The 72,089-nt window shown below is 38.1% G+C and overlaps 2 non-coding genes across 2 annotated transcripts; one reads left to right on the top strand and one right to left on the bottom strand.

The window, feature by feature from the left end:
- The first annotated feature begins 29,651 nt into the window (after window positions 1-29,651).
- Window positions 29,652-29,758, top strand: LOC118489962. The gene has a single exon (XR_004887973.1). It is a non-coding gene; the product is annotated as a small nucleolar RNA R71 (small nucleolar RNA).
- Window positions 29,759-63,986: 34,228 nt separating this feature from the next.
- Window positions 63,987-64,093, bottom strand: LOC118490042. Its single transcript, XR_004888050.1, has one exon. It is a non-coding gene; the product is annotated as a small nucleolar RNA R71 (small nucleolar RNA).
- Between the last annotated feature and the right edge of the window lie 7,996 nt (window positions 64,094-72,089).

Genomic DNA, 72,089 nt, shown 5'->3' with positions numbered 1-72,089 from the left:
TGAGCAGTACTTAAGATCCATCAACTGTAAGATTACCACTGATGTGTGAAAAATGCAACATATATATTACATCAAATGAGGCATAAAACTAACCCTTTTTAAGTACTAATGTTGGAAAAAGTGCGCTTTTGTCTTCCTTTTGTATTTTCAGGGTTAAAAGAGCTTAAATGAACAAAAGAAGCAAAAATACAGCCAAATCCAACATAAATACAAAGAAAAGGAAGAAACGTGGCATGCCCGACTCCTCGACAGCATCTCCCAAAGCAAAAACAAGAAGAAAGCTGAGCATGGGGCTGTGCCCAGCTGAGCATGGGGTTGTGCCCAGCTGAACACGGGGCTGTGCCCAGCTCAACACGGGACGTGTCCAGCTCAACACGGGGCCGTGCTCAGCGAGCACGGGGCCGTGTCCAGGATGGTCAGCCCTGGCAGAAAAGACAAAAGTGATAGAGGCTTCTGTTGCCTACCACGGGGCCGTGCCCAGCGGACACGGGGGCGTGGTCAGAGTACTGCAGGCGCATTTATTGTAATTGCGAATTAAAATTAATGAAGAGAGAGAGTGTCAGATGGACACGGGGCCGTGCCCAGGCTTCTGTTCAGCCTATAAATAGGAGTGCTTGGAGCCATTTCAACTCATCCCTTGGCACACCACCTCTCTCACACTTCATCCACCACCCACCACCACCATAACACCATTATCCATTGTCCACCATAACAATCAAGGCCATGTTTGCCTAAGTCTCTTACATCACTTGGTGAAGACAAGTGTTTAGTATAATACTTTTTATTTTTAATCTTTTGCACTTTTTATTTGGTTTTGTATTAATGACTTTAATAACTAGTTACTTATGTTGAAGGTGATCTTTCCTTATCGTTTGTCCGTAGTGTCTTGGAATTATTTTACTGTCTATATAAAATAAAGGATTTTCACCATTCATATCTCCACGGTCTATATGGAGGTATGTTGGCTACCTGGTCGGGGGTTAAGGGAACGGTTTGGTAAGGGTCTTGCCCTTGTTCAGCGTTTAGAGGTCCTGCAAGGGACCTGGGTCAAATTTAATAGGATCTCCTTCAATGCCCATAGGTATTGGATGGCGGGGATCCAAACTCTTTGACCCCCTCATAAGTTAACTACTATTAATACTATAACCCGGCTATTTAGGACTGTATCCCTGCTGACTCAGACTACTTAGTCGAGGGTAACGTCACCGCCAAAAGCGGGGCCTACCATAATTTGCATTAATAACTTAATTCATTATCTTCCAATAATCCAACCCTTTAGGATTGTATCCTTGCTGACTCAAACTACTGGGTTGAGGGTAACGTCGCCTTCAAAAGAGGGGCCTACTACAATAACTAAGATAATCTCTTAAACAAGTACAAAAGTGCGAAAATAATCAAAGGTTATACTAATACACGAGTCGGATCCAAGTGATTCATCTTGTCTATCTGTTTTTATTTTTATTTTATTTTTCAGCATTTAGTTAGTTTTTATTTTCTTAGTTTAAAAACCTTTTCTAACTTTTTGATTTGATTAGACGTTGAGGATAAACCGGTACTAAAAGCTCTTGTGTCCTTGGACGACCTCGGTATCTTACCAACACTATACTACGTCCACGATGGGTGCACTTGCCCATATGTGTGTTTAGTGTTAGTAAATATCGTGTTTTATAAATTTAAAACTTGGCTAAAAGTGTAAAAAGGACTTAAAATATACAACAAAAATATATTACACTACACGCACAGCAAGTTTTTGGCGCCGTTGCCGGGGACACAAGGATTTTAAGAAAGCTTAAAATCGACGGCCTAATCAGTTTTTCAAAACCTTTTTAAAACGCGCGCACATTTTTTCTGCATTTTAGTTTAGTTTGCATTTACAGTAGCCTGAACACGGGGCCGTGCTCACTGAACACGCCCCCGTGCTGCATATTTTTAGTTAGATACCCAGATACAAAGTCTGAACACGGGGCCGTGCTCATTGAACACGCCCCCGTGTCCAAGGTGACCAGTAACTTTAATTAAAACGCCCAGATACAGATCCTGAACACGGGGCCGTGCTCACCAGACAGGGGGCCGTGTCCAGCTTCTGTTTCCGTCTTTATTTTTGTTTTCTGGTCCCGAGACTCAGTTGTGGTCTGCTGAGTGATTCTTATGGATCAATACTCAGGAGGTTACAACTACACCTATGAGGAGGATGAGTATATGAGAGACTATTGCACTAATTGTGGAAACCCGCACTCGGTACAATATTGTAACTTGTTTCAACCATCCACTTCATACAACTATTATGAGAAGCCCAGGTACGAGCCATCAACTTCATACACATCCTATGAAGACCAAAGGTATGAACCTCCTCCCTCATACTCATATTTTGATGAACCAAGGTATGAGCCCTCATACTCATACTTTGAAGATTCAAGATATGAGCCACCACCTTCATACTCTCATTATAAGGAACCATGGCGTGAACAACCCACCTCATATGGGTACTATGAAGAACAAAGTTTTGACCCTTATCCATCATATACTTACAATGAAGAACAATGGTGTGAACCATCTACTTCATATGAGTACTATGAGGAGCCAAGGATCGAACAACCGGATTCAAGCTTCGAGGATCCCAATTCTTTTTCTCTCACCGAAGTGACCAATAGGATATTAGAACACATTAAAACTATCGAACGTTGCATAAAAGAATCTCGCGCAAGGGAAGAGGAGTCCCGCGCAAGAGAAGAATTAAATTGTAATAATAACGTAGAGATAGTTGAAAATGTAAAAATGGAAGAACAAGAAAGTGAAAAACCGACACATGAGTAAAACAACAAAAGAGGTGAGGTCGATAACGTTAAATTTCAAGAAGAGTCTAATTTTGAAGAAATTAATCTCTTGTCACCTTCTTTTGAAAATCATTGTTTAGTAACCCCTCATGCTAAGTTTTTAAAAGAGCTAAACACTAATACTAAAATTGAAGAAATGGTAAGTGTTAAGTTAACTAATGATCAAACTTCGCTAATAAAAAAAGATCCTTTTGAAATTAACATTACGCCGGTTCCATGTTTTTTTTCAAAATTCCTTTATTAGTAATATTACAATTGATAAAGATCTTTGTGTTAATTTAATGCCAAACTACATTTTCGAAAAATTAAGTATTAGTGATTTTTCTCCACTTCAAATACCCATTTTTCTATCTAATCGGAAAATAATAAAATCAATCGGTGTAGTTGAGGATATCTTGGTTCAAACAAATCAAATGGTAATCCCAACCGACTTTGTCATCCTTGTTGACGCTCCTCTAGTGTTGGGACGGCCTTTTGTAAAAACTCATGAAGCTTTGAAAAACCGGAAGTACAACAATCTACCTCTTCAATTAGGGGCATTCAAAAGGAGCATAGATCTTGAGCGCTCAATGAAATATCCTTTTGGCAATAATGACCCCCTAATTGAAGATGAGCCAGAACCACCCGATAAGGAGGGTCTAGCCAAGGACCCTTATAAACGTGGCGCACCACGGAGGCATTCCGCGGAACTATCCTTAGTTTTAGATTAGTTTAACTTTTATGCTTTCTAGTTTAGTTTTAATTTGCAGGAATAAAACACACTCGGGATAGTGAAGGATACTAAGGGAAGCTTGAACCAACACCCCATGCACAAAAATAGAGCCTCTCGACAATTTTTCTTCATTACTGCAAGTTCAGCACGGGGTCGTACTCACCCAACACGCCCCGTGCCCAAGGTTCTGCAGAAAATGCCCAGTTCAGGTAACTGGACACGGGGCCGTGCTCACTGAACACGCCCCCGTGCCCAGCCTTCTGTTTACTTTTGGTACTGGCAGTCTGGACATGGGGCCGTGCTCAGCCAACACCACCCCGTGTTCAGCTACCCAGTACCATAAAATCTTGTTTTTAACCCACTTTTACACATTTTAATCAGCCGAAAAAACTTATTTTTGGGACACATTGAGGACAATGTGTAATTTAAGTGTGGGGGGTGCTAAAACCTTGAATTTTGCAAGTCCTATTAACAAGCCTTACACAAAACTCTATTGGAACCGCTAATCACCCCAAATTTTTTTCAAAAACATTTCGTTTTTCTTTTACTTGTCTTGGTTTAATTTGGGAATAACAAGTTCTAAAAAGGGTATATTTTTACAAATTTACAACCGATAGCGTCATGATAAAAAGAACCAACATAAGAAAATTATGAAAAGGCATGACAAATCTAGTTAAAATTTAATTATATATACTTGATCACATTATAAACCCATTCCCACAACAAGTGAGTTTTGAGCCTTTATTGAGCATACAAATACACATCTTTAGATTAAATGCTCATTTTTCGTTTCTTGTGTGAATAGCCGCTTGGTTTCTTACAACTCTAGAACTTGCCACGACGATACATTCCCGGTCCTTACCAACTTAAACCCGAGTAAGTAAATGATGGAGGCATTAGGACTAACCCCTTTTTATTTCTACACCATTATTTTTCTTTTTCTTTTTACCACCTACCCAAAATCCCCCTAGTTAACCCCTTTGAGCCTAAACCTTTTCATTTCTTAACCCAAAACAAACACCCTTTTTCCCACCAAAACCCCTTTTTCATTTTAAACCCTTTATTTTAGTAACAAAGCGCGGTTTTTCTTATGACTTCCTTATCAAAAAAAAAGAGAGAGAAAAATGATGATAATAATGAAGCCAAAAGAAATAAACACACAAGGTTATCAAAAAGAACTTTGTTTGAAAAGTTGCTTCATTAAAATAAAACGTCAAAAAAAAATAAAAAACAAAGTCTTACGAAAACCGACGCTTTTTACGCTTTTCTCCCTTTTACTAACCACTAACCCAACCACCCACCTTTAGCCCAAGCCTAACCCTTCACCCAGAAAGTCCTCTTGATATTTACGAAGGTAAAAAGTTAAAAAGGAGGAGGATTGATTGCTTGGCAAGCCTATGGTAGGAATAAGTTCCATGCCGCTCTCGAGAGATTCACTAAAAATACACCTTCGGCCGAGTGTGAGTGATTTCCCCTGTGAGGTATGTGAACTTGTATATAAATGAAATTTTAAAAAGGCATGTTATGCCCTAATAAGTAATTTATCCTATGGAATGTTCTAAATAAATCATAACGAATATGATTGTAAATAGTATAAAAATAAAACCCAATAAAGATCTTGGATTCCCGACACTCAAGACAAGCCCAAAACCTTCTCTTCTACCCATTCCATTTGGGAGTGTAAGCAACATATTAAAGAGTTTTGCTTGAGGACAAGCAAAGATTCAAGTGTGAGGGTATTTGATGTGTGAAAATACAACATATAAATTACATCAAATGAGGCATAAAACTAACCCTTTTTAAGTACTAATGTTGGAAAAAGTGCGCTTTTGTCTTCCTTATGTATTTTCAGGGTTAAAAGAGCTTAAATGAACAAAAGAAGCAAAAATACAGCCAAAACCAACATAAATACAAAGAAAAGGAAGAAACGTGGCATGCCCGACTCCTCGACAGCATCTCCCAAAGCAAAAACAAGAAGAAAGCTGAGCATGGGGTTGTGCCCAGCTGAGCATGGGGTTGTGCCCAGCTGAACACGGGGTTGTGCCCAGCTCAACACGGGGCGTGTCCAGCTCAACACGGGGATGTGCTCAGCGAGCACGGGGCCGTGTCCAGGATGGTCAGCCCTGGCAGAAAAGACAAAAGTGATAGAAGCTTCTGTTGCCCACCACGGGGCCGTGCCCAGCGGACACGGGGGTGTGGTCAGAGTACTGCAGGCGCATTTATTGTAATTGCGAATTACAATTAATGAAGAGAGAGAGTGTCAGACGGACACGGGGCCATGCCCAGCGGGCACGGGGCCGTGCCCAGGCTTCTGTTCAGCCTATAAATAGGAGTGCTTGGAGCCATTTAAACTCATCCCTTGGCACACCACCTCTCTCACACTTCATCCACCACCCACCACCACCATAACACCATCATCCACCACCATAACACCATCATCCACCACCATCATCCATTGTCCATCATAGAGTGTGTGAGTCGTCTCGGGATCCAAGATTGATCGTAAGAGTTCTTGACAATCAAGGCCATGTTTGCCTAAGTCTCTTACATCACTTGGTGAAGACAAGTGTTCAGTATAATACTTTTTATTTTTAATCTTTTGCACTTTTTATTTGGTTTTGTATTAATGACTTTAATAACTAGTTACTTATGTTGAAGGTGATCTTTCCTTATCGTTTGTCCGTGGTGTCTTGGCATTATTTTACTGTCTATATAAAATAAAAGATTTTCACCATTCATATCTCCACGGTCTATATGGAGGTATGTTGGCTACCTGGTCGGGGGGTTAAGGGAACGGTTTGGTAAGGGTCTTGCCCTTGTTCAGCGTTTAGAGGTCCTGCAAGGGACCTGGGTCAAATTTAGTAGGATCTCCTTCAATGCCCATAGGTATTGGATGGCGGGGATCCAAACTCTTTGACCCCCTCATAAGTTAACTACTATTAATACTATAACCCGGCTATTTAGGACTGTATCCCTGCTGACTCAGACTACTTAGTCGAGGGTAACGTCACCGCCAAAAGCGGGGCCTACGATAATTTGCATTAATAACTTAATTCATTATCTTACAATAATCCAACCCTTTAGGATTGTATCCTTGCTGACTCAAACTACTGGGTTGAGGGTAACGTCGCCTTCAAAAGAGGGGCCTACTACAGTAACTAAGATAATCTCTTAAACAAGTGCAAAAGTGCGAAAATAATCAAAGGTTATACTAATACACGAGTCGGATCCAAGTGATTCATCTTGTCTATCTGTTTTTATTTTTATTTTATTTTTCAGCATTTAGTTAGTTTTTATTTTCTTAGTTTAAAAACCTTTTCTAACTTTTTGATTTGATTAGACGTTGAGGATAAACCGGTACTAAAAGCTCTTGTGTCCTTGGACGACCTCGGTATCTTACCAACACTATACTACGTCCACGATGGGTGCACTTGCCCATATGTGTGTTTAGTGTTAGTAAATATCGTATTTTATAAATTTAAAACTTGGCTAAAAGTGTAAAAAGGGCTTAAAATATACATCAAAAATATATTACACTACACGCACATCAACCACTGTCAAGGGGAAAGCAAAGTGTAGGCTGCTGCTTATTGTTAGTCCACTGATGTGATCCGGTTTTGGCTTTACATTATCTGTTCCTCTGGTAGGGTTCAATCCCAACATGTTTTATGTTTTAAATAAGATGAAGATGAATGAGTTATGCAGCGGAATTAAAATGGAACAAACTTTTCACAATCAAACAGGAGAAATGCTTTTAACAAACAAGTTTAACATTGAATCGAATGATTGAATTTATTTTCAACAACGATTACAATATGCAAGTATGCAACAAACTCCCCCTCAGCCTGAGCTCACAGAATTTGTTCGTGCAGGAAGATGATGGTGAAGAGCTAATAGAACAATACAGAGCACTGTTCTATTTATAGGCACGAACAAACCACTGAAGCATCTAAGCTGACGTCACCATGAAAGTGACATCTAACCTCCTAACAAACTCTAACCTCTGATCTATACAACCTCTGCTATGCTAACTACTGTTATTACAATTCATTACATAAAGTAAACAAAACTACTGCTGCATCCTTCCACTACTGTGAACCCAGCAGTACTTGTCATGATCAGCAGTGCTTGACTCAATGCAGTAGATTGGGCAGCAGGGCTTTAGTTCTTCATCAGTCTTTGACTTGATCAGTAGTTGTAGGTCAGCAGTTTGTATGATCAGTAGATAGGAGGTCAGCAGATGTTGAAACCACTTTCAAGGGGAGAGATTTGTATACATAACATCTGCTTATTCTGGATCCACTGACCTGATCCAGTTTTGGCTTTAATTATCTGTTCCTCTGGTATGGTTCAGTCCCAACATTATTGTTATGTTTAGTGTTCTTGTCAAAACAACCCAAAACATCATGCCTAAGTCCAAAACATAATGCTTACATGTCTATTTCTATGCCTTCTCACACTTCTCACGAAAAATGTTATTTTTACAGGAACCTCACCCTGTATATATATATATATATACAACTACATTTTTTAGTTTCCTTTTACCCAAATTATTACTTCTTTTTTACAGACACCTACCTTTTATTTGTAACTTACAAATTTACTCTTATTCTTTTCAATGATGTAGTTATCTCTAATAAACTTTAAACTTTTACCATAGTATATATAATGCTAGACATAGAATCAAAAAACATTTTGAATGATATCAATAACTTAAGACATAATATAATTATATGTATAATATGCACTTTTTAATGAAATAATACCAAACAAAATTACAAATATAAAATCATTGATTTTACTAACAATAACAAAGTCTTAATTTTTTTTAAAAATAATTCAAAAAATATATAACTAAAAACATATGACATTATAATATGGTTAACCGATTTATCATCATACAACCTCCCACCTATTCAATCATATGATTTTTCAATCTTATATTAACTAAATAAATAAATATTAATATTCATTCTTATCCTACTTTAAATATAAAAAAAAATCCGTTAGTTTTTTTAAATATATTATTTTATTATTTGGTATATAAAATCATATTTATTCAACCCATGTACTACACAGGGGTTTTTTAAAAATATAATTTTTTTTATTATTTGGTAAACAATATTACATTTATTCAACCCGTACAATACATATGGTTGTTATAGATATAACTTTTTTTATTTTTCTAATATATAAAATTATATTTCTTCGACCCGTGCAATAAAGGAGGCTTTTAAAATATAATCTTTTTATTATTTAGTATATAAAATTTATTTATTCAACCTGTGTAATTTTTTTTTTTTGAACGGCCAACAAACTCAATCCCGAGCACTCTCGGGGCACCCACTGGACAAACAGAGTACTCCGAGAGTAACCCAAGTCCACCACCAATTCCGGGGAAAACCCGGTAACCCACCCGTCCGTAGGCACGACAGTGAAATTACCGGTAAAACCCGTTTGGCTCAAGGATCCAACCCAGGTTTCCCTGGGTCTCCTATCATTGCCCACCAGTGCCTCATTCTACACCAAGTGGGAGTCGAAGCTGCATCTCTCAAGAGAAATGCAAGCCCTCCACCACTTGATCTAGAGATCATTGGCATTCAACCTGTGTAATACACGAGGTTATATCCTAGTAAACTTATATTTTAATGAATTTCATATTGAATATCTTGAAATTAATTCTGTTTAAAAGGAAACTTTGATAATCAAGTTTGAAAAACTCAACATTCGACAATCATTATCATGTTTATGAACATTTGAAAAATTTATCTATTTCAATATCATTATCAAATTTTCAATTTTGAAAATCATTATCATATTAAATGATATGATTTGCAAATACTAAGCATTGAATTGTGATAACGATATCTATTAAAAAAAGGATTGGTAAGGAGGTTTTGTAAAATTTGAATGTCAAAATTGTTTATCAAAGTTGAAAAGCTTGACGTCATTATATTTTTTTAGATGTAAATTTGTTCTTTTAAGAAAATGTGTAGTGAGGCGCTATGCACCCACATAAAGCCTCTATAAAGCCCCAAACACCACTACGAAGGGCTTTACAAGACAAAAAAAGGGGGAGGCGCCATATATATATCGCCGGGTATGGGGGAGGTTTCAAAGATTGGACCAATCACAAATAAGCAAGGTTTTATAATTAATTAATAAAATTGAAAATTAATAATTAGGTAATGATGGGTAGGGGATTTATGACTACGGGCTCTAGTGATATAACGCCTCATAAAGCCCCCGTGTGATGTAGCATGACACATGTCGCATAACGCCCCACAAGGGGTTTTATGACTACGGATGGCTTAATGAACCCTTTTACACAATGATTAGAAATTAAGAAAGTTTATCTTTTTTTTTAAATTTGCAAACACTGAGTGCTATTGGGTTAAATCGATCAACGTCCCGCCGCAACGACCAGCCGAACAAGTCAAGTCGCAAGAATTAAATCAGTTGGAGACGGCTTTAAACGGTGCGGTTTTTGGGTCGGGTGATGCCGTCCGGATCTGGACTGCGCATCCATCGCACAATTTTGGGTTAGAAGTCTCAGAGGTTTGGTGCAGCAACGAGTTTATTCGGGTATGGTCTTTGGGTTTTGCTGAAACAAATGGGTCTCGCTAAAAGTGAACTTCGTTGTATTGGCGAGTGGTTATGGATAGGATACCGTCGGCAGTGAATTTGGCGGAAGAAATATTCAGTTGGTTTGAATCATTGCTTTTTTTGTGGAGATACACAAGAATCAACAGAACACATTAGGGCTGTTCACGAGCCGAACCGAACCGATCGCATCTTTGATCGTGCTCGGTTCGTTTACAAACCGAACCGAACCGAACCGGGCGTCTTTTCAGCCGAGCCAAATTCGAACGAGCGCCTTTCAATCCGAGTATTTTTCGAACGAACGTTGAGCGAGTATCGAGCGTCACATAAAAAATAGAAAAGCGACGATGGGGTTGTTAGTTTTTAGAGTAAAGTACAGTTTTCATCTCTAACGTTTCATCTAATTAGAATACAAGTATAAATTTACGAAATAACAAGGAATAAAAAAACAGTCAAGTGGTTCTACCGAGATCATCTGAGCGGAAAGGTAAATCGTTGATCGATTAAAGCAGACCATTTATCCATGAGAAGTTTGAAATCGAATGAACCTATTGAAGCAAAACCTTAGGGAGTTGGCATCTTGGCGACGGAGAAATTGAATAATGATGGTTGATGTGGGGTTTTAATTAAGATTGTGTACTTCTAAATTGGATGGCGGGTTGACACTTGAGTATCAATTAACGCTTCACATTTCGGTATTTTGACATTTTAACTCAATTACTCTGGATTATTAGACAATGGACTATTGGTATCAGCCTTCAAGTTTATAATTAAATGGGCTCTAGTTGGATCTTGAACCAAACATTGTTAATATGCGTCTTTAGTTATTTTATCAATATATACATATATATATTAAAAAATAATTCGAGCCAACCGAGTCGAACCGAACTGAGCGGACCTTTGCTCATGCTCGGTTCGTTTCAAACCGAACCGTTCTGAACCGAGTGCCTTTTTCAATCGAGCAGAATCGAACGAGCAAATTCCTAACATTTTTCGATCGAGCATCAAACGAGTCTCGAGCGTCGAGCAATTTGAACAGCCCTAGAACACATATTTATATCTTGTAGAATGGTGTAGAACACATATTTATATCTTGTAGAATGGTATAGGCAAGTCCGAGACTTTGTGATGCAAGGTTAGGGGTGAGCAAACTTTAATACCCGACCCGACTTTTACCCAACCCTACCCGATACCCGATCCTTCATAAAAACAATACCCGATCAGCGGACCTACTTAAATAATAGGGTATCGGTTCTGCAGTGTATCGGTCCTCTCGGTTCCAAGTCCTTACCCGTACCCGATTTTCATTTCAAGTGAAATTGATAAATTGAAGATGTAATTTCAGTTATACACATATACGTATGAAGATTCATCCCACTTCAATATGCAATCACTATTTCAGATTTCAAAATTGGTGGATTATATCACAAATTTGAAGGTATGTTCTAGTCACTTATAATTCTGGTATTTTACTGTTAATTGTTCGATTGGTATGAAACCACTGTGTAGTGTTTGATAGCTATCATCAAATTGGTGGGTTGATGTTGATTATTATCCATTGAATAGGCTAGTATCTAAGGTTGCACTTTTTCGCACATAAGGTGTTCGATAGAATGTCGAAGTGAAATAAGTACCATAACTCATATGTTTGCTATAATAACTGAAAACTGATAGGAATTTGCAAGTATTTGATGCTTAAACATCCAAATTTTGATATCTTAAACATCCAAAAATTCAAAAAAAAAATATTAACGTTAAACATAACAACGAAAAACATGTAAAAATCCAAAACAAAATCCAACAAATCCAAAGCAAACGAACTGAAACCGACACTACTTTAAGAAGTTTAAGTCCTTTCTCGTTTTTCCGTATCCATCTCCAGCTATTCGTTAATCGACATCGATGTTCATGTGATCCGTTCAACTTTATCATAAATTTCTACATGAAAAAAATATAATGATAAATACAACTTAAACAACAAACAAGGATGTATTTCGGTGTATGTCAAAATTACCTTTTCCAATGTTATCGAACTCTACCGAATCTTCGATGTAGACTTTCTTTTTAATTGATGCACGAAGCCAATCCTCTGTACATATTAATTCCTCGACAATCGGAGTTGATAAAGAAGTTCGATAAGTATCGACAACTCTTCCACCTGTACTAAACGCCTCCTCAGAAGCAACACTGGATACCGGGATAGCCAATATGTCTATAGTGATAGGAAGAAAATCTAATTAACACTATCGTATTATTATAAGTAATAAAAATAAACTACTAATTAGTAAACATACCTTTCGCCATTTTCGCTAATACAGGGTATTTTGAAGATGCAGCCTTCCACCAACCCAGAATATCAAATCCCTTGTAATGGGCCTCCTCTCCGTCGTCTAGGCACCTCTCAAGTTCTGACTTAGTGTTATAAGATATAGAACCGCCATCCACTTTAAATTCTGTAAAAAAAATCACTCTCGCCTTGTGATGATAGTTCAAAGTTCTCCTGACTTGGTGAAACTTTATCTGAACCTTGTTTTTCACTGCTTGATGCATAATGCTCATACAAAAGCTTCAATTCATCCTTTATACTATTAACTACAATTTTAACTCGTTTCTTCAAGTCATTTTCTGTCTCATCGTCTTTTTTTCAGCCCCGAATATTCTCTCAAATCCAAACTGAATAACGCGAACCTTTAACCTCGGATCTAAAATTGCAGCAAAATACAGAATGTAATTAAATGATCTGCCAGTCGATAGATTTCTCCAGTACTTGTCGAACTTCAGGTGCATCTTAGCACCCCATAAGTTTACCTTTCAAGTCAGATCCATCTTTCATCTTCCTTAAATGCTTGTCTATATCCATAACCTCGTTAAAAATAAATTAACGGTAACTGTTTTTGTAGCAGAAGCGTTGGCAGTTTTACGCTGAAACAATTCTAACACACTTGCCAATTGTCTCGCGTAGTTCCAGTCACTAACTCTAGGAGTGTCATCACCCATATCATTTTTATAATTTGGATCATCCAGATCATATCTGTTAAACGCCTTCTCAAAATTTTCTGCCTTGTCTAACATCTCCCAAGTCGAGTTCCATCTTGTAGTCACATCTATACCTATGAATGCTTTGCTTTTGATCTTTTCTGCCTTAACACATTTTTTAAAAGTGTCTAATCACTGAGGAGACATTCTAATATAGCGAATTGCATCTCTGATACGATCTATGCATGTTGACCCATCACGTAAGCCGTCTTTCACAATCAGATTGATTATGTGTGCCATACATCGGATGTGCAAGTATCTCCCGTCGAACAAGAGGTCGTTTAACCTATTTTTTAGAAACTGTATGGCAACATCATTAGCTGACGCATTATCTAATGTAATGGTCAGCACATTTTCAATGTCCCATTCTTTTAAACATTGAATGAGGGACCTACCTATCTCGTCTCCCTTGTGGCTGAATATTTTCTTGAAGTTGATGATCCTTTTGTGTAACACCCAATTGTCATCTATAAAATGAGCTGTGACACACATATAGTTAACCCGCTGATTTGAAGTCCACGTGTCTGTGGTTAGACACACCCGTGTGCTATTCTTTGCAAAAAATGACTTCAACTTCCCCTTTTCCTCTAAAAATATCTCCCCAATATCCGTCGCAATCGTAAACCTGCTTGGCATCTTAAAAGTCGGATTAAAACTTTCTATAACCCTTCTAAATCCCTGATGCTCAACGGTTGAAAACGGGACCTCGTCTATTAACACCATCTCTGTAATGGCTCTTCTACTCGCTTTCACACAATGCTTCCATGCCTTTACCTCACCATTACCGCCCTCGCCATCATCGCCTTTTTTCAAGAAAATATTGCTTTGGTTTTTTAATCGGTCCGGATGCTTTTCACATCTCCTACTGTGTTTACTCAACACCGATGTGCCATTTTTATACGGGTCCGCAACCAAATCTTTCGAGCAATGCTTGCATCTTGCCTGTTGGTTTCCGTCCTCATCTTTATACTTCTCAAAATCAATCCAAACAGTAGATTTTCCTGATGTTTTAGAACCTGTCGTTTTCTTCGTTGTTGTGGTTTTAATTTTCTTTTTTGCGGTTTGTTTTTCGACATTTTGTGACTTCCTCTTTCCGGTTATGTCTCCGTGAGAGTCGTCGCTTAATACATTCTCGATGTCGACATTTGATGAATCCGTCTACACTTTATCAAATAGAAAACGGGTCAGTGTATCATAAAAGGTATTAGTGTCGTAAATAATAAACAGGTCAAAGAAGGCCTAGTAGTTATCCACACGACTAACTAACAAGTATAGACTTAATTATCCAAGTTAAAGAAGGCCTAGCTAGCATAAGTGATCAGATACAAGTCCCAGATAAGCTAGAGATGGACATTATCACCATTGTGTTCTTAACTAACGAGTATAGACTGAATTATCCAGGCCAAAGAAGGCCTAGTTAGCATAACTGATCAGATACAATTCCCAGTTAAGCTATAGACGGACACTATCGCCATTGTGTTCTTAACTAACAAGTATAGAACTGAATTATCCTGGTCAAAGAAGGCCTAGTTAGCATAACTGGTCAGATACAATTCCCAGTTAAGCTATAGACGGACACTATCGCCATTGTGTTCTTAACTAACAAGTATAGACTGAATTATCCAGGTCAAAGAAGGTCAAAAAGCATGCTGATTAGCCTTATAATATTTTTAGTTTTTCTAAAAGTGAGTAGGTTTTACTACGGTGTTCCAGCTTTTTACAGACAATAGCATGGCTGCAACATACGCGACCGTGTTACAGCTTTTTACAGTAGCATGGCTGCAGCATATATTTTTAGTTTCTTTATGTGAATAGGTTTTACGATGATCAACCATCATAACGTTATGTAGTTATGATGGTTGGTTTTCTCATGTAGACCATTAACCACTATAGGTCTAAAAAAAATAAGAAGACATGATACATACGACTGCAAACATGAAATCACCAGCGCTTTCTTGTATGGGTTCTGGCGTTCTGCAGTCTGCACGTTCTTGTATGGAATCTGCAGTCTTCAGCCGTCCCTTGTTGATATTAGGTATAAAAAAAATTGCATGTATAATATATATATGTATAGTATGGGTTCTGCAGTGCTGGACGTTTTTTTTACAAGTTTGTGGGCTCTGGCCCCTTATCACTTAATCGACATATGAACTAACTAATTCACCCTTAATCCTTATCGCTTAATTGACTTATGAACTAACTAATTCACACTTATCTCTTATCATAGACTAATCAACTCTTTATTTAACACATATCGCTTAATCGTTTATTCGCAATTCAGCAATTCGCCTTATCATAGAATGCCTTATCTTATAATCACCTATTGTTAATATAGTTATCGCTTAATCGCAATATCGCTTAATCGCTTATTCGACTTCTTATTATACATTATATGGTTTCTTATCGCGTATTTCGCTTAATCGCTTATTCGACTTCTTAATGTTACTTGTATTCGCTTTTAATATTATAACTTGTTTTCATTTACGTATGAGTGTATGCGCCCACATACGCTAAATAACAATAAAACAAAGTTATACGATATCATAGATTTAAAAAATAAGTCCAAAACCTTCAAACAAATTCAATTAAAAAAAAACAAAAGTACAATGATCAAAGAAAACATAAAGCCTTCATCTTCAAATTATTTTCTATATTCATCCACCGGACCACCACCGTTCGCTAATCATCATTACCGGAGTATTTCTCACATCTTTTAAGATGCCTTATCAATGCCACTTTTCCGATTTTTTCCATGTCCGCATTGACAACAATCGAGCAATGCTTGCATCTTGCCTTAGCCTTCCCGTCCTCATCTGAAAACTTCTCGAATTCGTCCCAAACATTGATGTTTACATTAATCCTGTTTCGAACCATCTAAGTACAAACAATAATAAGAAGACATGATAAAATCGTGAAAATTGCAAACTATATGATACGATCGATTTGTTTTATCTTATTGTTTGAACTATGTGTTATTAACAATTGTGGATTAATAGGTCTTGTGTATTCTCTATTGACAGGTTATCAAATCACGTACATCGTTAATGATTAGCCAACGATTGATGAATGAATGATCGTAGCAGCTAAGAAGTTTAATGTAGTCTTGCAGCCGTCCTGTTGTGTTATGAATGATAGAAAATTTGTTTTGTTAGGGATTATAATATCAAATGATACTGGGCTTTTAGCCCATACTTCAATTAAATATAACTCAAAATCGGTTCCAAGGTCAAACTCGGTTTTTATCTTCTACGTACCAGGAACCGACCCGAGACCGATTTAATATGGAAACTTGGAACCGAACTGTGTACCTACTAGCTTAGGTCCAGGTCGGTATCGGTTTTTTTAGGGTCGGTTCTTGGTTAAATTCGGTCCGACCCTATTTTTGCTCACCCCTATGCAAGGTTAGTGGGCTAAAGGATTTTGTTAGCATAATCAAAGGAGGGGGTCTGCGAAGTGGAAGTTGGCTATATATACGGTTCTCCAAACCTCAGTATGGTGCATATAGCGATGCAGAAACGACGAGGTATTCAACAATACACAACTGAGCATTACGAAGATCAAAGGTGAGATAAAAACTCTTAGCTTCTTGTGGCTAAAAAATAGATTATGGGCGGAAGAGTAAAATGGGAGAATTCGTGTGATTTTAGTTTAGTAAGTATTGGAATCTAATGTAATATTTCTTGATGGATGTAATGACGTCCGGCTAATTAGTTGTTAGCCGGATCATTCTTTCTAATAAAATTTCGTTGGTCTTTCAAAAAAAAAAGTTACCAATTAAGTTTCATTCAAATTTCGTTAAAAAAAGGAATGATATACAAAGTGATGTGGGTTAGCCCAACCCAACCCGTTTTGACCCATTATTCAGGCCATGTTTGGATGAGCTTATTTTACCTTCTTATGATACTTTTTTTGAAAAGGAGTTTTGTGAAATGGTATTTGGGTAATAAGGTGAAAATGAGCTTTTTAAGCATTGAAAAGGAGAAATGAAAAAGTCACTTGGTTGTGACTTTTTCAAAAAGGAGATAAGGAGGTTTTCTTATGGAGATGGTGTAATTTTGTTAGTTGACTCGTGCTTTTTTCCTGTGACATTAGTGTGGGATTTGTTGTTTCCCCCTTTGTTGTAATGGGTTCATCTAATCATCTTTTCAGAATTTCTTTGGTTTTAATATATTTACCTTGCCTTTTTCAAAAGAAAAAAAAAACCTTGGTCATGCAATGTTATTCTACCATTTACGAACATGTTTCTTCCACTTGAAGTGTGGCATACCATTTACGAACATGTTTTTTCCATTCAGCTAATATTTGATGGAAGATGCAAAATTAAAAAAATGGTAGCATGAAGCTCATTTAAGATGTTATATAAACATTTGTGATTAATAAAATTTAAATATCCAACCTGTAAGTATTCACGGGATGATAACCTAGTGCTATATACAATATACGAATTAAGGGAGGTATCTAAAGAGATGACACGCCAATCAAGACCCAAAATTCTGGGAAACCTTTACTTAACTTTGAGGCAAGAACCAATCACTCAATCAGTGTACTCAACACTAAACTAATGGTAAACTTAATCTCTAAGCCAAAAACATGCTTCACCCAAAAGTCATTGGAATATTATCATCATCGTATTCTGATAATCATACGCAAATCAATAAAAATAAGCTAAACACACACACCCGGAAGCTGATAATCATACGCAAATCAATACCAATTAGGCCATCTGTAATGGTTAATGTCTTCTAAGGGTCATTTTCCGTCCCATCAGCATCATAATGTCCTTTTAGAAAATGTGTAATGGTTAACGCCCTTTAATGCCCATTCAATTATTATTTTCCAATTTTTTTTCTTCTTATTGACATTATATATACTATAAATGTTCGTCTCTTTCATGCCCTTATAACGCCCACAAGGGTGGTGTTAGAGGTGTTATCAAGCCATTTCACGTCCCAAAAACATCCATTACTAATGATCTTAATATGATAATTCATTACATGAATCAGTCGGTGGATCCCACCGCAATTGATTGGACACGGTTCAACTATTTTCCTATAAAACCGGTTGATCTAAACTTGTTTGTCCTAAAATGGATTTTGAACAACCCAAACCGGTTGCGAAAAATATTAAAAGTTGTATTAAACTTACCTTGCTAATAATTTTTAGAAACTTTAACAAGATTATTTATTTATTTTGCATGTTTTATCATCATTTTATATATATAAAGTAATTAAATTGATTATAAATAAATGAGTAAATTGTCAAAATCGTCTCTGAGTTTTGAGCATATTTGTCATTTTCATCTAAAACAACTTTTTTTGTACATTATAGTCCTTCACTTTTAAGATTTTTTGTCATTTCATCCAAACGTCTGACTTTTTGCCAAAATCGTCCCTAAAATTTGAGATTTTTTTTTCATTTTCATCCAAATATTTGATAGAAAAAATAAAAAAATTAGATGTTTGGATGAAAATGTCAAAAAATCCCAAAAGTGAAGGACTATATTGTACACAAAAGTTATTTTGAATAAAAATGACAAATATGCCCAAACCTTAGTGACGATTTTGACAATTTACTCTAAATAAATATATTACGGTTTTAGTAAATTAATAAAAGCACCTTACATTTTTCTTACAAATCTTAATACTTTAACGAATGTATAGTTTGTTGATAATTCAAATTAATTTATTCATTCATTAATGTTGATTTAAGATATATGTTAGAAGCTCACATTTGAATCGTGACATCTGGAGGAGAGGTGCGGCCCGCTGCGCCCGCAGGCTCACGAGGAGTGGCAGACTCAAAGTTAAACCATTTACGGTCACCGGCCATGAGCCGCCAGCCGGGAACACCTTATGAGCCATGAATGTGTCAGTTATTTTGTCTTTAACCCGGTGGTGGCGTGGATACCTGTCAAGCAACCCGAACCATATTGTACCGTCGCTTTAACTTTAACATAAATTATTGAGTCGGTAAAATTATATAAAAAAGAGCTATTATATAAAAATGATAGTAAAATAATCTTAATAAAGGCATATAACGCAAGATTAATTTTTTAATAGATTGAAGAAACTGAAGACTTTATTAGAGAAAAAATTTGTATTGAGTGTTTTTTGTTTTTCAAGCAAAACAAGAGGTCTATTTATACACAAAGCAATAATCTATACACGGAAACATATTGAATGGTTGGTGCTGGAAACAGGCTGGTGAATAGCTAGCAAATCTTTGATTGGAAATGATGACAATCTGATCATATAATTTTGCCTTTGACAATCCTTTCCGTTTAACACTCCCCCTCAAGTTGAGTAGTGGAATCTCTAATACTTAACTTGTTTAGGCATTTGTTGAATATTCTCTCATTAACCGCCTTTGTTAGGATATCTGCTAATTGATCTTCAGACCGCACAAAAGGTAGTTCAAGTATCCCTGATTCTAGCTTTTCTTTAATGAAGTGTCTATCTACTTCTACATGCTTTGTACGATCATGCTGAACCGGATTTTCAGAGATTTGAATAGCTGCTTTGTTGTCACACATGATTCTAGTTGGTTCTGTCGGAGGAAAACCGACTTCAGTTAGAAGCTTCCGTATCCATAGTATTTCTGTCAAGCCTCGTGCTATTCCTCGAAATTCAGCTTCTGCACTGGATAGAGCAACCATCTTTTGCTTATTGCTTCTCCAAGTAACTAGATTTCCTCCGACTAGGGTGAAGTACCCTGATGTTGATCTTCGATCCCCTTTATCACCGGCCCAGTCTGCATCAGTGTACCCTTGAATTTTCAGATGTCTGTTTGATTTAAAGAGGACTCCATGGCCAATTGTTCCTTTGAGATATCTCATGATTCTACATACTGCTTCCATGTGTGCTATTTAAGGCTGGTGCATAAACTGGCTAACAACACTTACTGCATAAGCTATGTCAGGTCGTGTGTGTGAGACAGATATATCGGCTTTCCTACTAGCCGTTGATAGTTCAGGGGCTGTTTCTGCCATTTTCTTTGTGTGTTAACCAAGTTAACACCTCCCCAAGTAAAATAGCTGTCCCATAACACATGTAGGGCTGAGATTTCTTGCTTGGAAGTTACATAAACACTTGTGATGATCTTGTTCATCATGCACAAGTATAAATAGCCAAGCTCTTCCATTGTTTTTGTAGGATCGTTTACGGACCCGAACGAGTCATTCAGAAGAGTTTATGCTCAATACGAAAGGCGGAAACAGTCGTATTGAGTTCAATTCAGCAAGATATACTCATTATCTGTCGATTTTATTGATTTGATGACAATTTACAGCGAGACGACACTTCGGCAGCAGTTCGGCACTGAAACCGGAATTGTTACAACTGATTTCGCTTGAACGGTATTTATAGGCCCTTAATTCCGTTTGAAGATGTTCCACACGAAATTAGATTCCAAGCGGAATCTAATTCCGCGCGGAATTACAAGCATAGACTTTCAAGCGGAATTAACTCCTTTCAAGCGAAATTACCTTTAATCTCGAACTACGTGCCCTGATCTAACATTCTTAGTACAAGACTCGATACAAGACGAAATCGACAGACGTATGCACCAACAGACTCCCCCTCGAATGTTGACGAGTCTTAAGTGTCGATTCTTCAACATCTTCAGTCTTTATCAGTCTTCGGGATTCTCTTCAAAGTATCTTATAATGTAAAGCATCCTCAAATCTCTCTTCTCTTTATTAGCACCAACAGACTCCCCTCGAATTCTTTTACCAGGATCTGAACTTGGCTCTTGCTTCTCTTTAATTCTCTTGATCAGATCTCTTGATTCCTTAAGTTCATCAGCAACTAGCGTGAATACAGGCTTGCAGAATCATAACCTGGCTCTTAAGCATCTACAGACTCCCCCTTTTGATAAACTGGGATCGCAGTCTGGATCGTGACCTAGTTCACACTCTACTCAGGATCGAAACCTGGCTCTCTAAACACCGACTTCTCAGGAATCGAAACCTGGTGATCCTGCACATTCTCTACCTCACAATAAATTTCACAAATTTATAATTTGACAAATTTATGTTCTCTGTTTACCACTTGTAAGTTGACAAATAATCAAGAATGATTTTACAATATAGACTCTGATGAACCATTTGCACGAAAAACATTTTTTATCAATCCAACTTCCCCTCACAGGTTGTCCATTATGTTTAGCACTTCGGAATTTTGAAAATCAGCTTTTACAATCAGTTGTCAAAAATCTTTTTGACTTTTTCAGAATTTAAGCTAAAACACACTGAAAATCTTTTTGAATTTTTGATTTTAAAGAAATGCTGTAAAGAAATATTTACAGACAATATTTTTGTGAGCTTGTATAAGAGGATCATATCAGTTTTTGAGACAAATCACCAACACCGTTAGCTTTAAACATTTTAAGTTCTAAACAATTCACCTAGATTGTCAGTATACTGATCCACTTAAATTTTCACACAATGTTTAACTGCACCGAGATACGAAATTTAGTGTTTTAATAAACTTAAACCTATTCGCGTGTCCCACCATTTGAATATACTCCCGTATCCAGATCCCAATATTCAGTCTTACAGGTGAATATACCTAGAATGATATCTGTTAAAGGGTTAAATGCGAAACCGTGAGAGCTCAGGTCAGAACTTCCGTTCAGCAGAGAGATGACGGCTCGACTTTTGGTGTGTTCCCTTTAGAGAATCTTTTCTTCAACAGCACATGATTAGCATTTTTCAATGTTTCATCATTTTCTGTACTGAGGGCTAGCTTTAAAAACAAAGCAAATGCAAAGTATTATACGGAGACTAGGCCATTGCTTCCGCAAAATCAGAAGTCCCAGGATAATACCCCAGATATCACTGAGTATAAAGACCTAGTATCTCAGAAAAATGGACCTTTCAAACAAGATTTCGGAGGTTACCCATATATCCAAGAAATGTTTCGCCACGATATGAGTAAGTTTGAAATTTATGTTTATATCTCGAACACAATCTACTAATGGCACATCCACAGTGAGATTGTTTATCACATTTTTGACTTTTCAATTCTTTAGCATGTTGTGATAGTCCACTGATGTACTATCATTTCCTCTTTTTTAACAAAACTCATTTTTGATTTTTCAAATGTTTTTGACTTTTTCAAATTTTCTAATGTTTTTGGATTTTCTAAAAATTTTCTTACTCCCCTAAAATTCAAAAACTTTAAAGAAAACTTGAAAACAAACTGTACAAGAAAAAATGACAACTTGATGTGTATCGCTTCAATTTGCCATCCACTTGGCATAAACAATCAGAACTCCCCCTTACAACAAACTATTTTCCCATTATGATTTCAAAACATTTAAGCTTGTTTTAATCAAAATGGTTTTTCCGGAAAATAAGTTTTGTTGATTTTACAAACCACTTGTAGGTTCGGGGATCACTTCATCACTTTGTTTTCAACCACTTGTAGGTTCTCAAACCAATCAATCGTTTGTAGAAAATCAAGTACAACTTAATGTCCCTGATTTACCACTTGAAAATCAAACCAATTACCGCTAGTAGGTATGCAAAATCAAATCTGATACAAAGAAAGATGTCGATTCCTGCTCCACTCTTACCAACCTCGGAGCTCCGGCAAGTCAGGTTTTCTATTCAAAGAATATATCCACCCAAGCCTGACCAGCCTTGGGTGATTCCGAGCTACCAACACTCGGTTTCTTACCTACCATTTTCTTCTCATAGAACTCTTTAACCCCTTTGACTTTTCTGTCAATCATTTTCCCAAAGATGTGTTTCACTTTGGGGTTAAAGGCCTTTTCAACATCAAAAACCTTTTTATCAGAATAAAATTGATTTGAAATCTCAACTTTACCAATTTTCTTCTTAAAAATTTCAGCCCGAAGTGGTGGAAAATTCACATCATCCACATTCAGCACTGATTTTTCTCCTTTTTCCTCAACCTGTGGCTCCTCTGACTTTGTAGAATCAGATTCATCGCCAGAAGTTAGCTCATCTGATTTTGATGAATCAGAATCATTGCTAGACCCATCATCAGATTTCTTAACAACCCATTTTTGATTGTCAAGATTTGCCCTTCTCTTGTAAAATTTGTTTGAACATTCACCAATTTCAAATTTTCAATTTTTGAAAAGTTTTGTTCTCTCAATTGGTGATTCAAACACAACCTCTTTATTTTTCAGTTTACGAGATACTTCCTGTTTTGAATGAATTGCCTTAGAACAATCCTTGGCAATATGACCAACTGTGTTGCATTGGAAACAGGTTCTCATTTCTTTCTTCTGATCAGCAGTCTTCATCTCTTCTTGCTTCTTTGCAAGGAATTCTTTGTTCGTCTGCTTTCTGAACAGATTTTCTTTCTCTTCTTCAGAAAATGTACCTGAAACAAATATCATTTTTGATTTAAAATTTCTAACATATTTTTCATTTTTATAATTTTCTGGTGGAATAAAACCAAATCCTTTCTTTTTGAAATTACCGTTATAGTTTGGTTTCTTTCGATAACCAGAACCAGAACTGTAACCCTTTTTTTATTCTCTTTGTTGAACTCTGGAGGTGTATTTTTTAGGTTTATCAGTAAGATTTACATCTTTTATTTCAGAAATATTAATTTCTGTTAGTTTGAAAACCTTTTTTTATCATTTCTGGTTTAACACCTCTTATTGGAAATTCCTCATCAGAATATAATTTGTCAGAATCATTCAAAGTATATGCCACTTTAAACGTTTCATCCTTCAAATTAGATTTTGATAACAAGAATTCTTTATTGTAAACTCTTTTGCTCTGTTTGTCAGTTTGACTCGAAGTGCTGGACTCAGACTTTGACTCTGACATAGACTTCGACTTTGACTCCTCTGTTTCATCGTTATCTAACACATGATCCACCACTTTCTTCATCAATTGAGATTGTTGATCAGTATCAGACGATATGAACGTGACATCAATGTTTTCTGGCAAATTACTCGATGTAATTGTTCACAATTTTCTGCTTTATCATAAACGCTCCTTGAAGTGTCTTCATTGCTGTTGCCTGTTCTTCGCTCGTTTCATTGTACATATTCATGGCTTTGTTCAGCACATCATAAGATTCTTTCAACCTGTTCATGTTGTTAATCAATTCACTGTTTTTCTTCTTTATGATCTCACAGGTTTCACAATTCACTGGAATCTTTCGAGCATCAGCTTCTTCATCAATCTTGAAAGCTGGAACTTCTTTCACTTTTTTTCTGATCAACGGAACATCTTCATCATCACTGCTGACCAGTGTTTTGACCTTTTTCTTTTTCTTCTTAGCTTTTTCATCTTCACTATCACTTTCTGCCATCATTTTCAAGTGCTTAGCCATTCTTTTAGCATTGATGCGTGTGTAGTAATATATTTTAGATGTATATTTTAAGCCCTTTTTACACTTTTAGCCAAGTTTTAAATTTATAAAACACGATATTTACTAACACTAAACACACATATGGGCAAGTGCACCCATCGTAGACGTAGTATAGTGTTGGTAAGATACCGAGGTCGTCCAAGGACACAAGAGCTTTTAGTACCGGTTTATCCTCAACGTCTAACCAAATCAAAATGTTAGAAAAGATTTTTAAACTAAGAAGATAAAAACTAACTAAATGCTGAAAAATAAAATAAAAATAAAACAGATAGACAAGATGAATCACTTAGATCCGACTCGTGTATTAGTATAACCTTTGATTATTTTTGCACTTTTGCACTTATTTAAGAGATTATCTTAGTTATTGTAGTAGGCCCCTCTTTTGAAGGCGACCTTACCCTCAACCCAGTAGTTTGAGTCAGCAAGGATACAATCCTAAAGGGTCGGATTATTGAAAGATAATGAATTAAGTTATTAATGCAAATTATGGTAGGCCCCTCTTTTGGAGGTGACGTTACCCTCGACTAAGTAGTCTGATTCATAAGGGATACAGTCCTAAATAGCCGGGTTATAGTATTAATAGTAATTAACTTATGAGGGGGTTAAAGAGTTTGGATCCCCGCCATCCAATACCTATGGGGATTGAAGGAGATCCTACTAAATTTGACCCAGGTCCCTTATAGGACCTCTAAACGCTGAACAAGGGCAAGACCCTTACCAAACCGTTCCCTTAACCCCCGACCAGGTAGCCAACATACCTCCATATAGACCGTGGAGATATGAATGGTGAAAATCTTTTATTTTATATAGACAGTAAAATAATGCCAAGACACCACAGACAAACGATAAGGAAAGATCACCTTCAACGTAAGCAACTAGTTATTAAAGTCATTAATATAAAACCAAATAAAAAGTGCAAAAGATTAAAAATAAAAAGTATTATACTAAACACTTGTCTTCACCAAGTGATGTAAGAGTAGGCAAACATGGCCTTGATTGTCAAGAACTCTTACGATCAATCTTGGATCCCGAGACGACTCACACACTCTATGATGGACAATGGATGATGGTGGTGGATGATGGTGTTATGGTGGTGGTGGGTGGTGGAGGAAGTGTGAGAGAGGTGGTGTGCCAAGGGATGAGTTGCAATGAAACCAAGCACTACTATTTATAGGCTGAACAGAAGGCTGGGCACAGCTCCGTGTCTGCTGGGCACGGCCCCGTGTCCGCTGGGCACGGCCCCGTGTCCGCTGGGCATGGCCCCGTGCCTGTCTGACAGTCTCTCTCTTCATTAATTGTAATTCGCAATTACAATTAATGCACATGCAGTACTTTCACCACGCCCCCGTGTTCACTGGGCACGGCCCCGTGGTAGGCAATAGAAGCTTCTACTGGTTTGTCTTTTCTGCTGCTTCTTGGGCACGACCCCGTGCTGGCTGAGCACGGGGCGTGTTCAGTCTTCTGCCTTCTCTATTTTGCTTGGGAGGATGCTATCGAGGGGTCGGACAATCCACTTATGTTCCTTTTCATGTATTTATGTTAGATTTAGCTGTATTTTTGCTTCTTTTGTTAATTTGAGCTCATTTAATCCTGAAAATACAAAAGGAAGACAAAAACACTCTTTTTCCAACATTAGTACTTAAAAAGGGTTAGTTTTATGCCTCATTTGATGTAATTTATATGTTGCATTTTGCACACATCAAATACCCCCACACTTGAATTTTTGCTTGTCCTCAAGCAAAACTCTTTAATATGTGGCTTTCACTCCCAAATGGAATGGGTAGAAGAGAAGGTTTTGGTTTGTCATAGAGTGTCGGGAATCCAAGATCTTTATTGGGTTTTATTTTTATTTATTTACAATCCTATTCGTTATGATTTATTTAGAACGTTTCATAAGAGAAATTACTTATTTGGGCATAGCATGCCTTTTTAAATTTCCATTTATATACAAGTTCACATACCTCACGGGGGAAATCACTCACACGCGGCCGAAGGTGTATTTTTTTAGTGAATCACTCGAGAGCGGCATGGAACTTATTCCTACCATAGGCTTGCCAAGCAATCAATCCTCCTCCTTTTTAACTTTTTACCTTTGTAAATATCAAGAGGACTTTTTGGGTAAAGGCTTGGGCTAAAGGTGGGTAGTTGGGTTAGTGGTTAGTAAAAGGGCGAAAATCGTAAAAAGCGTCGGTTTTCGTAAAACATTTTGTTTTAGTGACTTTTTATTCTTAATGCAGTGTTTCTTCACACAAGCTTTTGTTTTAAGAGCTTTGTTTGTTTATTTCTAACTTCATCATCATTTTTTTTCAGTCACACGAAAACCGAGCTTGTTACTAAAATAAAGGGTAAAAATAAAAAGGGGTTTTTTGGTGGGTAAAAAGGTTTTTAGGGTAAAGAAATGAAAGGTTTAGGCTCAAATGGGTTAACTAGGGGGAGTTTTGGGTAGGTGAAAAGAAAAATAAAAAATAATGGTTTTGAAAGAAAAAGGGTTAGTCCTAATGCCTCCATCATTTACTTACTTGGGTTTAAGTTGGTAAGGACCGGGAATGAATCGTCGTGGCAAGTTCTAGAGTCGTAAGAACCAAGCGGCTATTCACACAAGAAACGAAAAATGAGCATTTAGCTTAAAGATGTGTATTTATATGCTCAATAAAGGCTCAAAACTCACTTTTTGTGGGAATGGGTTTTTCTATGTGATCAAGTATATATAATCGAATTTTAACTAAGCTTGTCATGCCATTTCGTAATTTCCTTATGTTGGTTCTTTTTATCACGACGCTATCGGTTGTAAATTTGTAAAAATATAACCTTGTTAGTCTTAGAATTCCCAACTTAAACTTTAGACAAGTAAAAAAAAAATGAAAATTTTTGAAAAAATTTGGGGTGATTAGCGGTTCCAATAGAGTTTTGTGTAAGGCTTGTTATTAGGACTTGCAAAATTTCAAGGTTTTAGCATCCCCCCCACACTTAAATTACACATTGTCCTCAATTTGTCCCAAAAATAAATTTTTAGGTTGATTAGATGTGTAACATGGTGTTAAAAGAAAAAAATTATGTTACTGGCAGTCTGGACACGGCCCCGTGGGGACCGGGCACGTCCCCGTGTTCAGGTGCCAGTAACGATAATTAAAGAAAAGAAACAGAAGCCTGGACACAGGGGCGTGTCTAGTGAACACGGCCCGTGTCCAGTTACCTGAACTGGGCATTTTTCTGCAGGGTGTTCAGCACGGGGCCGTGTGGGCTGGGCACGGCCCGTGCTGAGCCTACTGTAATGGAGAAATTGTTGTCGGGTGGCCTTGTTCTTGTGCATGGGGCCATGTTTCTCGTTTCCCTTATCATCCTTTACCACCATGAGTGTGTTTTATTCCTGCAAATTAAAACTAAAAGATTAAACTAAACTAAGGATAGTTCCGCGGAATGCCTCCATGGTGCGCCACGTTTATAAGGGTCCTTGGCTAGACCCAAGGTGAGGTTATATATTTTCTGAGCAGGATGTTTTGCATCCCATGTTGCACCGTCGGAGAGCAGCATCCAAACTCGAATCAATAACCTTCATGTAGTTGACCGGGTCATCGTCCTCTATTCTCTTCCCAACCCCGAACTTTACTTCCTCATCCCCATACCTTAAGGTGAGCGTTCCGTCATTCATGTCCACCACTGCCTGTGCGGTGGCGAGAAATGGTCTCCCTAGTATGAGGGAGACTTCGGTGTCTTCTTCCATATCATGTATGACAAAGTCGGCCGGGTAGACAAATTTGTTTACCTTTACTAGGATATTTTCGATGACACCTTGCGGGAATTTGACGGATCGATCAGCAAGTTGTATGCTTATTTTTGTAGGACTCGTTGTTCTTAGGCCGAGTCTTTTGAACATTGATGAGGGCATGAGGTTAATGCTAGCCCCAAGGTCGGCTAGTGCATTACGAACGGGGGAGTCCCCGATCGAGCAAGGAATCGTGAAGCTTCCGGGATCGATTTTCTTTTGGGGGAGTTTCTTGAGTACGAGGGCAGAGCATTCTTCGCCTAAGTTAACTAATTGCAACGTTTCAATTTTCCTTTTATGAGTGAGGAAGTCCCTCATGAACTTAGAATATTTAGGCATTTGGGTTAGGACATCAATAAAAGGAATGTTGACATGCAATTGTTTTAGTAGACTTTCGAATTTTGCGAATTGCTCATTGGTCTTTTGACGAATTAACCTACCGGGGTACGGAACTCGAGGAGCCTTGGTAGGCTCTGATGATGGAGGGGAATCCTTCTCTTGTAAAGGCGGTGGTATAGTCTCCTCTGTCGCCGGTGGCACTTCCGTAGGCCCCACGGTGCGGCTTCGTAATGTGATGAGATGAACTTGCGCTTTTGGGTTTGTTTCGGTATTGCTTGGTAATGTGCCTTGTGGTCTCTCGGAAAAATTTTGGGCTAGTTGACTTAATTGTTTTTCTATGTTTTGAATACTAGCTTGTTGATTTCTAAAATTTGATTCTAATTGTAGAAACCTTTCCGAGTTTTTCTTTTCAGTGTCGGAGATGAGGCGAGATATAGTATCTTCAAGCCTCTCTCGTCCACCTTGTTGTTGAGAGAAATTTTGTGACTCATTTCTTGGTTGTTGAAAGTTTGTTCGTTGGTTTTGTTGGTTACTACTATTGCCGGGTTCTCTCCAACCAAGGTTAGGGTGATTTCGCCATCCTTGGTTGTAGGTGCCCATTGGAGGACCCGACGGCCTAGGTCTATTATCAATGTAGTTTACCGACTCTTGTTGATCGTCTGTTTCTTTCATACAACTCCAATTTTCATGTGGCCCACCACACCCTTCACAAGCCATAACCGAGACTGTTTTTGTCATTTCCAATTTTTTTTATTTTCGAAGAAAGGGTCTCGACTTGGGCTTGTAAAGAAGTGCTTTCATCAACCTTATGGGCGCCCGGGGCAATAGATTTATTGCCTCGGGGAGTGTGCCACTGAAAATTGGTTTGAGCAATTTCTTCAATTTGATTATATATTTCATGCGGGCGGCGATTACCTAAAAGTCCCCCGGAGCTAGAGTCAAGTGTCTGCCTTGTGTGTGGCAATAACCCATTATAGAAAGTGGATACTTGTTGCCATATCGCAAGGCCGTGATGTGGACACTTTCGCAATAGCTCCTTGAACCTTTCCCAAGTTTCATATAAGGATTCCCCGTCCTCTTGTGAATATGTATTAATTTCAGTCATTAATTTAGCCGTTTTAGCGGGAGGGAAATACTTATATAGAAATTTTTGGGCTAGTTCATCCCAGGTGTTTACCGATCCAGCTGGGAGGGCGTTAAGCCAAGCTTTTACTCGGTCTTTTAGTGAGAAAGGAAACATTCGAAGGCGGATGGCGTCATTTGATGCTCCATTGATCCGAAAAGTATCACATATTTCTAAGAAATTAGTAATATGTAGATGGGGATCCTCGTCCGCAAGCCCATGAAAGGTTGCAGAGTTTTGAAGCATCTGTATCAAATGCGGCCGAAGTTCGAAGTTATTGGCTTCTACATTCGGTGCGTTGATAGCGGCGCCGAGGTTACCTACGGTGGGTCGTAGATAATCCATAAGGGTACGTTGGTCCGCCATTAGAGGTGGATTTCCCGAAACCTTCTCTTGGTTTTTGGCTTTTAGTCTTTTTCTGAGAAAGCGTTCGGGTTCTTCTAGAGGTTCTTTTATGTCCTTATTAGAACTGGAGCTCATACACTACGTAGGGGTGGCGTCTGGTTCCAAGTCCTGCAATAAAAACAAAAAAGAATGCTGGTCAGAAGGTTCACCACGGCCCCGTGCTCAGTGAACACGGCCCATGGTCGGAGTTACAGTTATTGTTTTCCAAATCCCAGTTACTGGAGAGTTGGACACGGCCCCGTGTTGCACCGACACAACCCCGTGCTCAACCTTCTGTAACTTGGAAAACTAAAAACTGCCAGTAACAATGCTGGGCACGGCCCGTGTCCGACCAGGCACGACCCGTGCTGAGCTCTGCAGAAGCTGAAAAACTAAGAAAATCCTAAAAAAAATTAAAAAGAAAAATAAAAAATATGATTAGGCCATTGATTCCTAACTTTCTTAAAATCCTTGTGTCCCCGGCAACGACGGGAAAAACTTGATGCATGTGTAGTGTAATATATTTTAGATGTATATTTTAAGCCCTTTTTACACTTTTAGCCAAGTTTTAAATAAAACACGATATTTACTAACACTATACACACATATGGGCAAGTGCACCCATCGTAGACGTAGTATAGTGTTGGTAAGATACCGAGGTCGTCCAAGGACACAAGAGCTTTTAGTACCGGTTTATCCTCAACGTCTAACCAAATCAAGATGTTAGAAAAGATTTTTAAACTAAGAAGATAAAAACTAACTAAATGCTGAAAAATAAAATAAAATTAAAATAGATAGACAAGATGAATCACTTGGATCCGACTCGTGTATTAGTATAACCTTTGATTATTTTTGTACTTTCGCACTTATTTAAGAGATTATCTTAGTTTGTAGTAGGCCCCTCTTTTGAAGGCGACGTTACCCTCAACCCAGTAGTTTGAGTCAGCAAGGATACAATCCTAAAGGGTCGGATTATTGAAAGATAATGAATTAAGTTATTAATGCAAATTATGGTAGGCCCCTCTTTTGGAGGTGACGTTACCCTCGACTAAGTAGTCTGAGTCAGCAGGGATACAGTCCTAAATAGCCGGGTTATAGTATTAATAGTAGTTAACTTATGAGGGGGTCAAAGAGTTTGGATCCCCGCCATCCAATACCTATGGGCATTGAAGGAGATCCTACTAAATTTGACCCAGGTCCCTTGCAGGACCTCTAAACGCTGAACAAGGGCAAGACCCTTACCAAACCGTTCCCTTAACCCCCGACCAGGTAGCCAACATACCTCCATATAGACCGTGGAGATATGAATGGTGAAAATCTTTTATTTTATATAGACAGTAAAATAATGCCAAGACACCACGGACAAACGATAAGGAAAGATCACCTTCAATATAAGCAACTAGTTGTTAAAGTCATTAATATAAAACCAAATAAAAAGTGCAAAAGATTAAAAATAAAAAGTATTATACTAAACACTTGTCTTCCCCAAGTGATGTAAGAGACTTAGGCAAACATGGCCTTGATTGTCAAGAACTCTTACGATCAATCTTGGATCCCGAGACGACTCACACACTCTATGATGGACAATGGATGATGGTGGTGGATGATGGTGTTATGGTGGTGGTGGGTGGTGGAGGAAGTGTGAGAGAGGTGGTGTACCAAGGGATGAGTTGCAATGAAACCAAGCACTACTATTTATAGGCTGAACAGAAGGCTGGGGACAGCTCCGTGTCCGCTGGGCACGGCCCCGTGTCCGCTGGGCATGGCCCCGTGCCTGTCTGACAGTCTCTCTCTTCATTAATTGTAATTCGCAATTACAATTAATGCACATGCAGTACTTTCACCACGCCCCCGTGTTCACTGGGCACGGCCCCGTGGTAGGCAATAGAAGCTTTTACTGGTTTGTCTTTTCTGCTGCTTCTTGGGCACGACCCCGTGCTGGCTGAGCACGGGGCGTGTTCAGTCTTCTGCCTTCTCTATTTTGCTTGGGAGGATGCTATCGAGGGGTCGGACAATCCACTTATGTTCCTTTTCTTGTATTTATGTTAGATTTAGCTGTATTTTTGCTTCTTTTGTTAATTTGAGCTCATTTAATCCTGAAAATACAAAAGGAAGACAAAAACACTCCTTTTCCAACATTAGTACTTAAAAAGGGTTAGTTCTATGCCTCATTTGATGTAATTTATATGTTGCATTTTACACACATCAGCATAATAATCATTATCATCATCACTATCTTCTTCAATTCGAGCAATAAAACCTTTGTGATTTGAAGTCTTGTTCGGATCATAATCATCCCAATTGAAATTTGCCCAGCTAAAGCCTTCTGGCAATTTTTCATCATCTTGATTGATTAGGCATGATTTGTTGTCAGCTGAAATATATTTGTCCCAGCTGAAATTTTCTTGATTCACCAAACATGCTCTTTTTGATGAGTCTTCAATCTCCTTCCTTCCATGAGCAGTTTGCATTTGTTGTTGATATGGCTGTTGAGCAACTTGATGATAAATCGATTTCCCTTAGTAATCATTGTTATTGAACGGATTTTGAGCTCCACTTGCTTCGCGGTTTGTGCACTCCCTATTGAAGTGTCCTTTTTCCCTGCAACGAAAACAAGTAACTTTAGATTTATCAAATCCTAAATTAGAAACACATGCATCACGGAAATCATCTCTTCCTGTGATCTGTTTAAATTTCTCAGCTCTTCTTAACACGCTCGCCAAAAACCATTTAATATCCATCAATTCCATCTCCTTATCGTCAATTTGATCGTAATCCTCTTTTGTAAGCATTGGATTCCCGATCCGTCCTGCTACTAAACTTCCATACGACTCCAACACAGTTCCCAACAAAGACATATGGCTTTTTGCAACTTGTTTAGAATATTCCTGATTATTTTCAAGATTCAATACAATGTTGCATTGTAACTTCTTGCCATTCTTGGTTGCTGAAATGTTCGGATCAAGTGATGGATATGATGAAAAACTTGTGTTGTTGTTTGACCCTTTGGATGAATTTCCAGATGAACTTTTGGCATTAAATGCAGTCTCAACCTTTGGTGACATGTTTGTGGTTTTATCATTCAACCCTGCTTTGTAATAAAGACCAATGTCTTGTTCACCGTCAAAATCTTTCATTCTTGAAATCTTTCTCTGTTCCATCTCCTGAGCCTCAATCTTTTCAATGAACTTGCTCAGTGTCAGACTGCTAAACCCTTTCTTGTTCCTTAGCATCATGAGATATGTGCCCCAAGTCTCGTGTGGTAATGCATCAGCTAACTTCTCAATTAATTCTTCATTATCTTTTGTGATGCTCAATCTCTTCATGTTCATCAACAAATTGCAATATCGTTCAATAATTTGCTTTGTGCTTTCATTTTTCAAACCACGAAACAAATCAAACTCTTTCTTCAAAAGTGACTTTTTGTTTTTAACCATCTCTTGACTACCAACAAAATTTGATTTTAAAGCTTTCCAAATCGAATAAGCACTTCCATTATGTTGCAATAAGACCAAGATGTCTTCTTTCACAGTTTGTTGTAGTAGACTTAACATCATTTTTTCATTTTTATATTTCTTTTTATCATCAGCACTCATATCTTTAATTGCAATTTCCTCTTCATCGTCATTTGTCGGTCTAACATATTTCGTCTCAACGCATTCCCAAGCATCCAAATAATTTGCTTGAACCCAATTTTCAAAACGTCCTTCCCAACCTTTATATTCCTCAATGTTCATGAGCTTAGGCGGTTTTTGCATCGTCCCCGTTTCATTTTCCAACATTGTCTGCTGAGTAACAGTAATCGGGGTAGCAAAGGCGTTATAAAATTCCTCTTCCATGTTTTGGTTTTTCAAATTCACAAACAGATTGTTCAAATGAAATTACACACTTCAAACGGAATTCCCTTCAAACGGAAATACTCAGTTCAAACAGAATTAATCTTTGGAAGGAAATTACCCTAATTCCGTTTGAGCTTGACACTTTTTCAAACGGAATCGCAATTCCATGCGAGATTACCAAATGGAATTACCTTGCAGAAACGAAATCACTAATTTCGTTTGAATCCTCTCAAACGAAATCACAATCTGGAATGGAATTAGCTAATTCCATAAGAATTTTCAAACGAAATTAACTTCTGAAATGAAATAACCCTCTAATTTCGTGCAGAATTACGCTGATGTCATCATCTCGAAACGAAATTTGTCTAATTGATCGATTTTTAAGCCGTTTTTAGATCTGAAACTTTCCAGGGTTTGTTAAAACAGTATTGTGCACATGATGTTTGAAAATCAAGACATTTTGACCGTAAAATCAAGTTTAACTTGAAAAAGAAGGTGTAGAAATCAGAATTTGCAGCTGAATTGGTATGAACTCTTCCTCCTGAGCTCTGATACCACTTGTAGGATCGTTTACGGACCCGAACGAGTCGTTCAGAAGAGTTTATGCTCAATACGAAAGGCGGAAACAGTCGTATTGAGTTCAATTCAGCAAGATATACTCATTAACTGTCGATTTTTTTGATTTGATGACAACTGACAGCGAGACGACACTTCAGCAGCAGTTCGGCACTGAAACCGGAATTGTTACAACTGCTTTCGCTTGAACGGTATTTATAGGCCCTTAATTCCGCTTGAAGATGTTCCACACGAAATTAGATTCCAAGCGGAATCTAATTCCGCGCGGAATTACAAGCATAGACTTTCAAGCGGAATTAACTCCTTTCAAGCGTACCTTTAGTCTCGAACTACGTGCCCTGATCTAACATTCTTAGTACAAGACTCGATACAAGACGAAATCGACAGACGTACTGTTTTACTCACCATTGATCTGATTTTCTCTAAATTGAGGTTATTAACTTCATACCTGAGAATTTTAAGATCAAGTTCTCCCTAGCTTGGACCCTTTGTAAGCTTCTTTCATTCTTTTATCGCTTTTCTAGCGTGAAAGTCAAACAGTGTTTGACTTTCAGCTTTGACCAGTCAATGGTCAACGCAAGGTTCATTTGAACTTTGCAACGTGATTGTAATCACGATGGTTATAATCCTTAGCGATTATACCTATTGATTACCACGTTAACTAGGTGTAGTGACGAGTTAAAGTTTCGGTCAAAATGCATTTTAGCACGCATTTTGCAACGAAACTACTTTTAGGTATCAAAACACTTTGCTTTGATACCAAATTAGTTTTCTAAGTTAGTTAAACATGTTTTGACATGTTTAACTCGTCACTATTAGTTTAGTGCTTGTTTCGGGTCGTAAGTTAAGCGGTCTAGACAACCGCTTAGACTTTCGAACCCGACCCGTTTGGTCGATCATTAGGATCCGACCAAGCTTATTTAGTGATCATAGTTGCATAGGGAATAACCTCTGAGGTTATACCTTATGATCACATAGGATTGGTTAGTTATTCGTTAAGTAGTTTACATGCCCATAGAAAATGACCAAAATGCCTTTTTGAAGCATAATTCCGTATTTTGCATATGTGAACATGTTTTTGATGTATGATCTGATTTAGTAACAAGTTTAGGCATAATTGGGCATGTAAAACTTGACACAGCACATAGTTAATCATCCGACCTTAGTTTTACGCAAACGACGTATTATATTAGCTTATACTACCATAATGGGTCGAAACGGGTCAAAAGCACTTAGGTGGACTTCCAAATCAGAATGTTAGCTCTACTAAATCATACCATATGAGTTCAAATACTCATTCGATTTATAGAACATCATTCTATCCTATCTCCCGATTTAGGATCCGATTATTAACATAGTTACCCATATTAGGTGCCTGGTTGATTCCGTGATCCTTGGAGCTTAAATTGGTCTTATTCTCAAGACTAATAAGCAATCCCAAGTGAGTACATAGTTCCCCTCTTTTACTGCTTTCAATTACTTTGGGGGTGATACACATGTACATACTTGTTACTTTTGTGTTTTTCATTGCTTTTATGACATAAACATGTTAGTTTCACCTAGTGTATATGTAGTACATGATTTCAACTATGTTTTGCTATGTATGTTAAGCATGCTACCACATTGATTTCTTAGACATTTGTTGCATATGTTTACTTAGCATATGGACACATTGTTTTACATGACATTTCTACTATGTATGTTCACTTAGCATACTTAGTACATGGTTTTCATTGCATGCTTACATTGGTATGACATTTGGTTGTTTAACGGGACAATAATACATTCATTAACACTGATCACGCCGCTCGGTAGTATGTAATGGTACCATAGGACTTGACAAATCCCATTTCCGACTTCCTAGGGTTTGTTTGGAAATTGGGAATGACAGAATCCAATATACATAGTTTAGATAAACCTTTAATTTGTTTAAGGGTTTGTCGCCACAGTCGCAAGGCTTGAATGTATGCGTTTAAACACTACTGCATAAATGTTCATATCCATAAAGCATTGTTTTCTGTAAAGCATAACATTTGATTTAAACTTAGGTTTATTCAAAAACCTTGTTTTGTACATTTTCCTAAGGGATTGAGTAATTACTAGTTATTCACCATACATGACATTTGTTTTCACATTAACATTATCATATAGTTTGAGTAGATACCTTCTACTTGCTATACAATACATTTTAGTATACATGACACAGTTTACACATGACATTGTACATGGTTTACACATAAACATTTGACATTGGTTTTAAACAAGACATTTTGGTTGATTATTGATAAGTGACTTATGTAACGGGGCCATGTGTTATATGATAAAAGCATGGTGGATACGCCGCTGGTACTTCCTATATATACGTGCTTTTATTGTATTACACATTGTTGCGTTATCTAAACCACTTTGACAAGACATGAAACATTTTATACAAGTACACGACATTGTTTTACAGATTACACATTTTATACAAACTCATTTATAATTGGTTATTCATTTAACCACGTATATCCTTTTGTATAATTGATTTTCACATCGATTTTTATATGATTTTATAAAGGAAAACATTTTACAAGATTCATGACTACATTTTTGTTAAACACCACTTTTAACTACAAGTCATGAATTCTGCATAAACAAAACCTATGTATCTCATAGGCATTTTTATGCTGACGTACCTATTTTTACATGTGTTTCAGGTGCTAATGCGTGATGATGTTTGTGCTTCACTTAGGCGGATTTGGGCCTTAGTGACTTAAAAGACAGTTATTTATGTTATGTTTAGTTTAAATTCCAAGACAATGTAAACATTAATCTTAATAATACATAACTTTAGTTACCATGGTTGTTGAAACAATAATTCTGTCGCTCCACTCCCCGACGTTTTCGTCGCGGTTTGTTGTTTTACGCGGTCGGGGTGTGACAGAAGAGTTGGTATCAGAGCCAATGGTTATAGGGAATTAGGTTATTAGTAATGCTTTGACCTAGACTATAACTTTCTAGGACCCTAACACAAGTTATCTTGTGTTTAGATCTTAAAACAATACATGTTACCTATCCTTAGGTGATTACCAAAACATGAACACAATTTCCAAAATGATTTTGAAATCAATCATCTATCCTTAGATGATTTCTTTTGGCTTAATGCCTTCCAAATTTTCAAACTCTCATCAAAGTTTGGATCTAAATAATGTGAACACGTGCAAACTGGAAGGGTGAATGCCTGTACCATGAGTTTTCTGTCTAAGGCTAGAGTGTTCGTACAAATCCGCAGTATCGGACCAGTCACTCTTACCTGGGAACTCTTGGGGTGAGTGTCACTTATAGGAGAGCATGTCTTCGGTGATACATTATTATGATCCATTTACTTTGATTTGTCGCTGTGTGTCGACTGTTTGTTACGAGGTAACGAACAAATGACCACCATCCTTTCATTTTGTTGATATTTATGATATCTCATTCATCATCTCACTCGTTTTCTCTCATGTTTCCTCTTTTAGAATGCCTCCTCGACGTAACGTTCAGGAACCCAATGCCGAAACTGGCAGCTATTATAGCACAGCAGATGGCTGCTATGCTACCTAATCTCATCACTCAAATAAACCAAGCCAACAATAACAATGTTAATGCACCTGCTCCGTGCAACTTCAAAAGTTTTAACTCGGCTAAACCGCTCAAGTTTAGTGGTTCTGAAGGAGCAACTGGGCTCCTATAGTGGTTTGAGAGTCTTGTGTAACACCCCGAAAACAGGTTTGGTAATCAAACCCCGTTAATACTAAAAGACGGGTAAAATACCGTTAGTGGTAAAAAGAAAAATTAGTTAACCTGGTGAATATTAGGATTTGAATAAATAATCGTGTATTAATCAAAAAGAGGAATAAATGCTTTGAGAAAACACGGTTTATTAGGAACCCGAGTTAACGGGACTTAAAAATAAAACGGGTTATGATTCCCCACACCCACCAAGTTAACTAGGAATAGTTAACCTAGTTAGTAATGGGTAATTAAATGAAAAGCTATGAGATATAGCTTCTTTTGTAATAAATGAAACAAGAGGGACTAAAAGAGGCAAAAAGGGAAAATGTTTTAATTAAATAAAATACTAACACCAAAACACACACTCTAAGTGTGTGTTCTGGTCAAGATTTCCAGAAGAGCCAGGGAGCTCTCATCTTCAAACCCTAACTTGCTCAAATCCATCAATTGAAAGGCCAAATCAGTCCCAAATCGAAATCCAAGCTTATATTAGTGATCACCTAAGTAAAGCGATCACGAGGTATGTCAAATTTTGTCTTTTGTTTACATCTTGAAATTTTGATGAATATTAGAAATCGAAATCTAAGCTTCATTGACTGATGCTTAGATGAAATTAGTAATGAAAACATGTCTAGGAGTAAACCCTAGTCAATAACTTATTGAATTAGTGTTTAGATTATGAAGTTCATGATCATTCATTATGGGTGTTTAATGGGTTTTGTAGAAACATGATGAACACTAGAATCATGATTGTCAAACTAGTGTTATTTGAACTCTGTGAAGTTAATTTTGGCATAAACCATGAATTTGATGACTATTTAGTAAAAGATGTTGAAATTGGCAAGATAGGTAGCCATGAAGTTTGATTGTTAATTTTATAAAATTATGCACATTAGGTGTTTGTTAAAATGCCTAAATGAAAAACTAAAGTGCTGAAATTTAGAATGAAAATGCGTATTTGAATGATACGTCAATTATGCGTAACATGAAGTGATAAGGGTTCTAAATGTCATGTTGATTTAGTCTCAATTGTGTAAACCATGCGATGGAAAATAGTTAACTTTGATTAACTAAGTTAATTAATCATGAAGTCGAATAGTGGCTTCGACATAGAAAATAAGTGAGGTGGAATAGTCGTGATTTTAAATGACTAATTTAACCGCCTTGTAAATGATTGACAATAGTTTGACGCCTAACGAGCTAGGTGGAGGCTTGGGAAAGAAGCGGTCAAACGAATCAAGCACGAGAAGAAAAGCGTATTCGGGATGCGAGGTAAGTAAAGCTTACACTCTAATTATCTAATACTTAATGATTTTATAGGTTATGAATGATAAGTCTTATTTAAATTATGATGTTCCGACACGACAAGTGCGGTCCGGAACAAAAGACAATGGTCATAAACATGTTGAATGGATAAAAAGGTGCTAATATGGTTAAATAGCCATGAAATGACTAAAAGATAACGAGTTTTTAATAATTACCTCGTATGGTAAACCAATGCAAATAATAAGGGTTAAATGGTACTTTAGTCACTTGTTGATAATAACTGTTAGTTTGGGAAAAGATACGTCATAGCGTGGGTTATAATGGGTCAAAGGAATCAATTGACGATTTACAAGTAAAACGACTATACGGAGTAAACCGGAGTTAGTCGTATGGATAAGATGGTAATAAATATCATCTCATAGAGTTTCATGTCCGTTAGACCAAATGGGTCAAAAGGTGAAATTATCACCCTTTGACAATATCGACTAATGGTTTGTTGAGCTATATGATTATAGGAATAAATATCAGATGGATATATACATTGCTATTGCTTAGCGGCTACTAAGGCAAGATATCGGAACGGGTCAATATATTGATCCGAGTCAGGTATGTGTGTTTAAAATTGAAGTTAAGTGATTGGATTGGTCAAAGCTTCAATATAGTCCTTTGTTGTAAAGGATGGAGCGAAGTTGACAAAAATGCCCTTGATAGGTATATCAGGCAAACGACTTTAAAAGGTTGTTTAGAAACAAGTCAATAGATTAAATAAATACTCGGAATAAGTATAGAAAGTGAAAGATGCAGATTCTTGGGTCGAATGGCTTTATATGAGTCCTTGACGTAAAGCGATAATCCGAGGGGTAAAACTAGGAACATATAGATATCCACATTAAATCCACCACACACATAATTGTGGTGGAAGTTTACCTGATAAGAAATGTTGGAATATGATGCTAGAAATGAAGGAAAGCGATTTTTAGCTTTAAAGTGCTTAAATACCCTTAATGGGTCAAAATAAGCATTTGAACATAAGCGGGTTTTAATTAAGTAAGAAACCCGTGATTTATGATTAATATGTTAGGAGATATTGAAATTATGAATCTCATGAGTTTATAGATCAATTAAACATGTTTGTTTGATCAAATCACGAACGGGTCAAAATTCGGTAAAAAGGGTAATAAGTCGAAGAGTTTAAAGTCTGAAATTTTGTTAATCCGGATGTTGGATTTTAACTCCATAAGATGGAGAATTAAATTACGAGCGCGTAGGAAAAAGAATCGGCTAAAACGGACGCCCGAGTCAAAAGTTACGATGGTTTAAAGTTAGAAATTAGTAAATTTTCGGAGCTGGGCAATATGCAGGTCCAGAAACTGGACCTGCTGGAAAATGCACTCCCCCGCGCCACGCGACGGGGGGATAAGGATCCGGCGCGACACGCGGGTCCACCCGCGGCACGCGAAGATGTTGACTGGTTCTGGCGCGTGGCGCGACAGAATTGAAACCGAAATTTTATTATTTTTGTTATGTTTTTGTCATTAGGGCTTGTCAAGGCTCGGTTATTATTGTCAAAACTAATTACTTATGTGGTTTTGACCTCAGGTGATGTTCGTTAGCTACGGATGCAGATCAAGCGTGAAATTAAGAACCGAACACTATTTTTGAAGACTTTCGCGCTAATCTATTCTAGCTAGACTATGTTGTTTTCTTTTGAAAACTTTATTAGTAGTGAATGTTTTAGACTAGATGGTTGATTATGTTAAACCTCCTAAAAATTGTTTATCTTAACTTGTTAAATTAAGTTTTGCTAAGTATGCATTCTGTTTCAAAAAGGCCCGTATTTTAACATTAAAATAATAGAAATTTAAGATGAGTGTTACAAGTTGGTAATCAGAGCTCAAGGTTAAAAGAATAAAGTGTTCGGTTCGAGGCTTGATCGCAAATCTGGTAAGTACATGTATGTTAATAGTTTAGCATGCTAAAGTGTTGTAAACAACACATAGGGCTATCGTATGATACGCGTTACCTCAATTAAATGATAAATATAGTTGACGAAATTGCGCGCGTTGACGCGTATAGTAGAGAAGCCTTGTATTATAAGACGGGTGATTATTGAATTTGATGTTACTAATTCTTGTAAATGTTTTAATTGAAGGACACTCGCATTTGAAGATAGCGAGAGGTTAGCAAATTACGGATATGATGGTAGAACGGTCCGAGGTATGACAAGCAGAGCATACTCATCAAGGACCTAAATCGCGTGATGATGTGAACAAGGTTAACGACATAAAAAGCCCGTTAGGGCAAGCATTTACAGGTGCGCATTTTAAATTATTACGTGAATAGTAATATGCAACAAATAAGTAGAGATTAAGTTGCATATGTAGATTAAAAAAAAACATGGAAAAACCCGAATAGAAAATCTATCCGGGATATTGTTTCCAAGAGAAACAAATAGAGGCATTACATACATGAGGTGTAATGTGAAAATTATAAAAAGGTCATGTATACCAGGTATGGATCACTTACTCTGGCCAAGTAAGTGGTGAGCACGTGGCACCATGAACTTTTTATGATGGACATGCTTACATCTAATGTAGTAAGGACGGGGTGAGTGGGACAAATTAAAAAGTACCCAAATGAATCAGATAAGCAAAATATTTGATAATAATGTAAACGCACAGCCGAGTGACGGAAGCGTATTATATTAGGATAATGAGCCCGAGTGAAGGGACAAAGAGACATGTAAAACGATTAAGGTATGCACTTGGAGGGGGTGTACTTACACTCGAACCCGGAGAATGCAAACATGTAAAGCGATTAAGGTATGCACTGGGAGGGGGTGTACTGACACTCGAACCCGGAGAATGCAAACATGTAAAATGATTAGGATATGCATTGGGAGGGAGTGTACTTACACTCGAACCCGGAAAATGCAAATATGCCTCTTAACGGGCCAAACGTCAAACTTGAGGACAAAGTCGGAATACAAAAATGAAGCGAGGTCTTAATGCATACCGGGAGGGTTGCGATAATAACGACTTTGGTTAAACACCCGGTTGTTGGGTAAGAATGAAACACATGCGTAGACCGAGAAACGGGAACTCGGAAGGAAAGTTAAAAGACTCGGGTTTTGAGTCATAACTAAAAGACGACAAGATAATGTAAATAGAAATTTTGAATAAATTATGTTCAACTATTTTAAAGTTGAACGGGTCGAATATAATATCATGCTGGACGACATGAGTAAACGCAAGCGGGATAATGGTAGCATTAAAAGCAAAAGAATAATGAGCCCAGTAATGGGACATAATCAAATACAAATGTATGTAAACTGGATAATGGTGAGCATAAGATAAACCGACGCATAATTACGTGAGAAGTCATAAAGTTGGAAAATTTGTCCGAAAGGAAACGAATGTAGCCTTAGACTACCGTCAAGGTCAAAGAAAATACCAAAGCGAAAATAAATGATTTTAAACAAAAACAGGATGCCTTGACACCAAACATGTATTTTAAGAATGACATGAGTAAGAAATGATCTCCGGGATCAACCTAACCCTTGGGGTTATAAACAATGGAAAGGTCTACGAGACTAAAACGACCCACGGGTCATGACTAGAAAGAAATAGATTATAAGGACCTCGCCTTAAAAAGGTGAAAGTCTAATAAAATAGCCCATAACGCTAGGTGATAAAACCTACGGGTTAATTGGACAAAGCAAGGGAATCAGTTGAGAATCCTCGCATAAAACAAAGACTGCAAAAGAATAAATTTTGGACTGTCAATATCCTGGTATGGATAATTGACAAAAGTTAAAGAGAAGATGCTAAACTAAAACTTCAGTTCTGATAAGAAATAACATTTTTACAAATATGAATACTGATAGACATATAAATAGTAAGCATGAAAGATATAAGTCTTGACACTGATAGGTGCAAGACGATATATTCGAAAAGCGATATTTTTGAAAATAAAAAGTTGATATAAAATTGGGCATGATGTGACATGATCACGGTCAAGAAGTGTAATGTGAAGTATAATCACATTAGAGCCGAGTGATGAATATTGCTAAGTAAATTAAACTAGTGGAAATAACGAGATTACGTTATTTCAAGTTGCATTATGTCGTATAAAATATGTAGATGATTAGTAACCAAAAAGATATTATCATACTTTTCTGGTAATACTAACAGTTGATTAAAATATGAGCAATGCCCAATTGATTATCGAGAGCAAATGCATGGAGTTAGACTCGATAGATTAAGTAAGAAAAGGTTTCGAGGACGAAACCTCTTTAAGGGGGGTAGACTTGTAACACCCCGAAAACGGGTTTGGTAATCAAACCCCGTTAATACTAAAAGACGGGTAAATTATCGTTAGTGGTAAAAAGATAAATTAGTTAACCTGGTGAATATTAGGATTTGAATAAATAATTGTGTATTAATCAAAAAGAGGAATAAATGCTTTGAGAAAACACGGTTTATTAGGAACACGAGTTAACGGGGCTTAAAAATAAAACGGGTTATGATTCCCCACACCCACCAAGTTTACTAGGAATAGTTAACCTAGTTAGTAATGGGTAATTAAATGAAAAGCTATGAGATATAGCTTCTTTAATAAATGAAACAAGAGAGACTAAAAGAGGCAAAAAGGGAAAATGTTTTAATTAAATAAAATACTAACACCAAAACACACACTCTAAGTGTGTGTTCTGGTCAAGATTTCCAAAAGAGCCAGGGAGCTCTCATCTTCAAACCCTAACTTGCTCAAACCATCAATTGAAAGGCCAAATCTGTCCTAAATCGAAATCCAAGCTTATATTAGTGATCACCTAAGTAAAGGGATCACGAGGTATGTCAAATTTTGTCTTTTGATTACATCTTGAAATTTTGATGAATATTAGGAATCGAAATCTAAGCTTCATTGATTGATGCTTAGATGAAATTAGTAATGAAAACATGTCTAGGAGTAAACCCTAGTCAATAACTTGTTGAATTAGTGTTTAAATTATGAAGTTCATGATCATTCATTATGGGTGTTTAATGGGTTTTGTAGAAACATGATGAACACTAGAATCATGATTGTCAAACTAGTGTTATTTGAATTCTATGAAGTTAATCTTGGCATAAACCATGAATTTGATGATTATTTAGTAAAAGATGTTGAAATTGGCAAGATAGGTAGCCATGAAGTTTGAGTGATAATTTTATAAAATCATGCACATTAGGTGTTTGTTAAAGTGCCTAAATGAAAAACTGAAGTGCTGAAATTTAGAATGAAAATGCGTATTTGAATGATACGGCAATTATGCGTAACATGAAGTGATAAGGGTTCTAAATGTCATGTTGATTTAGTTTCAATTGTGTAAACCATGCGATGGAAAATAGTTAACTTTGATAAACTAAGTTAATTAATCATGAAGTCGAATAGTGGCTTCGACATAGAAAATAAGTGAGGTGGAATAGTCGTGATTTTAAATGACTAATTTAACCGCCTTGTAAATGATTGACAATAGTTTGACGCCTAACGAGCTAGGTGGAGGCTTGGGAAAGAAGCGGTCAAACGAATCAAGCACGAGAAGAAAAGCGTATTCGGGATGCGAGGTAAGTAAAGCTTACACTCTAATTATCTAATACTTAATGATTTTATAGGTTATGAATGATAAGTCTTATTTAAATTATGATGTTCCGACACGACAAGTGCGGTCCGGAACAAAAGACAATGGTCATAAACGTGTTGAATGGATAAAAAGGAGCTAATATGGTTAAATAGTCATGAAATGACTAAAAGATAACGAGTTTTTAATAATTACCTCGTATGGTAAACCAATGCAAATAATAAGGGTTAAATGGTACTTTAGTCACTTGTTGACAATAACCGTTAGTTTGGGAAAAGATACGTCATACCGTGGGTTATAATGGGTCAAAGGAATTAATTGACTATTTACAAGTAAAACGACTATACGGAGTAAACTGGAGTTAGTCGTATGGATAAGATGGTAATAAATATCATCTCATAGAGTTTCATGTCCGTTAGACCAAACGGGTCAAAAGGTGAAATTATCCCCCTTTGACAATATCGACTAATGGTTTGTTGAGCTATATGATTATAGGAATAAATATCTAATGGGTATGTACATTGCTATTGCTTAGCGGCTACTAAGGCAAGATATCGAAACGGGTCAATATATTGATCCGAGTCAGGTATGTGTGTTTAAAATTGAAGTTAAGTGATTGGATTGGTCAAAGCTTCAATAAAGTCCTTTGTTGTAAAGGATGGAGCGAAGTTGACAAAAATGCCCTTGATAGGTATATCAGGCAAAGGACTTTAAAAGGTTGTTTAGAAACAAGTCAATAGATTAAATAAATACTCGGAATAAGTATAGAAAGTGAAAGATGCAGATTCTTGGGTCGAATGGCTTTATATGAGTCCTTGACGTAAAGCGATAATCCGAGGGATAAAACTAGGAACATATAGATATCCGCATTAAATCCACCACACATATAGTTGTGGTGGTAGATTACCTGATAAGAAATGTAGGAATATGATGCTAGAAACGAAGGAAATCGATTTTTAGCTTTAAAGTGCTTAAATACCCTTAATGGGTCAAAATAAGCACTTGAACGTAAACGGGTTTTGATTAAGTAAGAAACCTGATATTCGCTAATTTACACATATTTTGGTCCCCCGTTTTACCCCTATTTTATGCGTTTTCGGCCGTAAAACCGTCATTCGGATGCTTGATTATCTACACTTTTGTTTACAGGCCTAAAACAGCATACCAGACAAGATGATAGCAAAAACGAGGACTTTCCGGACAAAACGACGAAGCTGCGAACCTTCTGTTAGAAAAACTGATCTGGGCGTGTGGAACGGCCGTGCCACCTGATGCACGACCGTGCATCTGCGATAAATCAAGAAGAACCTAGCAGTGAACGAGGGTGCAACACCGCGTGCACCACATTGAAGGCCAACCCGGGAATGCACGGTCGTTGCAGATCTTGCACCCCGTGCATCTCCGATGATCAAGCCAACCTCGGAACTGAATGACCAGTGCGACCAGGCGTGCTACAAGGACTCGGAATAGAACGACCGTGCCACATGAAGAACGGTCGTGCCATATCGAATCCGGTCAACGATCTGATGACATCATGCAGTATGGTGGCCCACCACCAATAATTGCTTAATGTGCACGGTCGTGCGATCCATGCACGACCGTGCGACATCGAAAAAGCATAAAAACAGAACAGAACCATTCTGTTAGTAACTCTGGAATTTTGGAGAGCTTTGCAGGCGATTTTGAGGCTCCGAAGGCTTCTGCTTTCACTCGTATTCAAGCCACATTGCCCGGTTTTGCTCGTTTACTATCCGGATTCTTAATCTTGTGCTTGTTTATGGTTTGGATTTCTAATCTTTCCAGAATTTTGTTAATGTTTCAAGCATTTAGATTAATATTTATGTATTATTGTAGCCTTAGGGCAAAAACACAACAATCCCTTGCTTGATTATAGCCATTAGTATGTAAATCTTTGTTTGTAATGATATTTTGAAGTATTTTCTATGATTATCTTTGATGATTAGTTTGCAACCTTGTTATTGATATTGATTTCTTGATTATAAGTAATTGTGTTGGATGATTGGTACTTGGTTAGTTAAGATAGTTGAAAAATGAAGCTTAATTAATCATGTATTAGTAAACTTTTAATTTGGTTAACTAGTTTAAATTGGTTAAAATGTGGGCACCATGATACTAGAAATGGTTATTGGTTTAATAAAATGTAATTATTGTTAATCAAGAAAGCTTACCCTCACGGAAGGACTCTAACGGGTTAGATGGTGTTTTTATGAATTCTTGCCATGATTTGTTAGCTTAGTTAGTAGTTTCGGCCAAAATTGCTATCTTGGTGAATTTATGTGCAAGATTTGTAAAATGAACTCGGTTGTGATTTAATCTAGTTTATGCTTGTCTCGGTGGTTGCATTGTGTTTATCGGTGTCGCTTTCCTTGATTAAGTGAGGTTAGAAAACTCCTAACGGATGACTAACTTATTTTTAGGAGATTTTTGTAGACATTAATCAATTGCACGTTAAAGAACAATTTTAGGTGGTTAAAGTGTGTTTGTCGTTTTAACTTTCCGAATGATTGTCATGTTAGGATTCCCGAAAAGGATACTAATTGTCTTAAATTGGAAAATTGACTGAATGCTTCTAGTGCCAAAACCGACTTAGTTGACATGCTTTGGTTGTGTATTAAGCAAGGCTATTTATATATAATCTACTATGTTTTATAAGTATTTATTTATGCTTACTTTAGTTTAATTAAAACCAAAAACAACTTATGTTTTTACCGGTAATTTAGTGACAAAGGTCTAGTATTATTTCTCCGCCCATTTCCGTGGATCGATACTTGGTTCTATCAAAATCAGTTTTTAATAAATAAAGCTGCCGCCCATTATTTCTGTACTAAAAAAATTGTTGGTTGAAAGCCCAAAAAAAATCGGCCCAATCAAAATCAAAGTTTGCACCGCCCATTTATTTGTATTGTTGTTGACTTTGTAGAACCGCCCCATTATCTTTTAATTGTCCAATCACTGAAGCCCAAAGCACCGCCCAATAAGCTTGCATGTTCTCTTGGACTTATCACATTAGATAATATTTTTTTGTGATCACTATATGTCTATGGCCAATCATAGTTAATTGTCGCCGTCACTTAGAGGCCCAATCAGAGATCAAGACTTGTGAAGATGTCGGCCCATCTAAAGTTTTAGGTTGTGTGGTTTGGCATTAAAATTCGTTCGCATCAAATATGTTCACTTCGCACGGTGTGTAATCCGGTCGCGTGGTTTGAGTCGTGGTTTCTGTCAGTTCGTACAGTCTGAAGTTCAAAAGTTTCAAGGAGTCAAGTCATTTGAAAACGATTTGGGTCATAGCAGTTCGCACAGTTGGTCAACGTTCAGTCCGCACAGAATTTTCACCAATTCGAGTACCAGTTCGTTTCCATTAATTGATAAAACTCTAAACTGATTGTGTTTTTGCTTGTGTGTTTTCAGGTATTTCCCGAAGCATCATCTGAGTCTTGAAACATGGCTGAAGAGTTCTACAATGCGTGCGCGACACCCGTTGCCCCTGTAACTCCTGCTGAAGCGTTGTATAATGAGAATGAGACGGGCACTCATCAAAAACCGCCGAAACTCATGTATATTGAAGATTTTCAGGGTTGGAAAAACCGATTCAAGAATTGGGTTCAAGCTTACAGATTCGACGCATGGTGTTCTTTACTGAAAGATTATGAGAAACCAAAGAATGAACGTGGTTTGGAAAAGGGTTTCAATGATTTTACTGAAGCTGACAAGTTGAAATACACAAGTGAGAAGATGATGATCAGCATCCTTCAGCAAGCAGTTAAAGAAGACATCTTTGTCTTACTTCAACATAACGGAACTGCTAGATCCATCTGGGAAGCGTTGGTTCAGAAATTCAGAGGGAGTGCTGATATGATCAAGAACAAGAAGGCATTATTAAAGAAATCATTTGACATGTTTACCGCATTCGATCATGAAACTACGAAACAAACCATTGATAGGTATTGTCATTTGGTATTGGAAATGGGTAGGTTGGATATAAAGAAAGAGGACGATGAGTGGGTCGACAAACTAGCTGAGGCATTACCACAACACAAGTGGGGAACATATTTGATGGTTGTAAAACTTATGAGAAAATCCGAGAGTATGAATTTGGCTCAATTTATTCAGAAAACCGAAGAGCAGGAGCTGGATATTCAAAAGACAGCTATCATGACAAATCCAAATGCAAAGCAAGACGTCAGTCTGTACTATCGAGGGAACAAGTTTGAGACCACTCCCAGTCAAAGTCCAAAGATTAGTACTGCATTCAGTGCTGATGGTTCTGCAAGTCCAACTGCAAGTACTACAACTCAAAGTGGTGGATCTACTTCATCATTCTCAAGCATTGATCCAAACAACAACACACCTAGCCCTCAGAAGCAAAATTCTACAAATTTGCAGTGCAATGTGACACTGAACATCCAGAATGGTCAAAGTCTTTCTACTGAAGTGGCAAAGCAACACATGGCATGTCTTGTCGCTATGTTAGAATCGTATGAAAGTTTGATTGCAGGTAAAATTGGCAATCCGATGCTCACAAAAGAAGACTACGACCAAATCGATGCAGAAGAGCTTGAGTTGATGGATGTGAAGTGGTGCTTGGCCAGTGCATGTAGGAGAGCTGAAAAATTTCAACAGATTACGGGCAGAGACGAGTTTCGAGGAATGGCTACTTCTCCACTTGGTTTTGACAAGTCGAAGGTTACCTGTTTCCGATGTAAAGGAAAAGGTCACTTTAAATGGGAATGTAAGAACCAAGAGTCAACTGGTAGTCAAGAAAAGAGCAATTACTATCAGAAATCAATCTTTCATCAAATCGATCAAAAACCTCAACAAAAGGAGCCGCAAACTGCTCATGGGAGAATGATTGAAGAAGCCAATAGGAAAGCTTATTATGGGATAATAGACCAAAGTGATGAGGTTGTTACACAGGGATTTAGCTGGGACAAGTATATACCTAGTGAAACTAAATCTAATGTGGCACTTGTTACCAGAATTCTGGATCAACATGAGGATTGTCAGAAAAGGATTCCAATATTTCCAGATCTTGAAAGTGATGTTGATACGGATGATGAGGAAGAGTATCTTAACAAATGTAGAAAAAACATTGATCCTGACAGTTTTAATTTTTTCTATGCAGATAAAGTTGAGATGCTGAATCAGAAGAAGATTGCTCGATTGCAGAGAGAGCTAGAAGCTGCAAAGCTACTCGCTGATGAGAAGGCGAAGACTGAAGTTGTAGAAACAAAAGATGAAGCAACTGCTGAGATTGCAATAGAGAAGATTGTTGAAATAGAGAAAATTGTCGAAGTCGAAAAACTCGTGGAAGTTGAGAAAATTGTTGAAAAGATTGTTGAAATAGAAAAGATTGCCGAAGTCGAGAAAATTGTAGAAGTTGAAAAGACTGTCGAAGTCGAAAAGATAGTTGAAAAGGTGGTTGAAGTTACAAAGCCTTATGAGAAATGTTCAGAATCTTGCAAAGACTGTGATGAGAAAGACAAAAAGATTGCTGAGTTGGAGAAAATGAAGGAAGATTTACTGTTTGATGTGAAGTATGTGAAAGAGTCATACGACGTATTGAACAGGACAGTTGACAGTTTGAAAAGAGCAAATGCAGAATTTGAAAAAGCAAATGACAAGATGAGTGCAACTTTGATGACAAAGCAAAGTGTCATAAATGATTACATTGAAGATTGTGCTAACTTGAAGAAGGAGTTGGAACTTGAGAAGATCGAGAGTGAAAGGATCAACCGATTACTTTTGAGTTATACTACTTGTGATTATCTGATTGATCGTGTTTATCCTACTGTCGCAGGTCTTGAAGCTTTCAAGAAGAAAGGAAAAGAAGAGGATACTGGTAAGAAACCAAGTGTCAAGTACAACAGATGTCCGCCTCCTATCTTTGAGAGTTATTCCCCCAGGAAACCAAACGAGGAACAAGTAGACAAGGCTCTAAACATCAAATTAAAGTCTGAAATCACTGATGAATTACCAGACAATATTAATGTTACATTCACAGCGTCTGACACTGATCATGAGTCTGAGTTAGTCAAGAGAGTTGTTGATCAGGTGTTGGATATGGATGAAGAGTCAAAGTCGGAGTCTAAGTCTGATAGTTCGAGTTCGTCTGAGAAAAGTCCGAGTTCGCCGGTTAAGAGGAGTTATAATAAAGAATTCTTGTTATCAAAGAATAATTTGAATGGCGAAATGTTTAAGGTTGCTTATACCTTGAATAATTCGGACAAATTATTTTCTGATGAGGAATTTCCAATAAGAAGTGTCAAAACTGAAATGATAAAACAGGTTTTCAAATTAACAGAAATTAATATTTCTGAAATAAAAGATGTAAATCTTACTGAGAAACCTAAAAAGTACACTTCAAGAGTTCAACAGAGATTGAACAAGAAAAAGGGTTATGATTATGGTTCAGGTTATCAAAAGAATCCAAACCATAATGGTAATCTCAAAAAGAAAGGTCTTGGTTTCAATTCTTCAGAAAATCATAAAAATCAGAAAACTTATAAACCAAAAACAAAATTTATTTCAGGAGGAAGTTCAGAGGATGAACAGAAGAAACCTTTCTGGAAACAGTCGAATCAAGAGTTTCTTGTTGAAGTAAAGAAGAATGTGAGGAAGTTTGCTTCGAGAGTTGACAGAAGAACCTGTTTCAAATGTCAGGAAGTTGGACACATAGCTTGGAATTGTCCCAAGACCAACTACCAAAAACAGGGAGTTTCTTCTAACTCTGTTTTGAGAAAAACTTGTGTTGATAAGAAAGAACAATCTGTAAAATTTGTTAAAAAGTTTGAAAATTCTACTTCTGAGGAAGGAGAAAGTTCAAAAAGGTTTTACAAAAGAAGAGGTGATTTAAGTAAACAAAAATGGGTTGTTAAATCTGAGAGTAATTCTGACAATGAATCTGATTCCATAAAATCAGAGGAGTCATTGGTTGATAAAAAGATCGTGAATTCCGTTCCAGTGGTGAACGATGAGAATTTTCCGAAATTGTCAAAAGAAAATTTGATGAAGAAAGTTGGAAAGGTTGAAATTTCAAATCAATTCTTCGCTGATAAAGGAGAATTTGATGTTGAGAAGGCTTTCAACGGGAAAGTCAAACACATTTTTGGGAAGATGGTTGATAAGAAGGTAAAAGGTGCTAAAGAATTTTATAAATCAAAATGTTGGTGGGACAGATGTGTTCCAAAGTCACCCAAGGCTGGTGAGGCTTGGGTGGACATTATGTTTGAGTAAAACACCGGACTTGCCGGAGATCCCAAGTTGGTAATCGTGGATCAGGAATCGGCATCTTTCATGTTAATTAGGATGATTTGAAAGTGTTTGAAATTGTCAAAATTTTACAGGTTAAAGGACTATGCCGGAGCTTCCAAGTTGGTAAGCGAGGAGCAGGTATCGGCATCTTTCTTGAGGAATTTATTCGGTAATGTCAATCATGCAAACGGTAAAAAGGTTTGTTTGTGTTTGTTTACAAGTGGTTAGAAGAATTGATTGTGCAATAACTTGTGCATATGGTAAATCAAGGACATTAATTTGTACTTGCATTTTCCTACAAGTGATTGAGACAAGATGATGAACCACATCCCCGATTTTAGTATTGATATACTTACAAGTGGTAAAATCAACCAAACTTATTTTTCGGAAAAATCATTTTGATTAAAACAAACTTAAGTGTTTTGAAATCTAAATGAGAAAATAGTTTGTTGATAGGGGGAGTTCTGATTGTTTATGCCAATTGAATGGCGAATTGATGCGATTTGATATCGGTTGTCATGTTTCTGTACAGTTTGTTTTCAATTTTCGTTAATGTGTTTGCATTTTAGGGGGAGTAGAAAATTTCAGAAAATCCAACAGAAAATCCAAAAACATTAGAAAATTTGAAAAAGACAAAAATATGATAAAATCCAAAAATGAGTTTGTTGTGAATAAGAGGAAATGATAAGTACATCAGCGGACTATCACAACATGCTAAAGAATTGGAAAGTTTAATAGTGTTAAACAATCTTACTGTGGATATGTCAGTAGGTTTTCGCACATTTAGTAGATTGTGACGAGATATAAACCTAAATTTCAAACTTGCTTGTTATGTGGGTTAACACAAACTTGGATATATAGGTAACCCCTGAAATCTTGTTTGAAAGGTCCCTTATTCTGAGATACTAGGTCTTTATGCTCAGTGATATCTGGGGTATTATCCCGGGACTTCTGCTGTATGGAAGTACTGACCTAGTCCCCGGATAATACTTTCTGCAAATGCTTGAAAAAGCGCCGCCCTCAGCAAATCGATGAAACAATAAAATTGATAGTCATTGCTGTTGTAAAAAAGATCCTCTAAAGGGGACCCACCAAAAGTCGAGCCGTCATCTCTCTGCTGAACGGAAGTTCTGACCTGAGCTCTCACGGTTTCGCACCTAACCCCTTACAGATATCATCTGCGGTATTGTCACACCCCAACCAATGGCGGAAACATCGGGATGAGACGAAGTGTGAAGATTGCTAGAGACATCATAACGCTATTTGTGACAATATTTAGAAATTCCAAATTTCATTTCATTTCATAACTTCAAATAGTCAACATTACAAGAAATTCAAATACAACAAGTTTAACATAACAACATGATAACATAACAAAATTTGATACAACATATTAAACCCTAACGTCTATATGTGTATCTAGGCATCAACGCTACTTCTTTTCTTAGCATCGTCCTCATCAACCTGTAACATGTTTAAAATAAAGTTCAATGCAAAAGCAAAGGCGAGTATACAAGTTTGATACGTACATAGCAAAAGATAAGTTTGAACAATTCCTCATAGCAAGCATGTGATTCAAGATAAACATTTAAACATGGCATGTGTCTAACATATCAAACCAAGAAAACGCAACTTGCTCATGACATAACCAAAGTTTCAGTAGAGGCGGGTCGTTAATCCTATAGCGCTACATATGTCAAGGTTTGGCTCGTACGAAGTTAATGATAAGTTCAACACATAAGAATCACCCAAATTTAAAGTATCAAGCCATCACATATACAAGCATGTTATAGGAATGTTCATGTGTTTAGACAAAAGTTCATGTGTAAGTTTCAATAGGTAAACATGTTACACCCCAAAAGTAGTAAAAGTAAAAAGGGGAAAAGTACGAGTATACTCACAAAGTTTGCATATGTTTTCCGATTATCCAATTGTTGACGAGTAGAGATTTAGAGTCCGAATGTATAAGGGTTAAGGTTCAAGTATGTTTAGAGTCGAGATTCGGTGTTCAAAACAACATAAAAATAAGATATGAGAATAACATGGAAAATAATCATTTAGTACATATGATGCTTGTTCTTGACACTAGGAAACTCGAAGGAGTTTAGATGTTTTCATGGAACAAGGTTCCATTAGAATCGTGACAAGTTATCATAGTCTAGGATGATGTAATCTAGTACCCCGACATATGAACACTAGTTCATCATCAAAGATTCGATTATTCGAATAATATATTTAGGTTATATAATATATGTCCAATAGTTCAAGCATGAGGTAGAAGATTAAAATCTTCATTTTGGTACCTCTAAATGTCATAGAAGTCATGTAGGAGGTAGGAAGATCAAGTCTTCCATTTAGGCACCTCTATGTGTTCACCACTACACTTGATGTAAAAAAAACAACCAAGGAGGGTCATGAACATACAATAAAGAATAAGAAATATACACACTAACTAAGAGAAATCATCAAATCATGTGAGGATTGTATGTTTGGACAACCCAAGTTGTTCCATAATCACTCATGTATCAAAGACAAAGTTTGACATGACTTGTGGGTTAAAAACCCTAAACAAAACACCAAGTTTATGAGGTTTAATCCTCTGATTTTAAATGTCTCAACCTTGTTTTTAAGCTTAACCAACCATGGGATAAGTTGTAAGCATTAGGACATAGGTATGAGATGTGTTAGACACAAGTTGCATAGGTTTAAACAAGTTTTTGATGAACATAAAAACAAACAGAAAGTTTATGGACTATTTCGGGGCATTTCCAGGTCTGATTTCTCCAAGGAGAAGTCTAGGAATCGAACCCCATGATTATACAAGCAAGTAGGAAAAAGAATCGAGTGAATCGGATAAGAATTGAGTGAGTTATGCTCATTTTCGTGAAGGGGTGTCAATCTACTCGAACCCTTGCTTTCAGCTACGGTTTGGTGGATGTTTTGTGAGTTTTTAGGGTTGCAAAAGTGGTAGGGAGGCTGGTTATAAGTGGTATTTATAGGGGGAAGGATTAGGGTTTCAATGGGTTGGGCTTTGGAAGTGTTTAGAAGGGGTTACACCTTGAAACTAGCCCACAAAACCCAACTATATGGGGCTGAATTTTGCTGAATTGGGCTGCCATATTTCTTTATTTTTTTTTATTTTTTAAAACATTATAATGAGTAATTTTGTTAATTAAGTTGTGTAATAATATGCAACAATGTTTCCCCTAACTTGTAACAAGGTGAAATATGAAATAAAACATGATTTAACTAGGTAAAAAGTGTAATGTACAAGTTTTATTTACGAAGCAAGTTCCGTATTTTACAACGATTACGATGAAAGAATGGTTATAAGAACACAAGATTTCCAAAGATAGAATTTCACGTAAGGTTTCTAAATGTAGGATGTTTGAAAACGCAGGGCGTTACAGTCTCCCCTCCTTTAGGAAATTTCGTCCCGAAATTTATTCAAGAGGAAGGCTTGAAAGAGTTTTTGGCATAAAGGTGATCATTAAGAATTGAAACTTGGGAAGTTTGAAAGTTTTGAAAAGTACCAAATTTTGGAGAACGTCAAGGTAGATTTGCAAGGGGAAGTTTTTAAGGATAGTATAAAAAATCATACTTTCGTAAAACCTGTTTATTGAGAGGAACGAAAAGGTTTGTTACTTTAAATAAAGCAATAGAGGTATACTAAGTATAGTTTCACAAGAATCAAGAATAGGGAGGCTATTTTATAGGTAACGAGGTAAGTTAGGACTCAAATGTTTAAACAAGCTGGATTGCGAACGAGTTTTGTATAAAATAATACGAGTATAGAATGAACGAATGACTCTTAAAGAGTACAAGTATGTGAATAGCATAAGTGTTGGATAGATGAACGTAGTGTGTTAAGGATGAAGTCTCGTCATGAATAATCGGATATAATGCGTTTGTGAGTTGCGTGAAGTTGTATTAGGTCCAAAAGGTCTGCAACACACTGAATTCCTCATGGCACGTTTTACGAAAGTTTGGTAACATGGTGAAAACACTTATATATAGGAAGTACCAGCGGCGTATCCACCATGTTTTAACCACATTACGTCCGTTTCGTTACTTGGGGTCATGTTACGTTCCGTGTCTTACCATACACAGTAGTACACTCTATGGTTCTCATACGCCTATCACTATAATCCCGTGTGCACCCGCGATTATACTGATTGTCGCATGATCCACATAGCTTGTACTAGTTATGTATGAATCAAGGTATACATGAATTTGAAAATAAGAATGTGTACGTAGAAGAATGTCGTATGTAAGCATGTTTATGTTTAAGCATGTATGGGACCCACGTAAGCGAATCCCTCGGATTATGCTCGCGTATAGGTACGAATGTACGAATCATGAGTAAGGATGAAAGTATGAGCATAAGTTTAAGTATGAATACGCATGTATGTATGAGCATAAACATAAAGCGTGTAAGTAGTATGTGTATAAGCAGAAGCGTAAAACGTATAAGTAGTATGTGTATGAGTACAAGCATAAAACGTATGAACATAGGTGTAGGTATGAAAAATAAATATTGCGTATATGGTGTACGTTGAGACATTGTAGAGAAAAAAAAAAGGTTAAGTATGTAGATACGAACGATATAAATGATGTTATCGCGAGATATCGACTAAAATGTGTATGATGATGTGCATGTATAGTTGTTTAAACAAAACGTTGAGTTTGTCGAATCAAAATTAGATTGAGCTTGGTTTGAAAGGTAGAATATAGTTTGTATATGCAAAGGAACATAAAGTACTCATTGGTCATGCTTAACGTATTTTGTAATGATTGAAATGCTACTTTTGTTTAAAAAAAAGGAGTTCACGTATGTTGAAAATTATCGGTCCCCATGAAGTCTTCTAGCCCACGTGTTTTGAAATTTGGATGACGAGTTAAGCGTTGTAGAGAAGGTTTTTTTTTTTTTTTTTTTTTTTTAAATAACGGGTTTGTTTCATTTGCATCAAAACATGAAAATTTTGGACTTTGAAAGTTCTTGTGAAAACGTCGACCCTTAGAAAAGAAAAGAAATTTAGTAAAAGAACTTAGTGATTGTTTAAAAATAATTTTAACAAAGGATTTATTGATGTTGGAAAGAGTATTTGGTAAACGGTCATATAACATCTATGAGGTCTTATAAGTAATTGAGAAAGGTTAGTTTGATTTCGATTAAGAGTGGAAGTCTCTAGTATGATGATATAATGTGAACGTGTTTCAGTTAATAAATCAGATGTGAAGTTCATGGGCAAGAGATTCGTTAGACCGATTAAATTGATAGGTAGCATTTCGTAAGGTTTGGAAATTCGTGTAGTAAAACGGTAAAGACATGATTAAGAATCTCGTGTATATGATTTGAGTGAAAATGGATGGTAGAATAAGAAGTACGTTTGATAAACAATGTATTTTGAAATCGGTATAAGTAGGTATTTTGAATAATGATAAATGATTTAGGTATAAAACATGATCGGGTTTGCATAATAAAATATTTTGAAAGATAAGTTTTGGGTAACGGTCACCTAAGTAAGGGAATCACCCCTAACTCGTTGGTGAAGTCGTTTTAAGGGAAGAGGGGTGGAGTCAATCGTCAAGGTAAGGAAGTCACTCCAATCTCGATGATACATCTCCACTAGTTGTTACAAGGAATATGAATTTAAATTATATGAAAATCATGCGTATATAAGTGTATCAAAAAGGTTCGATATGTTGTGCGTGTGAAAAGAGAAATCAAAGGTAAACTCGAGGTTGAAAGATTGCATCGTATAAAATGAACAATAGAAACACATGTTTGACCAAAGTTTGGAGTGTTCCAAAACGGAACTTTGACTAACCAAAGTGGTCGAAAAGTCTTTTGAATTTGAGGAGCATGTTTTGGCCTAACAGGTAAAATACTCTCGCCGACAAGTCGGTTAACGGTATTTACCCTTCCGGTTACTACATGTCCCAAATCAATCGAAATTTCGAGACTTGGCGGGATTTATGAAAAAAATGCCAAGGAGTGGAACTAGTCGACAAGGTGCGGGTTTCACCCCTAACTTGACGATTTCGTATCCTAAGTGTGGTTGGTACTCGTCGGGTCAAAATTTAATTTCGACGTGTTGACGAGGGTCCACTAGAACTTGAAATTTGAGATTTACCATTAAGATGTGGATTTCACTCCTAGCTTAATCGCGATATCTCGTGTAAAAAAAAGAATAGGTAGATTGAGAGTCGTTCACCAAATTGTGGGTTTCACGCCTATTTTGGTGAATTCGTCTCATTTGTACAATATGAGTGTTGTCGGATTTAGAATAATCGAGTAAAATGCATGAGGGAAGTGTATGTCGAAGGAGATACACAAACAAGTATAAACACATAAGAAAGCATATCAAGGATGATACTTAAATAATGAAATAAAACAAGTATTAACACATAGAGAAATATGTCAAGAATAACACATAAAGAATCGAACAACGAAACATGTGTTAACACATAATAAAACAAGCATTAATGCGTAAGAATAACATGTCGAATATTACACATGAGTAACATACATGTTTAAAAGAGCATAAATAAGTAACAAATAAAGTATCATGTAGTAGTCCAAGCAAAGCATACGAATAAGGTTCTAAAACTATAGACTAGGCTAAAGCATTCCTACTTTTTCTAATTCCCTATAGTTATGGCTCTGATACCAATCTGTCACACCCCAACCAATGGCGGAAACATCGGGATGAGACGAAGTGTGAAGATTGCTAGAGACATCATAACGCTATTTGTGACAATATTTAGAAATTCCAAATTTCATTTCATTTCATAACTTCAAATAGTCAACATTACAAGAAATTCAAATACAACAAGTTTAACATAACAACATGATAACATAACAAAATTTGATACAACATATTAAACCCTAACGTCTATATGTGTATCTAGGCATCAACGCTACTTCTTTTCTTAGCATCGTCCTCATCAACCTGTAACATGTTTAAAATAAAGTTCAATGCAAAAGCAAAGGCGAGTATACAAGTTTGATACGTACATAGCAAAAGATAAGTTTGAACAATTCCTCATAGCAAGCATGTGATTCAAGATAAACATTTAAACATGGCATGTGTCTAACATATCAAACCAAGAAAACACAACTTGCTCATGACATAACCAAAGTTTCAGTAGAGGCGGGTCGTTAATCCTATAGCGCTACATATGTCAAGGTTTGGCTCGTACGAAGTTAATGATAAGTTCAACACATAAGAATCACCCAAATTTAAAGTATCAAGCCATCACATATACAAGCATGTTATAGGAATGTTCATGTGTTTAGACAAAAGTTCATGTGTAAGTTTCAATAGGTAAACATGTTACACCCCAAAAGTAGTAAAAGTAAAAAGGGGAAAAGTACGAGTATACTCACAAAGTTTGCATATGTTTTCCGATTATCCAATTGTTGACGAGTAGAGATTTAGAGTCCGAATGTATAAGGGTTAAGGTTCAAGTATGTTTAGAGTCGAGATTCGGTGTTCAAAACAACATAAAAATAAGATATGAGAATAACATGGAAAATAATCATTTAGTACATATGATGCTTGTTCTTGACACTAGGAAACTCGAAGGAGTTTAGATGTTTTCATGGAACAAGGTTCCATTAGAATCGTGACAAGTTATCATAGTCTAGGATGATGTAATCTAGTACCCCGACATATGAACACTAGTTCATCATCAAAGATTCGATTATTCGAATAATATATTTAGGTTATATAATATATGTCCAATAGTTCAAGCATGAGGTAGAAGATTAAAATCTTCATTTTGGTACCTCTAAATGTCATAGAAGTCATGTAGGAGGTAGGAAGATCAAGTCTTCCATTTAGGCACCTCTATGTGTTCACCACTACACTTGATGTAAAAAAAACAACCAAGGAGGGTCATGAACATACAATAAAGAATAAGAAATATACACACTAACTAAGAGAAATCATCAAATCATGTGAGGATTGTATGTTTGGACAACCCAAGTTGTTCCATAATCACTCATGTATCAAAGACAAAGTTTGACATGACTTGTGGGTTAAAAACCCTAAACAAAACACCAAGTTTATGAGGTTTAATCCTCTGATTTTAAATGTCTCAACCTTGTTTTTAAGCTTAACCAACCATGGGATAAGTTGTAAGCATTAGGACATAGGTATGAGATGTGTTAGACACAAGTTGCATAGGTTTAAACAAGTTTTTGATGAACATAAAAACAAACAGAAAGTTTATGGACTATTTCGGGGCATTTCCAGGTCTGATTTCTCCAAGGAGAAGTCTAGGAATCGAACCCCATGATTATACAAGCAAGTAGGAAAAAGAATCGAGTGAATCGGATAAGAATTGAGTGAGTTATGCTCATTTTCGTGAAGGGGTGTCAATCTACTCGAACCCTTGCTTTCAGCTACGGTTTGGTGGATGTTTTGTGAGTTTTTAGGGTTGCAAAAGTGGTAGGGAGGCTGGTTATAAGTGGTATTTATAGGGGGAAGGATTAGGGTTTCAATGGGTTGGGCTTTGGAAGTGTTTAGAAGGGGTTACACCTTGAAACTAGCCCACAAAACCCAACTATATGGGGCTGAATTTTGCTGAATTGGGCTGCCATATTTCTTTATTTTTTTTATTTTTTAAAACATTATAATGAGTAATTTTGTTAATTAAGTTGTGTAATAATATGCAACAATGTTTCCCCTAACTTGTAACAAGGTGAAATATGAAATAAAACATGATTTAACTAGGTAAAAAGTGTAATGTACAAGTTTTATTTACGAAGCAAGTTCCGTATTTTACAACGATTACGATGAAAGAATGGTTATAAGAACACAAGATTTCCAAAGATAGAATTTCACGTAAGGTTTCTAAATGTAGGATGTTTGAAAACGCAGGGCGTTACAGGTATACTCACCTGTAAGACTGAATATTGGGATCTGGATACGGGAGTATATTCAAGTAGTGGGTCACACGAATAAGTTTAAGTGCTTAAAATATTAATATCGTATCTAGGATCAGTTGAACTTTGTGTGAAAATTTAAGTGGACCAATATACTGACAATCTAGGTAAATTGTTTAAAAGTTATAATCAAATCAAGCTTAACGGTGTTGGTGATTTGTCTCATAAGCTGATACGATCCTCTTACACAAACTTACAAAAATAAAGTCTGTAAATATTTCTTTACTGCATTTTATTTCTCTTATGTCAAAAATTCAAAAAGATTTTCAGTGTGTTTTAGCATAAATTTTTGAAAAATTCAAAAAGATTTTCGACAACTGGTGTTGGAGAGCTAATTTTCATAATTCCGAGTGCTAAACATGATGAACAGATGGTTTGGGAGAGTGTGTTGTTTTGAAAATAAAAATGATATATCTTCAAGTGGTTCTTCAAAGATTAACATTGTAAAATCATTATTTGAATGTAAAATGTCTGCAAGTGACTCATTAGATCTTTACATGTTATCATCGGAAGATTTATTTTTGGGTAGAGGATGTGCAGGTTTTGAAGTGATATAGATCCAGGTTCCGATACCTGAAGTCTTTGTGATTTCAACATGCCAGACTGCGGTCCCAGCATATCGAAAGGGGGAGTCTGAAGACATCCAAGTAAAAGATTGTTCGTGGAGAGTTTATTGGTGATGATGTAAAGAGAAGAGATAGATTTGAGGATGCTTTAACTGATTAAGACTGAAGTCGTTGAAGACTCGACACTTAAGGCTCGTCAACATCTGAGGGGGAGTCTGTTGGTGCAGTCATCTGTCGTCTTCGTCTAATGTCGAGTCCGGGTTGCGTTGCGCATCTAATCAAGCATGATGTCATCATGTTTAATGATGACATCATACTTGTGTCATCATCATCATATGGTTATCATAAAAAAGCAAGTAAACGACAAAGGAATGTTTGGTTATGATAGTGAATGGTGGCCATTTGTTGTGATTGGACCCTTGAAATGGTCCAATGAGGTGACTTCATTCAAAGGTCCAATGAGATAAGTTCACAAGAAGACAAAAGGTTCATGATAGTCAACATGATGGATCGCTTTTGAGGATAACATGATGGTTCGCTGATAAGTCAACAGTCGGTTCGCTTTTACGGTTATGTATGAGGTTCGCTTTTGTGGTTTATGTCATATGAGCGAACCAGCAGCTCTATAAATAGGTTCATTGTCATTTCATTTTGTAACGTTGTTCAGATCTGATACCGAGGTATTGCCGGTGTTTCTTGTCAATGTAAACACTGTAAAATCAATATACAAGAGGTTTAAAGTGTGATTCTAGCTGTGTACACGTCCGTTTCTTTGTTTCCGCCTCTGAAACGGATTTGAGCTCTTCCGAACGACTCGTTTAGGTCGAAATCGATCCTACACTTACCGATACTTTACTACATATATGACGGGGTACACTTGCCTCTTTCGTGTGTGTTTTGATGTAAAAGTAATAATCACTTTTATAAATTTAAAACCAGATCGTGTGTAATTTCATTGTAAAAATATGTGTAGTCACGCACACGTCAAGTTTTTGGCGCCGCTGCCGGGGATGGCGAGTTTTAGGAACGACCCGAGTCATTGTGTTATCGGTGTATATACTTGTTAATATTTGTGTATATTTTCGTGATTATTTATTTGTTGATATTTCTTGCTTTTAATTCAATTTATTCATTTTCGTGATTCTTTTGTACACTTGTAAACTTTTATTCTATTTATTTGTTCTAATCCGGATTTATTTATTCACTTATTCTTTTAGTTTTCGGCTCTTAAAAATCATTTTAACACTAGCCGATTCGATTGTATTCATTGCTTTAATTTTTATAAAAATTTCGGCCCATTTTCGGATTTTTATAAATTTTTCAGCCCATTTTTATAAATATTCTGTTTCTATTCAGCTAAAAAAACAGCATTATTATATTAATAAAATATTCATTGTGTCAGTTTTTCGTTTGCAGGTTGATGTCCTCAACTCCCGCGCCCGCTATTGCTGAGCCGACTGACGAACCAGCGCATAATCTTAGAAGAAGTAAGAGGCTGCGCGAAAGGTCGCTTGTCATTGCACAACGCATTGCAAATGCAATCGACGAGCCGGTGATTATCTCTGAAGACGAAAGCTCAGGGGACGAGGAGAGAGTCGTCATGGCGGACGACGACCGACCGTTGAATGAAACAAATCAGCCCGGAAGGGCAGGCCTGGAGCCGAGTATCCTTCAGCCTACTATAGATACTCCTACTTTTGAAATTAGACCTAGTATTATTAATATGGTGCAAAATTCTGTACAGTTTGACGGATGTGAGCATGAAGATCCTGGGAGGCATATCTCTGCTTTTCTAGCTGTCTGTTCGACATTTAGGATTACAGGTGTTTCGGAGGATGCGATTCGGTTGAGGTTGTTTCCGTTTTCGTTACGTGACAAAGCTAGAGCTTGGCTTATGTCACTTCCTGCCGGGTCCATCAGGACCTGGAATCAGTTGGCGGAGCAGTTTATGCAGAAATATTTTCCACCTTAGAAAACGAATAAGCTTCGGAACCAGATTGTTTCCTTTCGCCAGGACGAGGGCGAGTCGTTGCATGCGGCTTGGGAGAGATTCAAGGATTTGTTGATTGATGTGCCCCATCATGGCTTCTCCAAGCGATAGCTGGCTTTGACGTTCTATCAGGGGCTCAGCTATAATACGCAGGAGCGATTAGACGTGAACGCGGGAGGCGATCTTGGAACTAAGACGCCGACTGAAGCGTATGATATTATAGAAAAAGCTGCGTTGAAATCCAGTTCGCGTCGGGAAGGAGATAGAGGTCGGGCATCATCATCATCATCTCGCTCAGGAGTTCATGCTATAGACGACTACACAGCCATTACTGCACAAATCTTGGCTCTTGCATCGAGATTCGACAGGTCCCAGATGATTGCGCATGTTGGCTCGGGATGTGACCAGCGCGGAGTGTCATACGAGCCTGGGGCATGTTTTCAGGGAGTCGTATATGAGGGCCACGAAGAAGTAGATTTCGTGAGTAATCAAGTGAGGCCGCAGAACAACCCGTACAGTAACACCTATAATCCCGGTTGGAGAAATCACCCAAATTTTGGGTGGCGAGCGAACGCAGGCAATCAAAATCCTTTGGGATTTACTCAGCGTGCTCCAGCGCCTCAGCAGGGTCAGCAATACCAGCAGTACAACCAACCCTACCAACAGCGTCCATATTCGTACCAGAATCAGGGCACTGGGAGTAGCTCCCAGCAGCAGGCCCCTCAGTCTAATTCCAAGCTGGAGGATATGATGGCTCAGCTTCTCTCTAGCTCCGAAAAACGATACCAACAAAGCGAAGATCGTTTTCTAGCTAACGAGGGAGAAATGAGGAGTCAGAAAGCCTCGATTCAGAATATCGAGAATCAGGTTGGTCAGCTGGCGCAGATAATGTCCAAAAAACCCCCAGGTGGTCTTCCGGGTAATACAGAACCAAACCCGGGCGGGCATGTGAATGCGATCATGACCAGGAGTGGAAAAACTACCGGACCCGTCATATCGGACTCAGCACCGATCACTGAAGCGGTCCCGACTGACACACCGGACGAGGTGCAAGCCAGGCTACGCCCAGCAAGTACAGCACAAGTCCAGGAGCCGGTCAAAGATTACACTCCACCAGTACCTTATCCAGGCAGGCTGAAGAAACAGAAGAAAGAAGAGCAATACGGTAAGTTCCTAGAGTTGTTTAAGCAACTACACATTAATATACCGTTTGTTGAAGCCTTGGCCCCGATGCCAAAGTATGCGAAATTCCTAAAGGATATCCTCTCGAATAAACAGAAGCTCGAGGATATATCATGTGTGGTGATGAATGAAACTTGTTCCGCCGTTCTGCAAAACCATCTGCCCACGAAAATGGGAGATCCTGGTAGCTTTACGCTCCCGTGTTTGATTGGAAACATGTCTGTTAGCCATGCATTGGCTGACTTGGGAACGAGTATCAACCTTATGCCGTATAAGGTTTTTACAAAGCTGGATCTGGGTGAGTCGTCACCCACTAGGATGAGCATTCGGTTGGCAGATCGCTCAATAAAGTATCCGCGCGGATTTGTGGAAAACATGCTTGTAAAAATCGATAAATTTGTTTTCCCCGTGGATTTTGTTATCCTTGACATGGACGAAGATTCAAGAGTGCCTTTAATACTTAGACGCCCGTTCCTCAACACAGCGAGGACGATTGTTGATGTGGCAGCTGGCCAAATCACGCTCCGAGTAAATGACGAGCACGTGACATTTGATATTAAAAGATCAATGCAGCATCCGCAAAGTCACGATGACATGCTTTACTATGTCGACATTGTGGACGCATGTGTGTGCTCTCATTTTCAAGGCACTGTTGACGAGATTGATTCGGACACACGTCTGTCGTGTGGGGACCTGATTGGCATTACGCAGGAGGGCCACGATTTCGAGCAGCCAGTCTATCAGATTGGTGACGATGGTTCCCAGAGTCTGGAGAGGTTTCTAGAAATTGGCCATGTAAAAGAGGAGGAAGCAAAGCCTTCGGTTGAAGATCCGACGCCTTTGGAGTTGAAAGAACTCCCGCCACATCTCGAGTATGCATTTCTTGACGAGGAGCGTCGCTTACCAGTCATAATTTCGGCATCATTGGAAAAGGATGAGAAAAATCAGCTTCTTGAGGTTCTGAGACTTCATAAGAGAGCCATTGCATGGAAAATCATGGATATCAAGGGCATCAATCCTTCTTTTTGTACTCACAAGATTCTGATGGAAGACGAGTACAAACCATGTGCACAGCATCAGAGGCGTTTAAATCCAAATATGCAAGACGTGGGGAAGAAGGAGGTGATTAAGTTGTTGGATGCCGGGATGATATATCCTATTTCGAACTCTGCGTGGGTGAGTCCAGTGCAGGCCGTACCTAAGAAAGGTGGTATGACTGTAGTCTCGAATGATAGGAATGAACTAATTCCTACCCGTACCATCACTGGGTGGCGAGTTTGCATTGACTACCGCAAGCTCAATGATGCTACTCGCAAGGATCACTTCCCGCTTCCATTCATCGACCAGATGTTGGAACGTCTGTTGGGGAAGTTGTATTACTGTTTCCTAGACGGGTTCTCTGGGTACTTTCAGATCCCTATCGCTCCTGAGGATCAGGAGAAGACTACCTTTACCTGCCCCTTCGGCACATTCGCCTACCGGCGGATGCCTTTTGGGTTGTGTAATGCACCAGCGACCTTCCAGAGATGCATGGTTGCAATTTTCCATGACATGATCGAGGATTCCATGGAGGTTTTCATGGATGATTTTTCGGTATTTGGGGATTCCTTCGATCACTGCTTGGAAAATTTGAGAAAGATGTTGAAGAGGTGTGAGGAGACGAATCTGGTCCTGAACTGGGAAAAATGCCACTTCATGGTGAAGGAGGGCATAGTTCTGGGACACAAGATTTCGTATGCTGGCATGGAGGTCGATCCAGCCAAGGTGGATATCATTTCACGACTTCCGCCCCCCACCTCTGTTAGAGCGATACGGAGCTTTCTCGGTCATGCCGGGTTCTATCGGCGATTCATCAAAGATTTTTCAAAAATCGCAAGACCCATGACCCGTTTGTTGGAGAAAGACGCTCCGTTCATATTTGGGGATGATTGCTTGAGAGCCTTTGACCTTCTCAAGCAAAAGTTGATTGAGGCCCCTATTTTAGTTGCACCCGACTGGAGTCTGCCGTTTGAGATTATGTGCGACGCGAGTGATTACGCTATAGGGGCCGTTCTTGGCCAAAAGAGAGAAAAGCACTCACACCCGATCTATTATGCGAGTAAAACTCTTCACGACGCTCAGGAGCATTATACCACGACAGAAAAAGAGCTCTTGGCGGTCGTTTTCGCATTTGACAAATTTAGATCTTACTTGGTGCTTTCAAAAACCGTTGTATATACTGATCATGCTGCCATCCTATATCTCTTCAGCAAACAGGACGCCAAACCGCGTCTGATCAGGTGGATCTTGTTGCTGCAGGAGTTTGATATTGAAATTCAAGATAAAAAGGGTGCGTTGAATGTAGCAACTGACCATCTATCTCGGTTAGAGCATGGAGACATCGTGGACGGGCGTTGGGATTCCATAAATGACAACTTCCCACACGAGTCCTTGATGAGTGTTGAGATATGCGATGAGTCGCCATGGTTCGGTGACCTTGCAAACTACCTTGCTTGCGGGATTCTGATTAAAGGGTTGACTCACTAGCAAAAGAGGAAATTCTTTTCAGATGTCAAGCACTACATTTGGGATGACCCTTACTTGTTTCGGGTTGGTGCTGATCAGGTGATTAGGAGATGTGTTTCAGGGAAGGAGGCGACCGATATTCTGCGCCATTGTCACGAGGGACCTACCGGAGGCCACCATGGAGCCAACTTTACCGCCAAGAAGGTGTTGGATTCCGGGTTTTATTGGCCGACTATATTTCGTGATGCGCAGAGTTGGGTTAGAGCGTGCGATGCTTGCCAGAGGGCGACAAATATCTCGGCACGTGATGAAATGCCTCAGAACTGGATTCAGGTTTGTGAAGTCTTTGATATCTGGGGGATAGACTTCATGGGACCATTTCCCCCCTCACGAGGTAATAAGTACATCCTGGTCGCAGTTGACTATGTATCGAAGTGGGCAGAGGCACAGGCCTTACCCACCAATGATGCTAGGGTGGTCGTGAGATTTTTGAAAAGCTTGTTTGCCCGGTTTGGCGCTCCGAAAGCGCTTATCAGTGACAGAGGGACGCATTTTTGCAATACTCAGCTCGAGAGAGCTTTGTCCCGTTACGGTGTGCATCACCGTCTATCCACGCCCTATCATCCACAGACAAGCGGGAAGGTGGAAGTCACGAACCGGGGGCTGAAAAGAATCCTTGAGCGGTCGGTAGGTGCAAACCGCAAGGATTGGTCAGATAAGCTTGATGAAGCGTTGTGGGCTTTCCGTACGGCTTACAAGACGCCTATTGGGACTACTCCCTTTAGGCTTGTGAACGGAAAGGCATGCCATTTACCGGTTGAGTTGGAGCATAAAGCGATGTGGCTCTAAAAACCGCATATCTGGACCTAAAAGCCGGAGGTGAAGCCCGGTTTCTCCAGATTCATGAATTGGAAGAGTTGCGACAACGCGCTTATGAAAGCTCCGTGTTATACAAAGAGCGCACGAAAAGATTGCACGATAAACGCTTGAAGGACCACAAAGAATTCCAAGCGGGCGATCTTGTTCTTCTTTACAACTCGCGGTTGCGCTTATTTCCCGAAAAGCTTCATTCACGTTGGACAGGCCCATACACAGTTAAAGAGGTATTTCCATATGGGACTGTTGCAATAGAGAACGCGAACGGCGTTATTTTCAAAGTAAATGGGCATCGCTTGAAGTTGTACGTTGCCGGGCCGACAGAGTCGGTGATGGAGGTCATTGAGCTCCAAACCCCGCACACATCATAAGTGTGGGGAGGAGAGAGTCTACGCTGCTGACTCGTGGATTAAAAATGCAGCAAGAGCATATTTTACGCTTTAGGGGTAGTATCGTCTTTTTAGGAATTTTTCTAGTTTTAGCTTGGAGTCTTGCTATCGACTCGTCGACAAAAATTTAGCATGAGTCTACGCTACTGACTCGCCGACAAAAATGTAGCAGGAGCGTCTTTGGCGCTATAAGGGTAACATCGTCCTTTTTTGTGTTTTTGTAGTTTTAGCATAATTTAGGTTAGTTAGGTAGTTTCCGTTAGTTTGTTTTAGTTTCGTACGTGCCGAGCGAAGGTTCTGTGCTGCAATATTGTTATAACAGTTGGCGTGTTGAGAAAAATGGCGAAAAACGGCCAAAACAGTTGCTGGAAATGGCTTCTGTGGAAAAATTCTGATCTGCAGCTGTTGCACGGCCGTTCCTTGAGTCGCACGACTGTGCGTTTCCGAGGGCCGGCACGGTGGATCGCACCCTTGGTGTATCTCCGAGAACAGTTGCTAGGGTTTGGGAGATGTCGGTGACGCACGACCGTGCAATACGGAGAACGACCGTGCGTCAGGCTGAGGGCAGTTTTGTCATTTGGCACTATAAATACCCTCATCTGCAGCCCCCATTCACAATTCGCGAAACCCTACCAGCACCAGGCCGTTCCAGAGCGATACTTCATCAAATCGCACGATTTTTCGCACGATCTCACACCCTTCTTCGCACGGTACGTTCCTAGTTGTAGATTTCTTATTTCCTTGCTTTCTAGGTTAGATTTCCTCCGATTCTTCAAGGGATTTATTAGGGTTCTCTTCATAGACAAATCGAAACCCCAACCCTTGTTTGAATCTTGCTTACCGTGAACACCTGGTTAAGTTTCTGACCCCTGTTTGTACAAAAAAAAAAAGTTTTTGATTTTGAGAAAATCAGGCTATTCAAAGTTCAGGGGTTCGAAATCTGCAGGTCACTTGTCGCACGGACGTTCCTTGGATGGAACGGTCGTGCCATTCCGGGTGATTCAAATTTTTCCTGTTTCCATCTCTCTAATGTTATTTCTCATACAGATGAACCATCCATTCCTTCAATTTGACCCCAACGATGAGCGAGAAGCTTTGTGCATTCCGAAACGAGACGCATTATGGGCACGGCGGGGGCAGTTCGGAGTCCCCCGATAGTTGGATTGGGAAGTAATGCAGGAACTCAATCAGTATGACAGACTAGACGACATGATGAGTCGCCCGCTTGCAAATCTGGTCGGTTGCAACCGACCCGTTTACCGGGAGCTGACCATAGAGTTCTTCGCATCTTATGCCTATGAAAAGATGACTGCTCATCGAAAACCCAAATTCCACCACAAGGAGCGGGTAGCTTTCAGGTTATGTGGTCGATGGCATAGGTGGTCAGTTGGTCGTTTGGGTAGAAGGCTCGGGATTTATACTAGGGAAGACATGGATGATCCCGATGTCTTCACAGATCAGTTCACCTTCCCTTCTGATGCAGCACGGGATGCATTTTGGGCTGCAAATGCTATTGGGGACCCCTACAACCCGAGGATGTCAAAGGCCTCGCGACTCAAGGACCCTTTGGTGCGAGTGATGCACCATGTATTTAGCCATACGATATGCGGTCGCATGGACAGTCTTGGTAACTGTCCAACACCAGATTTGATCTTTCTATATGCGTTGGTGGAGAAAGCACCTATCAACCTAGCCGCACGAATGGCTGAATACTTCGTCAAGTGCTCGGGGCGGACTCCGAGCAGTCAGATACATGGCGGTCAGTATGTGACTGAAATAGCGTACAACAAACGCTATATGACTGAGGAGGTGCTTCAGGGTCTCACTCTTATAACCGAGGGGGTTCATGTCGACATTAGGTCACTCAAGGCCATGGGGGTGATAGTAGAGCTAGATAGGGGGGATAGGTTGAGGGGGCTGAATAACGAGGTCTGAGACCCGTTACCCCCAATTCCAGCAGACGAAGAGGATGTAGAAATGGAGGAGCAGCACGCAGTTCAGCAGCACGGACTGCACACACCACCACAGACACCGCCACATGAGCCGCAGCACCATGAGTACCACCAGCATCAGGATTGGCCAGAGTTTTACCAGCAGTTCCAGCAGATGCGTGTGACGTAGGAGCAGCATGGTACGTACATCGACCAGATTAGGACTAGCCAGGACCAGATCCGGGCTAGTCAGGATCAGCTCAGGGCCACTCAGGATCAGCTTAGGCATAGCCAGGAGAGTTTATATCAGGGGGTGAGTGCGGGATTTTCATATCTTTTCGGGGAAATGCATCGTGCATACCCCGACTACTTTCAGCACCCTCCACAGTTCCCACCGTGGAACCCCCTGGTTATGGCGATGCGGGTCCGTCCTTTACTAGAGACGATGATGGTGATGACGCTTAGGAGCGATGGAGTGCTAGTTGGTGGTTGTTTTTAGTATTTCAGTACTTTGTTTTGGGTGTTTATTTTTTACTGTTATTTCAAAACACCCCGGTTATGTATGCTTTATTTTTCAGACTCTGTACTTTAGTTTTTATGTTATGTCTTTGTTGGGATTGTTAGTTTTTATATTTATGTATATTATGGTTGATTTGTGGTTTTTCTGTTTCTGTTCTATTTTGGTGCACATGGGACATACTTGCAGGTTTTGGGCTATTGGATCTTGGACCGGAGCACGTGACAGATACAGCTTCGGAAGTCTCGTTGCATCAACATCATCTTGAGGGGAGTATTGTTATCCTTTTCTCTATATTTCGGGTCTCGCATTGGGGACAATACGAAGTTCAAGTGTGGGGAGGGGGTTAACTTTGTTAACTTTGTTTGTCCTCATTAAAAAAAAAAGTCAGAAAATCAGAAAAATCATTCAAAAATACCTGTATTTTGTATATATTTTAGTAAATAAACCGGTTGATTGTGTTTTAGAAAGCATCGGACTTGATAAAACTCGACAAGCAAAATATTTTTGAAAAAGGAAACCGGAAAGCGTGACAAACAAAGAAAGACTTACATGATAGTTTTCACACTTTTACCCATTCCATCCGTTACGTGAGCATATTTGAGCCTATTGTTATATATTTGTTCATTTCGGATATAGGAGTGAGCCGGATGTTATGTGTAATTTAGAACTTGTCACTAGTATGCTTGTTAAG

The sequence above is a fragment of the Helianthus annuus genome, chromosome 2 (genome assembly GCF_002127325.2).
Source record: "Helianthus annuus cultivar XRQ/B chromosome 2, HanXRQr2.0-SUNRISE, whole genome shotgun sequence".
Taxonomy (NCBI): Eukaryota; Viridiplantae; Streptophyta; class Magnoliopsida; order Asterales; family Asteraceae; genus Helianthus; species Helianthus annuus.
This window is presented reverse-complemented; position numbering and strand designations above follow the sequence as displayed.